This window comes from Sinocyclocheilus grahami, unplaced genomic scaffold (assembly GCF_001515645.1).
Source record: "Sinocyclocheilus grahami isolate Dianchi unplaced genomic scaffold, SAMN03320097.WGS_v1.1 scaffold215.1, whole genome shotgun sequence".
NCBI classification, from domain to species: domain Eukaryota; kingdom Metazoa; phylum Chordata; class Actinopteri; order Cypriniformes; family Cyprinidae; genus Sinocyclocheilus; species Sinocyclocheilus grahami.
This window is the reverse complement of record NW_015505394.1, coordinates 429,240-498,363: the sequence shown is the minus strand read 5'-3', so window position 1 is coordinate 498,363 and position 69,124 is coordinate 429,240. Positions and strand designations below refer to the sequence as shown.

General features: G+C 36.7%; 9 protein-coding genes and 1 long non-coding RNA gene across 14 annotated transcripts in view; 5 read left to right on the top strand and 5 right to left on the bottom strand.

The window, feature by feature from the left end:
- LOC107596121 (unconventional myosin-Ic-like) overlaps positions 1-3,273 on the top strand; it is a 23,911-nt gene extending 20,638 nt beyond the window's left edge. For both annotated transcript variants that reach the window (XM_016286753.1, XM_016286752.1), the window contains exons 26-32: positions 76-169; positions 266-324; positions 868-1,003; positions 1,242-1,312; positions 1,387-1,484; positions 2,320-2,419; positions 2,629-3,273. In XM_016286753.1, the coding sequence (XP_016142239.1) occupies positions 76-169; positions 266-324; positions 868-1,003; positions 1,242-1,312; positions 1,387-1,484; positions 2,320-2,419; positions 2,629-2,649 (579 nt within the window). In that variant the 3' untranslated portion in view covers positions 2,650-3,273. The remainder of the gene's footprint in view (positions 1-75; positions 170-265; positions 325-867; positions 1,004-1,241; positions 1,313-1,386; positions 1,485-2,319; positions 2,420-2,628) is intronic.
- Positions 3,274-4,085: 812 nt separating this feature from the next.
- Positions 4,086-5,787, bottom strand: LOC107596189 (uncharacterized). Its single transcript, XM_016286870.1, has 4 exons — positions 5,623-5,787; positions 5,396-5,497; positions 5,102-5,317; positions 4,086-4,504 (listed from the first exon to the last, which is right to left on the bottom strand). Exons 1-4 carry the CDS (start codon positions 5,785-5,787, stop codon positions 4,112-4,114), a joined length of 876 nt encoding a protein of 291 aa, XP_016142356.1. The 3' UTR covers positions 4,086-4,111.
- A 7,125-nt stretch (positions 5,788-12,912) lies between these two features.
- Positions 12,913-14,542, top strand: epd (ependymin). Its single transcript, XM_016286888.1, has 6 exons — positions 12,913-13,058; positions 13,178-13,212; positions 13,586-13,720; positions 13,836-14,022; positions 14,144-14,228; positions 14,344-14,542. Exons 1-6 carry the CDS (start codon positions 12,974-12,976, stop codon positions 14,465-14,467), a joined length of 651 nt encoding a protein of 216 aa, XP_016142374.1. The 5' UTR covers positions 12,913-12,973; the 3' UTR covers positions 14,468-14,542.
- Positions 14,543-15,797: 1,255 nt separating this feature from the next.
- panx1b (pannexin 1b) lies at positions 15,798-21,674 on the top strand. The gene is made up of 7 exons (XM_016286887.1): positions 15,798-16,021; positions 18,382-18,518; positions 18,596-18,795; positions 19,667-19,872; positions 19,999-20,309; positions 20,427-20,577; positions 20,922-21,674. The coding sequence occupies exons 1-7, from the start codon at positions 15,841-15,843 to the stop codon at positions 21,005-21,007; spliced, it is 1,272 nt and encodes a 423-aa protein (XP_016142373.1). The 5' UTR covers positions 15,798-15,840; the 3' UTR covers positions 21,008-21,674.
- Positions 21,675-22,942: 1,268 nt separating this feature from the next.
- Positions 22,943-24,431, top strand: ins (preproinsulin). Its single transcript, XM_016286886.1, has 3 exons — positions 22,943-22,992; positions 23,097-23,281; positions 24,217-24,431. Exons 2-3 carry the CDS (start codon positions 23,104-23,106, stop codon positions 24,363-24,365), a joined length of 327 nt encoding a protein of 108 aa, XP_016142372.1. The 5' UTR covers positions 22,943-22,992; positions 23,097-23,103; the 3' UTR covers positions 24,366-24,431.
- A 2,338-nt stretch (positions 24,432-26,769) lies between these two features.
- arhgap35b (Rho GTPase activating protein 35b) lies at positions 26,770-39,608 on the bottom strand. 2 transcript variants are annotated; one of them, XM_016286751.1, is made up of 7 exons: positions 38,864-39,608; positions 31,604-35,582; positions 31,304-31,445; positions 30,796-30,873; positions 29,660-29,791; positions 29,368-29,473; positions 26,770-29,275 (listed from the first exon to the last, which is right to left on the bottom strand). In XM_016286751.1, exons 2-7 carry the CDS (start codon positions 35,330-35,332, stop codon positions 28,909-28,911), a joined length of 4,554 nt encoding a protein of 1,517 aa, XP_016142237.1. In that variant the 5' UTR covers positions 35,333-35,582; positions 38,864-39,608; the 3' UTR covers positions 26,770-28,908. The 2 variants fall into 2 exon arrangements, with proteins under 2 accessions (XP_016142237.1, XP_016142236.1); XM_016286750.1 differs by having other exon boundaries at positions 38,868-39,608.
- Positions 39,609-39,889: 281 nt separating this feature from the next.
- Positions 39,890-41,617, bottom strand: fxyd2 (FXYD domain containing ion transport regulator 2). Its single transcript, XM_016286885.1, has 6 exons — positions 41,265-41,617; positions 40,861-40,896; positions 40,509-40,583; positions 40,332-40,368; positions 40,190-40,237; positions 39,890-39,907 (listed from the first exon to the last, which is right to left on the bottom strand). The coding sequence occupies exons 1-5, from the start codon at positions 41,272-41,274 to the stop codon at positions 40,213-40,215; spliced, it is 183 nt and encodes a 60-aa protein (XP_016142371.1). The 5' UTR covers positions 41,275-41,617; the 3' UTR covers positions 39,890-39,907; positions 40,190-40,212.
- Positions 41,618-42,841: 1,224 nt separating this feature from the next.
- LOC107596206 (uncharacterized) lies at positions 42,842-43,401 on the bottom strand. The gene is made up of 3 exons (XR_001610339.1): positions 43,390-43,401; positions 43,142-43,284; positions 42,842-42,988 (listed from the first exon to the last, which is right to left on the bottom strand). It is a non-coding gene; the product is annotated as an uncharacterized lncRNA (long non-coding RNA).
- A 3,772-nt stretch (positions 43,402-47,173) lies between these two features.
- On the top strand, positions 47,174-52,652 carry LOC107596117 (transmembrane protease serine 4-like). The gene is made up of 11 exons (XM_016286746.1): positions 47,174-47,543; positions 47,694-47,846; positions 48,264-48,390; positions 48,565-48,681; positions 48,776-48,819; positions 49,375-49,537; positions 49,804-49,973; positions 50,462-50,551; positions 50,714-50,856; positions 50,969-51,118; positions 51,194-52,652. The coding sequence occupies exons 1-11, from the start codon at positions 47,405-47,407 to the stop codon at positions 51,203-51,205; spliced, it is 1,308 nt and encodes a 435-aa protein (XP_016142232.1). The 5' UTR covers positions 47,174-47,404; the 3' UTR covers positions 51,206-52,652.
- A 2,676-nt stretch (positions 52,653-55,328) lies between these two features.
- On the bottom strand, positions 55,329-62,369 carry LOC107596119 (sodium channel subunit beta-4-like). Of its 3 annotated transcripts, none has more exons than XM_016286747.1 (6): positions 62,027-62,369; positions 60,315-60,720; positions 57,479-57,642; positions 56,015-56,237; positions 55,750-55,879; positions 55,329-55,515 (listed from the first exon to the last, which is right to left on the bottom strand). In XM_016286747.1, the coding sequence occupies exons 2-6, from the start codon at positions 60,394-60,396 to the stop codon at positions 55,431-55,433; spliced, it is 684 nt and encodes a 227-aa protein (XP_016142233.1). In that variant the 5' UTR covers positions 60,397-60,720; positions 62,027-62,369; the 3' UTR covers positions 55,329-55,430. The 3 variants fall into 3 exon arrangements, with proteins under 3 accessions (XP_016142233.1, XP_016142234.1, XP_016142235.1); XM_016286749.1 differs by having other exon boundaries at positions 55,458-55,515; positions 55,746-55,879; XM_016286748.1 differs by lacking the exon at positions 62,027-62,369 and having other exon boundaries at positions 60,315-61,029.
- Positions 62,370-69,124: the final 6,755 nt, after the last annotated feature.

Below are 69,124 nucleotides of genomic sequence, written 5' to 3'. Positions count from 1 at the left end.
ATTCATACATACAAACACACACACACACACACACACATACATGGATAAACATAACTCATTTCATACTGTCTGCAGTTGGAACAGAAGGTTGTAGCCAGTGCGATCTTTAGGGGCCAGAAGGACTGCTACCCTCGAAGTGTTCCCAAACTCTTTGTAGCCACCAGGCTAGGTAATATTCACACACACACATGAAAAATGTCTTTGCTGAAAAACACACATACATACACAAACAAATACAGAAACTGACACATTTTTATTACCACAGAAGCTGAAGAGATCAATCTCAAAGTGCTGCAAACTCTTGGGAATGACAACAAGGTGAAGGTAAATGTGTTTTTATACATTTGTGTGAAAATAAAGCTGAGTGTTTGTGTGTACTCCATCGAAATGTACTATGCAGTGACCATTAAAAACATAGTGAAGTCCTTAGTCACTTCTAGGGCCCACTGGGAAGTTTGTAATGCTAATTTGTTTGGTAACAAGGTTCCATTGTAGTGTTCATTAAAGTCCACAATGAATGAGGTTAAGTTGAAGTTTGTTTATTCATTTTGAATGTTACAATATTTGAAATAAACTGATGTAACCTACAATATAAACTGCAAATGAAAAAAGATCTAAAGATCACATGCTTCCAGCAGAACAAGCCATCTCAACACCTGAGGCTTCATCCTGTTGTTTCTCCTGTAGAGGGCGCACACAGACTCCAGAAAAAAAAAAACATTAGACAATATGGACAAAAAAATAAAATAAAAAGTATAAATGGCTCCTGCAGATCCACCTTGCCACAAAACAATGGCCAGTATTTATCATTTTTATGTTAATATTAGATGGGTTGCGAATATTATTGTATATTCTTTTATTTTTCAGTATGGTGTAGCGGTCACTAAGTACGATCGCCATGGTTTCCGCGCTCGTATGCGTCAGCTGCTGTTGACCACTTCATCTGCTGTGCTGGTCCAGGAAGCAAAAATCAAACAACGTATCGACTACGGCACATTGCTGGGTAATGTTACTGTAATAAAGCTCTCTCCATTGTTGCCTAACAATACTGTACTACAACCAAGCTTATTAAAGTTTCATACTCCTGTTTTTCACCGTATCTAATTCTTGGGTAATCATACTCTTCCCTAGTACTCAACCCATAAATTCTCATCAGTGACACACAACCAGTGCTCCATTAATCTCTTTCTGGGTAACACTTTACACAATACTATACAATCTTGGTTTGTTTCTTTTTGTAGGTATCTCTCTTAGTTCCCTCAGTGATGGATTCTTTGTTTTGCATATTCCCTCCACTGACAGTAAGCAGAAGGTGAGAGAAGCACTGTTATGATTTGTGATTGTATTGGTTGTGCAGTTGTTTCACTTTGACCTTCTGACCTTTAGGGTGACCTGGTGCTGCAATGCGATCATGTGATTGAGGCTGTCACCAAGCTGGCCATCATGGCAGACAAGATACACAATGTCAACATCAGCCAGGACAGGTGTGTGCGCGTGTGTGCGTGTGTGTGCAGCGCACACACAGAGGCAAATCCAGTAATAGACCTGTAATAGTGTTTGGGAGTGGTGGTGATGTTCTCTAGAAAAGCATGAGCACCGTCCCTGCATACATCTTACTTCATTTCTCTGACGATCTGAAATTTTCTTGATGTATTGAAAGTTGCATTCTTTGTGGGTTTTCAATCCAGGATCCCTTGAATAGCAAAATTCTGTCTACATCACCAAGTCTTGTGCTAATTTTTTTAATACACTACCATTCAAAAGTTTGGGGTTAGTAAGATTTTCTTTTTTAAATAAATAAATTAATACTTTATTCAGCAAGGGTACATTAAATTGATGAGAAGTGACAGTAAAGAATTTATAATGTTACAAAGGATTTTTATATAAAATAAATACTTTTTACTTTCTATTAATCATAGAATCATAAAAAATTAAATAATGGTTTCCACACAAATATTAAGTAGCACAACACACTAATGTAGCACAATAATGAATGTTTTTGGGCAATAAATCATCATATTAGAATGATTTCTGAAGGATCATATGACACTGAGACTGTAGTAGTGGCTTTTCCATCATAGGATCAAAGTTACATTACTGTGTCTTTGAACAAATAAATGCAGCCTTGGTGAGCATAAGAGGCTTCTCAAAAACACTGGAAACAATCGTACCAGCCACAAACTTTTGAACAGAAGTGTGTATATTTTTATCTTTGTGTTGTCATTGTATTTGTATTTAATTTTAGTTTAGTTTACAGCATGTATATGTACAGTATATGCATGTTTACAGTTTTCAATCTGATGATGCTTTACTCTCCAGTATCAGGTTTGCCATAGCGAGGGGAAAGGAGGGAGTGATAGATTTCACCAGTGGTTCGGACCTGCGAGTTGTCAAGACCAAGAATGGACACTTGTCTGTGGTGAGAATCACACATTTACTGATAAAGAAATACAGGGCTGAAGAATGCAGTGGTTTTGGTTAGAAGGGTAGAGAAACAAAAATGTTTATAAGAGTTTGGCAGGAAAAAAAGGATTTAAGGAGGAGAGTTCAGAGGGGTTAAAATAAAATTGATTATTTTGCAAATGTTGTTTTCAAGTAAACATGATTACCCTGGTCTCTCTTTTCCAGACCACCCCACGAATCTCATGAACAGCCAATGACAGCTCACCAGCAGCAGACAGATCATTTCATAGGAGTGGTTTAGCCAATCACTACACAGAGCCAGACTACCCTTTTATGATTCATTTCAGTCTCACTCCAAAAGCATGTTAGCAAGTGTATGTTAAAGGACATTTGCAATCTTTTTTTTCTGATTACTGAATTTAGATTATGCTTTAATGAAGATTTTTAATTAAATGAGTTCATTTTGTATTTTCTCTCATCTGACCAATTAAATTAATCTTAGTTTTTTCAGTTATGTTAATAATTCAAGCTTTACTATGCAGATATACTACAGAGTATTTTAAGAGTTCTTATTAACTAGATGATCTTTTAAAATTTAAATACAAAAGCATAGTGCTTTACAAATAACACCAGTACTTATCAACGCAATGTTTTATAACTCAATTGTTACTGAATAATTTGGAAAAAAAAAAAGATTAAATGCATTATATTTAATGTGTTATTTTTGGTTTGCTTTGTTAAATCTCTAAGACTTCAGAAAGATGCAAAAAAAATCCTGCTTTTTCAGGTGTTTTGAAACGGAGATCAGTCACATGTCTGCATCAAGTGTTCAGTATGACTTCACTTACCATCTGTTGTATGCAAAAAAAAAAACACACACAAATACACATGCACTACAAGTGATTCTTAGTCATTTTATTCAGTACATATACTGAAGTACATATGCATTTATTTATGAACAATAAATATTGTATGAAAAATATTTGGCACGTATTTCACATAAATAAAATAAATAATTTAATAAATAAGACAAGGTGGAAAGTACAGGGGAATGAAAACAAAAAGGGGATGTAAAATTAATCTCATTCTGACCTCTGATTCGCTGATTATCAGTGGAGGAGGGAAGTGGGGTGTTTGGGGAATTTCGATCTTCCAGAATGGCTGACTAACCCTTTCTTTGTTTCAGTTAAATTGTCCAATGTAAACAAAATAATTTGCTGTTTGTTACGTGCTTACCCTTCAAACAGAGCCATATACATTCAAGTAATAATTTTATTAACTAAAATTACTTTGTGGTCAAATAACACTGCTTGGCAATTTCATAACGTACAATAGCTGCCTGCTGATGTGCTCACCCCCCTGAGACTTATCCAACACGTGGAAAATGCTCCAAATACTTAAATATAAAATACAGAAATGCAGTTTAAAAAAAAAAAAGTCTTCACACATTAAGGCAAATATCTGTTCAGTTACTTGTAAACAAACAGTAAATAAAAAACTAGTAATTATTTTCATAAATAAAATAATTACTGAGCAAGGTAAACAGAAACTGTGACATGAAAATGTTTAAGGATATGAATGTTAGTGTATTCAATTATGTATTTCCTTGGTTTTGTTTTATAATTCAATCCTGTGTAATACTTGTGCAGTACTTGTTTTTTTTCTTCTTCTTTTCCCCCAGCTTTGTTGATTTGCTTATGCATGTTTGTCAGTGTTTAGCTTGGAGCACAGCATAATCTCGTGACAATCTGCTCAAGTACCGTTCCAGATCTCTCAGTATCACATACCCTCTCAGATGCTGAATCCAACGGGACGTCTCTGCTGTTGTTGTCTGCTGGGTATCCACAGATAGCTGGCTTCCCGTGAAAATAGAGGCTGCTGATGCCTGGGTGGGTTGTTGGAGGCTGACAGAGGTCTCCTCCATTGTTGAAGTAGAGGAGTGTGTGGAACTGTGAGGATTATTCATCTGAGTTGGGGTCTGGAGTACAGTGGTGCTCTCTGTGGAATGATGCATGCTGGGAATCGGATTGGAAGATGAAGTTGAGTGTAGGGTATGGAGAAGTGGGGACCTTGTGGATGCAGTGACCCTCAGACTGTTTAACTGCAGATAGACAGAGAGAAAGCATTAGTAATCTGCATGATTAAACATCATTTAATCTGTCAGCATGTTGTTTTTGTTCCAAAACGCTAGATTTTCTTGGTAACACACTTAGTGGAGTTTATATATATATATACATATATATATAATTCATATCTGACACGTGGCTGAATCCCTGGCTTTAGAACATTACATAATTATTGTAATATTCTAATAATATTAGTAATATTCTAATGTAATATTAATATTTAGAAGTATTACAAAAAATTGAATAAAGAAGTGGACTTTATATAGCCAACCAGTTAAAAAATTATCACACAGAGATCACAAGACAGACCAGACAAATATGACTAAACACTAGGCTACATTCCAAAGTCTTTAATGTTAGTATTCTTAGATTTAAATAGATCACAAATAGTTTCTATATACCCTAAAAAAATCCCCTTGGGATTTTTGTAGATATTCTGGTAAGAGCCCCCTTGTTTTGCAACTTAAAGAGGGGTCATGATGCGTTGCTCAGGGGAGTTGTGACATTGTGTCACCGAATTACCTACTGTGGGCTGGGAAGTTATTACGTATCTAACAAGTGTGCACTTGTACCTGAGAGTTGACTTGTTTCATTAAGTCCCGCAGATCTATTTGCAGACTAACAAAACTTTGGCACAAGTTGGGCTGAGGCTTTCCTCGTTTGCCTCTTCTCTGCTCTCTTCTTTCTTTCGTCGCATCCCTCTCTCTCTCCAGCTGCAGCCGTTGACCTTCCAGGTGAGTCCAGAAGGTTTGGAGGTTGTGAGAGGCCAAATGCAAACGCTCATTGTCCTGACCAATACAAATACTATTAGAAAATATTGTCATGCAGTAAAATAACTAAATACGAGCTAAAGATATGCTCCGCACCTGCATGTGTAGCCAGGTCTGATAAGTCACAGTGACCGCTGGAAGTGTGCTCAACATCAGCTCTCTGTATTCAAACAGCTCGTCACCAAACAGCTGCTGTTTCTGTGAAAACACCGCATTGTATTAACATTTAGATACAAACTGGATAATAATATAATGTTACAATACTAATAATATTGTCGTTAATATGTTACGGTTTCTATGCAAACAGTGTTTCGTTATCTTACGTAGCGAGACAGCACTTGTTGGACACGTGCGCGAATAGCGCGAGTGAGGCGCAGAGAATTGGAGAAGGACAGCGCTCCCCTGCGGCCAAGAGGGGAGGAGGAGACTGTAGACACCATACAGATGAGGATGAGGATGCAAAGAGGAGTCAGACACCACCGAGACATCTGGGAGAATGGAGAGTGAAACTGTCAGATCATTCAAAGTAGTGGTAGACCTACCTTCAATATTATGCAGTTACAACGATGTATCATAAAACACGGGCTATCACAGTTTCTTCCGCCAACCTGTTTATTAATCACATTTCACGTCAGAGATCAACCTCAGTAGAACTATTTATAATAACGCACAGGATATTATGCTTACAGTTAAGCCACTTTGAGTCTGGTACTCTTACCTCTGTTTGAAAAGCAGCACTTGATTACTCGGTCGCCAGCAGTGATTTGAGATGATGATGCACCGGGGGTAACATCTTATATTCGCTCTTATCGTTTCGGTTTCGCTCTTTTTGGGAATGCCAGTGTTAGTTCTTCTTTTTCAGTACGCCTGTAGCTAGTCAAACAATTCCAAGAAGTACAGTATAGTCTTGAAAATTGTGCTGTATTGTCATGTATTGGATATATAGGTCTATCTTTTTATTTCTTTATGTTTTTTTCCAGAGATGTCAACTTCTGCTGCCCCTCAGAGAGATGGCGCTTTCACTGATTTCACTGTAACTCGTTTCCAATTGCTTAAACTGATGGTGTTACAACGAAATGACAATTAAACGGACTAAACAAAAAATAAATAAATAAACAAATGTAGAGACACTGACAAAAACTGTTAAAAGAGACAAACGAGCTATCCTATATTAGGATGTATAGATGCTTTTGATAGAATGTGAATAAGTTAATGATATGCAAAACTCATTTCAAAGCATCAGTTAAAAGATATTCGATATTAGTTCTGTATATTTAAAACAAATGATACCCTCTCAAAATAGAGTTGTATATCTGACATCAGGGAGTGTTTTCAAATGCATTGCAGAAAAAAAATCATAAAAGTATACTAATGCATAAATTAATGTGTAGATTGTAGTTGCATTACATTTTACAACCAATGAAGACATGGAAACTCACACGACAGTCCCTATGGGGAAGACCCTCCCGAGCTTCCTTGCATGAGCTAGTCTCTGTCTCTTTCTGACGTTGTCTTACTCAACAGCTGCTTTCTACATGAAAATACAAATTCTGTTTTGCCCCATGACCAGCTGGGGCATAAATTCACAAAAAGTACCTTCTCAAATAAGGAGACCACAATATCTGTAAATTCGAAACATCTGTATTAAAAACACATTAAAATCATCGTTTCACTTGCTCTAGAACTAATGCATTGCACCCCTATATCCCCTGTACATTTATTTGCAGTAGCACATCTTTTATCCTGTTGGGACCTCCATGGATTGGATTTGTTAGTCCAGAACATCCCATAGATGCACAATCGGATTGAGATCTGGGGAATTTGGAGGCCAAGCAACACTTTGAACTCTTTGTCAAAGTTTCTGTTACCATTCCTGCACAATGTTTGCAGTGTGACAGTCTGCATTATCCTGCTGAAAGAGGCCACTGACATCAGGGAACACCATTACCATGAAGGAGTGGACATGGTCTAGGTAGGTAGGTGGTTTGTGTCAAAGTAACATCCACATGAATGCCCATGACCCTGGCACCAGTTTACTGGTTGTCCTTTTTGCACTATACTTTTGGTAGGTACTCATCACTGCATTCCAGGAACTTGCTGTTTTGTATATGCTCTGGCCCAGTCGTAAAGCCATCACTGTTTGGTCCTTGTCCGAGTCACTCAGGTCTTTTTGCATGCCCATTTTTCCTGCTTCCAACACATGAAATTCAAGAGCTGACTGTTCACTTACTGCCTAATATATCCCACCCCTTGATAGGTGCCATTGTAACAATATAATCAATGTTATTCACGTCACCTGTCTGTGGTTTTCATGTTGTGGTTGATATATTGCTGAACAAACTTGAATTTTCTTCTTTTATAATTTTCTGCATTTCCTGCTGCTTGTGGAAATCAGAAGAGGTTTAATAATCATGTAAATAAATGCTTATTTATGTATTCATTTATTTACAGTTATCCAAAACATTTCTGGCCTGCAAGTCAGAAAATGGCACGCAAACATGGTAAGTGAAATTCAGTTTTAGTACATGGCTCACAATTTGTTTTGAGCAACAACTAAAATATATTGAACAATAAAAAGATCCTCTGGATTGTTCTCGTACATTCCCAGTGTTTATTGATTTTACTTTCTTTCAGTCTGTCTAACCTGGGTTATCCGAATACTACAAAACATTTTTCCGTTGTCTCTCCTTTTGTGAGGGAATATCCATTCTAATGACACTCAGCAATTTCAGTTGCTGTGAAGAGATGAGGTCTTAGACATGTATCATTCTGTCACTGGGTGTTGAGTTAATCATATGACCATCGTTTAACAGATGATGCCACACATTCAGACTAGCTGTTGTGTAAGGTGATATATATAGTTTACAGTGAGTAGAAATGATGAGGTTTATTTGGTGATGCAAACCGCAGTTGCACCACATGAGCATCTCACTTCACGTTTTTTTCTCGCCAGAAGTTTTGGGTTGAGCAACACTTCCTTTCTCCATTGCTCTCTCTCTCTCTCTCTCTCTCTCTCTCTCTCGTCACTCTTTTCTCTCTCGTCACTCTTTTCTCTCTCGTCACTCTTTTCTCTCACGTCACTCTTTTCTCTCACTCTCTCTCAAGTGATGTTAATTGTCATAGATAAAAACATTTTATATAGGAACATACATACATATATTCACATAATTATAGAGGTAATTATAGAGAGCCAATGCAGGTTACCTATTTAATTTAAAATACAATTCAATATATTTATTTTCATTCTATAATCAGCATAAATGTTGAAAATAGATATGATTTTTAAGAATGTCTTACTATTCGGTTTGTCTTCCTTTTATTTTATTGACAGCAGCACTAGAGATGCATGTCCTTATGAAAAAGAAGTGAGCTTAATTGTATTAAATGGGCGCTTGTATTGTACTTGAAAGTATATTCACACAAAAAAAACTAGTTGCAGGTAATATAATATTAATGAAATAAAAGGCCACTTAAATGTACATTAAGAGCATCCTAAGTAAACTTGAAAAAGTGCATTTTGTAATAATGTAAAATTAAACATTTTACTTTAAAGTATTTTATCATGCTTTAAATAAATAGTTATTTTGATGTGTTGACTAACATAAAGCACAAGTACTTGATTATAGTTAGAATTATTACATTTAAAATGAATATTATGTCTACTAAATTGTTTCATCATAACAAATGTGTAATTGCATATACAGTATATTTAAATACAAGACGTACACATTTTAATGGAAATAATATGAAAGTATATTTCAAATGCTTGTCATTACTTTCAGCAGTACACTTTAACCATACAGTATTTTAAAGACAGCAGAAGTCATTATGAAATTACATATAAAATGTACTTAAGTAAAAAACACTCTTAAGTTAACTAACTGCATTTGATATAAATTGCGTAGTAGTTTACTCTCTACATATATTTTCATTTAATTGTAAATAACACGGAAGTGTTTGAAATCATTGCATTCAATTTGTACACAACTGTGAAAACCTTTGTGTAAAACCTGATGATCATTCAGCATTATTTGAGATGATTCAAAGAGCATCTTGATCATTGGAAAAGCAGTTCACATGATCAATGTTGCAAATTAGAAATAGTGCAGAATCAGAAATATTTTTTTCTCGTTTTACACCATAGTTGCTTTGTTTCAAATATTTAAAGGAAAAAAAAAATCCAGATTGACTACATTTCGAGTTCCAGATTTTTAATATGGTTTCAGACTTTTGAAACCCAGTGTATAGAAGAAGTACTCGGTGATTTTCTTAGTTTGGCCATGTGCTTCTTCTTTAAGTAAGTCTAGCAAACCCTGTCGCGATACTTCCATGATCCTCTGTGTCAACTGCATGGGGGGAAAACCACAAGAGTGGAGGCGGGGCAAAGTGGTGATGTACAATTTGTCATTTCTTGTTGTTCCGCGGTGAGCCGTGGGAGGGGGTAATTCTCAACTCACAGACACCCACACAGATTTCACTGGGGGTCACGATGTCTACGGAGATTTATGATTCAGACGATCATGTATGAATACATCTTTTAGAACATTTACAAATACATTCACACATAAACTATTACAAGTGTATTTAATGCAAGCAAAACCATGCATTTGCATAGCATGTTACGATATAAACAAAATGTGTCATAAATACACTTTTGATATCAACTTCCCTCCTGATATTGTTCCAGTAGTTCTTCCTCTTTTCTTTTTTTCCAGCAGTGTCTCTATTTCCGTTTGCTGTCATTCTCAGTCCTGACTCATCCAATACTGTATACTAGTTTTCCTTATGACATACCAATTTTTTTACATTTCTCAGCTAAAACTTATGATCTCACTTCTCTCTCTCTCTCGATTTCTTTCTCCCCTTTTTTCTTTCTCAACTTCTCTTTCCCTTATCCTCATTTCTCCGGATGTTTAAACTGCATTTTTTTTGTTGATGAGCTGGGTTATTTTCATGACATACACTCAAGGTGCTGGAACCATTCCTCAGAGATTTTGTTTGATATTCACATTAATACGCAGTTGCTGCAGATTTGTCAGCTGCACATCCATGATGTGAATCTCCCGTTGGATTGAGAACTGGTGACTGTGGAGGTTATTTGAGTATAGTGAACTCAGTATGCCATTACGTTTTATAGACAAGCAAATAACAATACTTGATCCTGGGTAATTCTTGATCCAATGCTGGAATCCTAAACGTGAGCCTAGACCACAAACTGAAGTCAGCTTAGAAAAAATTGCTGAACTATATGAGATGTTGGTGAGCACCTTCAGGCCATTAGAGCAAAGTTGCCCAATAGCCTGATGAGGCTGTAACTTCCAGTGTGGGGGGGCTGGGGGCTGTTACTTTCAAATGATCCACAAGATGGCAATGATAACCTAAAGCTATCACTGATTCTAGAATGTAAGAAGGCCTTTTCTTTTGTAAATTCTTTTGGGATGGTTCTGCATGGGCCAGCAGACCTCTTGCTAGAGCTTTTATATGAATTCAGTTTACATAAAAATATCCAGATTCATATATTCATATTAGAAATGCAAACCAGAGACATACTCATCCGTAAACATCACAATTAGAATAATAACACTCATTGAAATAGTAAACTGAAATAGGGATTGATAACCACCCCTGAAAGCGATCATTTCCAATAGTCAGGCTGAGTACTGTAAAAAAAAAGATTTTTTTGAAGTTGAAAATAAAACAAAGATTATTGGAGCACAAGAAAATGCTATTTCAGTTTCAGCCTACTTCAAAATTTCATTTTAATTCAGTGTGTTGCTTGCTGTTTCGTTTACGGTTTCTTTATTGTTTGTGAAATTTACTAGCAATTACTAAGTGAAACTTGTTTCTACACCAAATGTTTTTTTAGTGTGCCTCAAATGCTTCCAATGACAAATTGTGTGCAGTTCTTAAAAAAAAAAGATTATCATTTTAAAACATTGTCCTGTTTCTACGAATAAATTGATATTATAATAATGAAATATTGATGCATGAAAATGTTCTGAGCAAACACTATAGTAAATCTGTCTGTCTCTGTCATTTAGATTTGCACTTAAAATGTTTTTTCTTACACGTTTTCCTTCTGGTTAATGTTCCCTTTTACCCAGAAAACAAGACTGACATCAAGCAGGGAAAGCAAATAAACTAAATTTCACCAGTCACAAGCATCCCGCATTGACTCCAGCAGAAGCCCACAAAGGTGACTGCAGTTCAACATCTGGGCTCTGATAGTCACTACACACATCAGACACACATAGATGGTCACCTCCTCTCTTGGTATTCATTATACATATTATTTATTCATCTTAAATTCATAATGAAAAGCTTATTTTGCTTAGGCTTTATTTTTTAAGCAAGCCCGTTTAAAATACATGTTTGGTCTACATACTGTACAGTTAAACAATGTTTGTACCAAACACCAGCACAGGAATCGGAATTACTCTGACCCTTACATTCTGAGTAAGAAAGTGTTTGCCTAATGTATTTTTTTAAAAGATCCAGATTTCGCAACATGCATCAGCTAAACACGCAATGCTTTTCTTTCAAACTGATTTAAGAACAATTTTCGACACCCGGATCTTTACCATCTAAACGTAAATGTCAGAACCAATTCCTGACAATCCCTGGCATAAAACAGCAATAGTGAAAGTGGCCTACAAACCTTTAGGGAGATTTCTTGTGTCCTCTTTACAAGAAAACAGAATCAATGAATTATAGTCGAAATTCTTGATATGCAGTTGAGTTTCTAGATATGCAGTTGAGTTTGTGCATGTCTCAGGTGTAAAGAATCAACAATAGCTACATTTAAATTTGAAGTTGGTCTTCATCTTGTTTTATTACCAATGGTACAAAAATAAGTAAAATCACAAGGGGGACAAAACAACTGACCAGAGCATTTCCTTCACATTCACATTTATTTAGAATTTAGAATTAGAACTAGACAAGAAATATTATTATTATTTAAATAATGAGTGTCATAGCCATCAAATTTGGTGACACTACAGTATTTTCATTATATCATTTTCATTTCTTTACTTCTAGTGCTGTTTACTTTCTTTCACATTTTTTACTTACTATTTTACATACTTGCATGTTTACTTGTGTGACGTACATGAATGCTGTTCTTTTGTTCTGTGGTTTGGAAGATCATTGCGGTCAATTTTTAAAATGTAAAAATCTGATGAAAATGCTTCTAAGTATTGCAAGTGCAGACCTCTGTTAGTAGTGCGGAATGAAGAGGAAACAGAGAACGTTCCAGATGGCTTTTTGTTTTCACACCTGTATAACCGACTTGTTTTTGTTTTCTTTTCTTTTTTCCCTTGATTGAGAAGTTTAGTCAGGGCATCCTCAGTGTAATCCTCACCTTACATGAACCAAAATCGACACGACACCAACTGTCTCTGGACTGGTCACCGCTGAGTGCCGATCAGAGGCCGGATCGGGGCGGGGGGGGGGGATTGTTTGTATAAGTTCATTTTTTTGACCTTGTTTGTCTTGTGAATGTGTGCCAATTCTGTCCAGCTTTCAGAAGGTGATTTCGAAACATCTTTTGTTTATTCCATTGCTGGATGTCCAGAGATGGAAGGGAGGGGGCATTTATATGGGGTGCAGGGGTTATATATAAAAAGTGCAGTCTGAATGATTGTGGATGTGTCTGGACCTGAAAGTTAGAGAGCAATGATGCATACAGTCAAGCTGCTCTGTGTGGTTTTCTCCTGCCTCTGTGCTGTTGCCTGGGCTTCGTCTAATCGCCAGCCATGTCGTAAGAGCTCTATATTTTTCTCTAATATTACTGAGATTACAATAATATTTTTGAATCTGAACATTCTCAGAAGCTGTAGCTGATGTGAAGAAATTTTACTTTTAATATTTCTTTTTCAGATTCACCACCATTGACCAGTGGAACAATGAAAGTGGTGAGTGTACAAAATTTCGAAGAGATGTTTAATATTTTTATCAGGTTGTTAGTGTACGATTTGGCTCTGCAATGAGAGAAGCCTTTTTTCACCATTTATGAAGCAATCTAATGCACTGATTGTACAAGGCTTTTTATTTACACACACTAATTTAAAGGCATCTACAGTGAACATATTCCCCTGAAAATGCATTTTTAATTTAGTTAATTAACCTGTGTGATAAAATATTTGCTTAACATAAGGCAGACTTGAAAATGTATTTGCATTTAAAACCTTACTTTTGGTTTCATTACCTAAAACCTATTGTAAACTTCAGAACAATTAAAAGCTCAATAAAAAGTATTTTTATTGAACATGCAAAATGCATATTCAGGTTTCAACGGGGGGTCATGACCTTGCATCTGGAGAGTTCAGCTATGACTCCAAAGCGAATAAATTTCGTTTTGTGGAGGACACTGCTCACGCGAACAAAACTTCTTATATGGATGTGCTCATACATTTTGAAGAGGTAGGCCTAATCAGCATTTCTGTCTCTCTATTCCTCTTCTTCTTTCAGCTTGTGATTCACAAGTTTTTGTAGCTTTTTTCAGCAAAATATATTCAAGCACTTTATTTCCACACAGGGTGTACTTTATGAGATAGACAGTAAAAACGAAAGTTGCAAGAAAGAGACTCTGCAGTTCCGTAAGCACCTGATGGAGATTCCACCTGATGCCACTCACGAGTCTGAGATTTACATGGGCAGCCCCTCAGTCACAGAACAGGGACTCCGAGTTCGGGTTTGGAATGGAAAGTTGCCTGAACTTCATGGTCAGTACCTTTTTTTATTTGTTTGGTTATTTTATTGTTTTTCAAAATCATGCTTTTTATTGTTTTATTGTGTATCAAAATATCATATTTATTTTTTGGTGGGTTCCAATTTTCTTTTCAGCTCACTACTCTCTGTCAACCACTTCCTGTGGCTGTTTGCCGGTCTCTGGCTCCTACTACGGTGATAAGAAGGATCTTCTCTTCAGGTACAGCAGAGATTAAATTCAAGTTTCTCTAAAAATGTTTTTGAAGATGTCTACATTTTATTGTATCCTTCAGTTTTGCATATCAGTCATTAAACTGAGCTATTTTCGGCTTCAGTTTCTTTGGTGTTGAAACAGAAGTTGATGACCCGCAAGTCTTTGTGCCCCCGGCCTATTGTGAGGGGGTGACATTTGAGGAGGCTCCAGATGACCACAGCTTCTTTGACCTGTTCCACGACTGAAAAGACATAAGATGATATACAAACTGCCAAAGATGGCTACATACAAGAATAAAAAGAGCATTTAAATAAAAACTATTTCCTGTATCCATCTTTCTTTCTTCAGAAAATGTCTGCTGTTTCTTTCTTACTATCTTTTTTTGTCTTTTGTAACTTGTTTCTTCACTGAAGTCAATAAAGCTGAGCTTTCACTGAAATCCATTTTTGATATTTGTTAAAAAAACAAAATCACAAATCTGTGTGGACAACAGAGGTGCTAAGAAAATCAGCAATTCTACAGTAAAACTTAATGATCACTGAACAGAAAAAAAGGACAAAGTAACTTAAAGTTCTTGTTTCCAGGAAAAGTTAACTAAATAAATCTATCAAAAAGAGTTTTATGTGCAGTACTGGGACAATATTTTCATATATCATACACCTCCAACCATGTTATTGAATAGTTAGTTCATGCTACTGAAATTATAAACACAGGAGGACTGAATAAATGCTAAATGCACAAGGATGAACAGAAAATTAACTGCGTTTCTTTACTTACTGGTTGTTTAGTGCTACACTAGCTTTTGTTTGTTGTTTGTTTGTTTCGATAAGAAATACTCAGTTGTGCACAAGCAATTGAAATGGGATGGCAGGGTCAATGTCACAGACACAGAGAGTTGCGGGAAGCTTATGAAAGCTGCATGGAGCCTCCGTCTGACATGTTTTCACTGTTTGAGGTTTACCAACCAGCACTTCTGTCTCTCAGCAAAGTTAGGGAGATTTCCCAACTTCAGTGGTTAGAGACACGGATAATTCATTTTTTCCACTTCTTATTTTTGTGTTCTTTAGTGGAGTGTGGTGGAGAAAGAAAGAAAGAGATAAAGAAAAGAAAAGAAAAAAGAATGTCCATGTCATATGGTCACTTTAAGAGAATCCCACAGGAAGTAAGAGAGTATTGCGATGAAAAATTCCATTGTTTTCTGTCTGCTGTCTGTCCAGGAGCGCACATGAAACTATATTATTATTATTACTATTTTAGTTTACTACTAGCCTAGGGGTTAGGGTTAGGCATATGCCTCTCACTTTATTGCTGTCTTTATTTGATAACAGACTAGCTTGTCATAACTCTTTTTTCTTTGTCTCATAAAATCACACATTAGTATAGCCTATGTTTAATGGAGGGTATGAACGTCAAAGTGTGTAACGAGCTTTTTAAAACTTTTTAATACAAATATTGAATACTTTGATTTGGACGACTGTCTCGATCTGAATTCAGACTGAATAAGGTTTCTACAATTCCCTCTTCTGTTGTTATTGGTTGGTGAACCGTGCACGAAACCCTGCCCACCACCGGAAGCGGTGCACTTGGCACATAGGCTACTGTTCATGTCATCGCAACAATGGCAATAGCACGCGTTGCTACCGAATATGTGTTTTCTGATTTTTTATTGAAAGAGCAGAGTGACTCGAAGTATAAAGGCGTGCGGCTGGAACTGGCAACAGACAAACTGGTCAGTTTTATCGCGGTTGGGCTTCCTTTGTTACTCATCTCACTCGCCTTTGCACAAGAAGTCTCTGTGGGTCAGTAAAATCATTTTATCACCGCTACCGAAATTTGCGAAAAAAGAGTAAAAGTCAACAGTGTTTACTTTGAAACGTCTGATAGAGATGAGAGGCTTAAACCTGCGGGTTCGTGTTCAAACTGATCAACATGAAGCGCATCTCTCGGTTATCTTACTGATTTGAACAGAATGGCTCCCGATTGTTGAAAGACACTCGCTAAATCGACATTTACTCCATTGTTTTTGTAGAGTGTTTTGTACTATTGCGTTACAGCTGGATGGACGTGTTTTTGCACAACTTACTGTCGATCACTTGGACAAAGACCAACATCAGTGGCTAATCGGTTTAGCGTTTAAATCATGGACTGTATAAAAACAGGATTAAATCCAGAATGGGCGTGTCACTCACTGCTGACAAAATATGAGACACATGCAGCAATTTATAAGCATGCGAACTGTTATTGTGCTAGTTTGCAGGATAAATGCACTTATTTTGACGTTTTAAATAATTATTGCGGCCAGTCTTTTGCCACGCGCATTGTGACCATTATCTCTTGCTTATTTTTATTTTAGTTGAGGGCGTGTTATCGGTCTCGGTATAAAGAGTCGAAAAGCAGAAATAACACACTTCTTCAGTCACAACTGAACCAGAGTGTTATGCTTAGCAAAGTTCTGTCTTCCTGAGACAAAGGAGTGTAATTGTCTCACAAAATTAAAAACGGGGGAAAAAAGCCGTGTTCTTTTCTACTGTCTTTGATGCTATTGAATCTGTTTTATCTCTAGGTTGTTGGTTAAAAGTTGCAACACTAGCTATTAGCCATACAAGAGGGATGTCATCGTGGTAGTCTATTGTTAAACTAGTTTTTAATAAACAATATTTTAATAAATATTGACTATATTTCAGTAAATTTCAGCAAAATATTTCAGTAAACCAGCTTCACATTCTCATTACTGCTAAATATCAAATATTGTTGCAGTTTTATGGCTAAACTCCAGAATCAATATTAAAATTATTAATTTAAGATGTGCTCTTATTTGGCATGAATTGGATTAATATTATTTATATTTCAAGTGCTGCAATTACCATAATGAGAATGATTGTAACACTCTGATTTAAGTTTACTAAAAAAAAGAAGAAAAAAAAAAAGAAGTAATTTGCTCACTCTCATGTCATTCCAAAACTGACTTTAATTTATCTGCAGAATGCAAAAGAAGATACATTAAGAAATTAATGTAAATTAAGTTTTTTTTTCATACAATGGAACTCAATGAGCTCCAATATTGTCTGGTTACCAATATTCTTCAGTTAATCTTCTTTTGTGCTACTTTCGGCAATACTTCCCAAACATTAGGTAGATTAGTACTCTGTAAATTATGAAGGAAGAAATTGTCCCCGGTCTTCCCACTTGTTCCTTTAGTTTTGATGAATTTAAGATGAGTATTTGAAAGACATTTATAAATAGACACAAATTAACACAAAGTACGCCAACATAATGCACTTACCTTAAAGGGGTCCTATTATGCTTTTTCACTTTTTCTACTTTAGTTAGTCTGTAATGTTGCTGTTTGAGCATAAAAAAGATCTGCGAAATTACAAAGCTCAAAGTCCACTTCAGAAGGAGATATTTTATTTAACAGAAATCAATTTTCAAAAACTACAACAAACGACTCGTTTGGACTACAACGCATATTTTCTGGTATTTGTGATATCACAAATATCGACGAATGGGACGAGACCTGGTTGAACTCTACTAGAGAAGTCAACGAGTGTTATCACTATGTCGGAGACACGCTAGCTTTCCCAAGCCAGACAAACTTAGAGTGGTTACAATCATCCGGGTTTAAATCGCGCTCACATTGATTTGATTTTGATGCAATATTTACACTGAAGCTCGCAGGCGGCTGTGGTAAGGGGCATGACATTTCCCGACCAGGTGCCGAGTGCTGCCAATCACAACACACACTGGCCCAGCTAACCAATCACAGCACATTTGGTATTTCAGAAAGCAGGCCTTCATTTGATACAGGAACTATTCGAGCCGTTCATGCCAGACTGGGGAGAGAGGTGTTGTAATAATGTAAAATATGTGAAAAATAATGTGTTTTTCGAACAACCTAGCATGAGAGCCTGTTCTAGTACACCCCCAAAACAAAATCAAGACTTTGTAAAAGAGCATATTAGGACCCCTTTAATATCACATTTATGCAGGAATATCGATTGCACATAACAGAGATGCAAAAACACTTTGTATTTCTGTGTTAAGTAGCATAGTTGAGCATTTTTGGGATGAGTTTAATAATATGATTTCCATTACCTAGCTCTTTTTATGTTTTAATCTAAGAAAATGACAAGTTCTTGTGTAATTTCCACTCTCTTAGGTACTCAGATCACATGTTTTCCACCCACTAGTTTCACATTGAGGCAGGCTGCATATGTGGACTCCTTCTGCTGGGCTGCAGTAGAGCATCAGCCTACAGAAAATGGGGCTGATAGCGCCCCCCTTAATCTACACAAGGTAACATATAGTGAACAACAGTAAAGAGGTTCTTTGTTGCTTTGTTTTTCTCTTATTCTCTGTCTCTTTACCTGCAGTTCTTTCCTTATATCCTTCTGCTGGTTGCCATCCTCATGTATATTCCTGCTCTCTTCTGGCGTTTCACGGCTGCCCCTTCCCTGTCCTCTGACCTCAGTTTTATTATGGAGGAACTTGACCGTTGCTACAACCGTGCCATCCGCCTCGCCAAGAGCCTCACGTCCAAACAAGATAAAGACATTGCAGAAGACCCACACAGGTGTAGTGCACTGAACATTTTGAAAAATCTAGCTAGGATAGCAACCTGAAGTTTAAAATTGTGAGAAATACAATGTTTAATTCTCACAGGGTGCTTCTAAAACTGCTTCTAAAAGTCGTTATCAGCACTGTACATAAAAAAAAAATAAAAAAATCTTGAATTCATTCAGATTATTTAAATATTCCAGAAAGTCGGTTTGCTTCCAGACCAACTCTGGTCCAGACTGAGACTCAGTAAATCAGTATCAGTAAATATTTTTTAACAGAAGTCTCTTATGCTTGCCAAGGCTGCATTTATTTGATCAAAAATACAGTAAACACTGTAATATTGTGAAACAATACTACAAATGTAATGGAAATAATGTTTTTCTAATTTACTGTATTTTTAAAGTGTAATTTATTCCTGTGATGGCAAAGCTGAATTTTCAGCACCATTACTCCAGTCTTTAGTGTCACATGATCCTTCAGAAATCATCCTAATATGCTGATTTGGTGCGCAAGAAACATTTCAACATTGGTTTATTTTTTTCAAGAATCTTTGATGTGTGGAAAGTTCAAAAGAACTGCATTTATTTGAAATGTAAATCGTTTGTAAGTAACATTAAAAATGTCTTTACTGTCCCTTTTAATCAATTTAATGCATCCTTGCTGAATAAAAGTATGAATTTCAAATCAAAACATTTTCCAGTTTGAATGCTTGTGAACAACTGGCTTCTTTGCTATTTAAGCTTCCTTTCTATCTCCTTTCCATTTCCTTTCCTTCCTCACTCATAACCCAAATATTGAAATATCCTTAATATTCATGATTCTGCTGTTCTTAACCTTAATCTTAAAGCCCCTATTCTCTCTCTCTCTCTCTCTTTCTCTCTCAGTGGTCTTGAAATGACTGAAGCTTGTTTTAAGTACCCTCTTGTAGAGCAGTATTTAAAGACAAAGCGTTCATCATGGGCTTTGGCTGCAAAGTATCTGCTTTGTCGGGTTTTAACATTCCTCACTTTACTGCTGGCCTGCTTTTATCTGACCTACTACATCTTTTGGGTGTCACGTAGTGATCAGTTCTCCTGTAACCTGCGCAGAGGTGTGTGCCAGATAGTGTTTCCATGCATGTGATACACTTCAGAAATGAATATTAACATGTGATAGTGTCTCCCCAATCATTTTATGATGTTTTTTTTTTCTGAATTGTGTTTGTGTTTTTCTCCAGGTATTTTAGTAAATGAGAGTGTGGTGCCAGATGCAGTTCAGTGTAAGCTGGTGGCAGTAGGTGTTTTCCGCCTGCTAAGTTGCATGAATCTGGTGGTGTATTTACTGTTAGTACCGGCTGTGGTTTACGCTGCCTTCCAACCTGCTCGTCAGCACCAGCGCGCTCAGTTCCTCCGTCCATACCACCTGCTGCCTGCTTTCGGTCACGTGCTGGATTTGCAGCCTACCACTCGCCGTTATGATGACCTCAGCATCTACCTGCTGTTCTTGGAGGAAAACTTGAGTGAGCTTAAGAGCTACAAATGTTTGCAGGTTTGTACATGTGCATTTGAATGTTTGAATTGTATGCACTAATATCTCATTCCCAGAACTGAATGCTGGTGTCAGTGAGCGAAGACTAATACGTTTGTTTGTGATGTGTGTACGAAGGTGTTGGAGCTGCTGTCAGAGGGAGGGGAAGCAGCATTTGACACCATGTGTCTCCTCAGGACTCTAGGACAAGTGAGGACTGACATGGTGGACAGAAAACAAGCTCAAACTGTAAAGGGAAATGCAGAGAAAGAAATCTCTGAAATAAAGGGTAAGAGTAACATCAGAAAAGTGAAAATAAGACACACAATATCCTTAAGTCACAGTTACTTGCATTTCCTTCACAAGTAATTTGCCTTTTTTCTGTATAGTTTACTGCTGATATTATGTTGGCTTATTAAAAGTCAAAAATAAATCTATAATAGTCGTGAATCCAATGAAATACAGCTTTGAAAAAAATATTTTTAAGGCCAAATGTGGCTTTCATGTTTCTTATGTGAAGAGAATGAACACACTAATTCCATGTTCTTTTTATCGGGAGGACGCAGGTTAAACATCTGTCTTGTTGAACCAACTGTTGTTATATCAGCTTGTATGAATGTGTTTTATCTCTAGATACCACTTCTGTTCTGCTGGATGATGGAGTACAGACGGAAAAAAGCTGCAGCTGTGTGAAAGATGTAAGACACAGGGTGGTCTAACATATAACAAAGTCAAATCAAACTACAAACAATGACTTTACATGTATTTTGAATGTAGGATTATATAATGCTTGAATATAACACTGTTAATTTACTAATTTACTAACTGCAGAACTGAGCTGCATGAGCTTTTTATGCCTTACATTAATAGAAATGGGATTTTTTTTTTTAAATGAAACTTTAATAATGTTATTTGTGAGGTTGATGAATGTTAAGTCCCTATTGTATGCATTATGAAAACAATGTTACAACATATATTCTAGGGTGACATTTGTGGGTACAGTGATGTTGCAACAATGAATCTAAATAATAATGAATATGCTAATGTTAGAATACTAACAACTAACTTCTGCCAATGCTGCTTCTTGGTAACAAACCATTTAAGCAATTCCTCTTAACATACAAATAATTTAAATAATTTTAGAATGACTGCAAGTGTAAAATGTTCTCTTTATTATAAACCATTCAGTGCTAATCTTATATGCATCATGTACTTGCAAAATGAAGAAATTGGGGTGCAGAAAATGAGGGGTGTTTCCCCGAGGCAACATCATAGTTAAGATAGAAGGGATGTATTCATTGTAATGTTAATTACAATGAATTGTTAATTGTAATGATTGGAAATGATTTTATGCGTGCAAACCCAGGATTAATTAGGCTCCAATACACTGCCTATACAAAAGCAATAATCAAATATACAAATTATTATGTATGATATGTATAATAATATTTCACTGTTTTTGAGTAAAATATTTTGCAGTTTTGTATTTATTTGATACAGACTTACAGTATCGTGTCAGAAATGTGTTTAAATTATTTTGTAGCTCTAATTGTAATGTCTTTGTTTTATGTCTTCTAACCTTAAATCCTTCAGAGATGTTAAATTGCATGTCTTCAGAGGTGAGCTCTTCAAACATGGTGCTTGTAACCCTAAAAAATGATTTTTAATGGACTGCATTCAGGGAAGAATACAGGCTTGTAATGTAATAAAAAGCACTCTATTTCCCCATACAACTGCATTTTTCTCTGTTATCATGGATTTATATACTATATATTTATATGCCAAAAGTCATGGAGTTCAGCACTAATGTTCAGATGTATTTCAGTAAACCAGCTTCACATTCTCATTACTGATAAATATCAAATATTGTTGCAGTTTTATGGCTAAACTCCAGAAAATCAGTAATAAGGTGCTTTGACAGTTACAGACTTGAAAAACAAAGAGGCAGGATTAAAGAACCCTAAACTCTAAAACAAAGAATAATTTAGGCAAAAAGGGTTCTTCCGGCTGATAAGGTTCTAAATAAAACTGTTGCTACATGTAAAGAACCATTAAATAACCTTTTTTTTTTAGATTGGAGAATAGAGGGTAGAACATTATGAAAAGTATGTGATAATTTGCCATAAAATCTTTCCATTACATACATTATGAATAACCACACACAAATCTTCATTGCTAGAAAATGTCACAGAGAGAACGTCACAAACATTACTAATGACTAATGAGACATCTAATCCCATTTTCTCGAGAGGGAGATACCCGGAGACACTGCTGTTTCACTCACAAGCTTTACAAAGAAAAGCCACCAGCTGTCACCTTCTAGCAGATCCATGATCAGGCCATTCTGTGTAAACTTCTGTCCTCAACAGTTATTAACAATTAACCAAAACCCACTTGAGATTGTCAGCACAGGCTACTAGACCTGCGTGAGCACCAGAATGTGTTTGTCTTTCATGAGCATAGTAGCACTCAGGAGTTAATGTCAATTGGTTGGGCAAACACAGCTAATGTGGCATGTGTAATGGGACAGTCACTTAAAAGTGTCAAAGTGTGTTTGCGCACAAGATCTGTTTTCCGCTGATTCAGGCAAAGACTGCACAACCCACCAAAACACATGTATAAAAATGAGAAGCAAATGCTGTTCGTCCCAAACCTTCTCTCGTCTACCTTCTCTACCATTCCTCGTCCTCTGCTTCAAGAACAGGTAAGTGAACAGCAGGATGGTAAATCAACAGATAATGCTATTGCAACTGGTGTTACATGTAGATGTTTTATCAGTAAAAGTGCATATATCTGTCTTTCTGTCAGCGTGACCATGACAGTGTGGCTCCAGGCTGGTGCTCTGTTGTTCCTGTTGGCCGTCTCCAGTGTGAACGCTAACGCAGGGGCCCCGCAGCACCTGTGTGGATCTCATCTGGTTGATGCTCTCTACCTGGTCTGTGGTCCAACAGGCTTCTTCTATAACCCCAAGAGAGATGTTGAACCTCTTCTGGGTAAGGAAGACTATGTTTCTATTAGATGAGCTTTGTAGAATAGTGCGTTAATATGGGAAGAGATGCTAGGATACTAATAATACTATAGAGACTGCAAAGATATTCAACCTATCCTGTAATTAATTCATTGAATATTTTGTAGTGTACACAGTCTGTTTTATTCACCTTTTAAATGCATAATGACGATAATATTGAAGTAATAATATTTCTATAGCGAGAAATGTTGATTAAAGCTGATCTGCATAATATTAAGCTATTTAATTAAATGACCTGCAGAAAGGTGAGAGAGAACATGAAAATTAATTGTCCAGAGTGTTGTCTAAAGTAATGGTAATGGTTAAAGTAACAGTTTTCTCTTTTAATATATTTAAAAATGTGATTTTTTTTTTCCTGTGATGACAAAGCTGAATCTAATATGCTGATTTGGTGCTCAAGTAACATTTCTTATTATTATCAATGTTGGACTGAGTTGTGCTGCTTGATATTTGTGTGGTAACTGTAATACATTTTTCAGGATTCTCTGATGAATAGAAAGTAAAAAAAAAAACAGCAAATGCCTTTACTGTCACTTTTGATCACTTTAATGCATAGGCTACTTGCTGAATAAAAGTATTAATTTCTAAAAAAAAAAAAAAAAAACTTTCACTCAAAACTTTTGAATGGTAGTGTATATGTAAACATTACTGTATGTATAATGTGTAAAACAACTTTAAAAGTGCATGTATAGTGTCTCATCAAGGCTAGACATTACATTTTGGGGGGAATTCAAAAAGATTTTATCCCCTGTGGCAATGAATATGATCTGATTGTCTGCATTTCTTCTTTATCCAACTGAATGGGGAACTTCAAAGAAGAGAAACTATTCAATTTGGCCCTGTTGTACACTATAAAACTAGACTAATGTCAGGATTTTCTCTATTGTTGTATTATTCCAGGTTTCCTTCCTCCAAAATCTGCCCAGGAAACTGAGGTGGCTGACTTTGCGTTTAAAGATCATGCCGAGCTGATAAGGAAGAGAGGCATTGTGGAGCAGTGTTGCCACAAACCCTGCAGTATCTTTGAGCTGCAGAATTACTGTAACTAAAGAACCTGCACATGTCCTGTGACAACCGCCAATGACTTCACCACCTGTTTGCACACAGGTATCAGCCTTAATGCTCTTGATTTGTTTTTCATAGAAAATTAAATTTTATCAAATTAATGCTGTTGTTTTTGTATCACTACATTGCAGCTTAAATAAGGTATTTAGAAATTCCAGTCATTTAAATGAGAAAACAATTCCGTTTTATTTGACAAGTTAAGAACGTTAAGATAAACAGGAATAAATTACATTAGTTCAGCCCCATCTGAGTTCTCCGGATTGAAATTCAGCCTGTGCTCAGATTCTGAGACTTTTGGTTCCATGACTAAATCTGGAAACCTCAAACCTCCAGAGTGGAGTCTAAGTCTAGTCTAACAACCTAGGTTAGCCCATCATAACAGACATCATTTACTAACATTTAATTCTGACTATATACTGTATAGCTTTGTATGTGATGATTATAAATCTTAAAGATAGGTATTACTGTAGATAATCAGAGAAATGTGTTTTCATGGCCTCTTTTTTTAATACTACAGTAGGTTTAAAAATACAATGACATCCATTTAGATAAATATAATATCATTCAAAAGTTTAGGGTCAGTAAGATTTTTTTTCCAAAGAATATATAAAATATATTTAAATATATCTTTAAATAGGAAAAAGTAATTATAAATTGTGATATTCCGCAATATTAGTTTTTACTGTATTTTTTTAATCAAATAAATCTAGCCTTGGTGAGCAAAAGAGAATGTCTTATCTACCCCAAACATTTGAAGAGCACTATATAACCAGTATTATTGACATAACGTTCAATCTACTGATATAGCATGTTGCTCACTATCTAAAGGAAACTCAATGAGAAACACAAAACAACTGAGAACATCATACATGTAACAAATTTGATTTATTGTTCATTCTCACTCATTTAAAGCCCTCCTGACCCTCCTTCATCACAGGATCATTTAGCTGTTTTCTCCATCATAATTAAATACATATTTTAAATCAGACTCATATTCTGAAATACTGAAACAGCAAAAAACCTCCCTGTATAGATCTTCGGTCACGCACATTACTATACTAGCCTAACACCATTAAAAAAAAGGCTTAAATAAGAAGCAAGAGATTAAGCACCAAGACTTTTTTTTTGTTCATATATGAAAGAAACAAGTTTAATTACGGTCAACTAAAAGGCAGTGTGTTTTGCAGGACCAGGCCACCACTACAGTAATTCTGAAAAGTCCATCATTTGAGTGGTACAAACGATACCATGTGAGCCACATGAAAAGGCCACAATCTTTTTTCCTCTCCAACTTTTTTAAAAGCATAACATAAAGGTTGTTTCTTTCCAACATGAAAGGAAATAAACCAACTACTCACGGCAGAAAGAGCTGCGCTGCTAATTAATAGAAACTAAAGGCACCAGGAAGAGGATGAAACAAAGTGGTAGGTGTGTGTGCGTTAAAGTGGTCAAGAGTCTAGACGCTTCTCCCACAAACTAGCCCACATCCAAAAATCAGATCGCTATGAACAGGTTTTCTCTTTAATTTACATTTGCAGTCATGTAACTGGGCTGAAAAAAACTTTTTTTTCATGCGCTCATATATTTATTAAACATACCTGCTGATCAACTTATGGCCACAAGAGGGTAGCAGAACATTCATTTACAAAGAGCAAGAGTTGTTGAATCATTATGGATTGACCCTTGGTTTAACTTGCATTCAGACAACACAACTGATTTTGATCAGATTCTTTCTGATTACAGTAACAGGCCTATTATAATTTTTTTTTAAACTTAAAATTATATAAAAGATTCTGTAAAGGATTTTTTTTTGTCTCAATCACTGATAAATTCGATAAAATTACAAAATTTTGAGTGAGAGAAATTTCACGCGAATTTATATTGAAAATTATCATGAAATACATAGTTTCAAAGTGTCACATGCCACCCAGAATTTTGACTAATGCTCTCTTAGCAGTTTATAAGGTCAGTTTATTAGTAAATTCAGCAGTTCATGTGTTGTGAGGTACATTTTCACACATTTTGATTGTTTAAATGACTCCTAATGTTGCACCATCATAACTAATCAGGGCTTCTCCTTCTTCCTTTTTTTTTTTTTTGCTGCCAGTATTTACTCTGGCTTTAACACAATGCAACAACAGACAGAGAATAAACAAGTTCTCATACTCAAGACTTTTAGGAGGAAAAAAAAAACAAAAGTAAAATCCAAAGAAGTTCTACTTCTACATCACTTCTACTTAACAGAACCTTTTGTGGCACTCTTAAAGGGCCTCAGATCTTTAACCATTATGATAACCATCACAGTTACCCATCATTTTCTAAACTAACCACATTAGCATGAAGAGAAATTGCATTCTTACAAGTATAACACCGAGATGGCTGTATCAACATCTGGACTAGATGCTAATTGTAGTGTTCAAGCAGTTTGCTGGAAATCTCGACACAAACTGAAAATATTACACTTCAATTAGAGTTGGGATTCTTTCAGTTTTGTTCAGCCTGGTAGAAAAGCAGCAGATACACAGAATGAAGAGGATCATGAACGAAAGCGTCGTCTAATCATTAAAGATTTGCCATATTTGTCAAGTATTTGAGTTGAATCTGACACACTCACCCCCAACCCGTCATCAAAATATGTACAACTGGTGTTGAACCCTCATCAGCCACATTGCACTACTTTGGTACTTCAGCTTTTCTACCTTGACTGGATAGAAATAGGAAGTGGCATTTCAAGCAAAATACCTTTAGGAATAATTTCCTTCTCATCAGAAGCTTTGTGGTTTAAGAGAAAAAATAAGGTAATATACATAAATCTACACATTCAATGAATCTTTGTCTCTTTATATATCATGGATTTGTCCAGAAGAGTTTAGACAGAACATGGAGATGGCAGAAGCAGAAGAGGTCAATCACGTCATTCCAATCCAGTTACAGGGAGAGAACAATGAAAAAAACAAACAAAAAAAAACCTTGGTGAATTAAGGTCCATGTTAGTCAAAATTCAGGCTGTACAAGAGGTCCAAAAACACACTAATAGGAGGACAAAAGACATACTAATGAATGTAGAATCATCAAGAGTGAATTTGAGTCCAGGATTAGGCTTAATCTGTGGGACCTCTCTACATTCACCTTGAAAAGGTCCATTGATCTTTTAAACCCGATGGCAAAAATGTGAACCAATCATTATTGTGTCGCAGTTCACAATACAGGTCTATATAAAAAGACAAAAAAGTGCTTTAGATTATCAAGTAAAAACAATGGGAGTTTGTAAAACAGTCAAACTGGGCATCAGTAAAAGGTCTTCAACATGTATTATTTAAAACTTGAGTCCAAAATTAAACTGTGAGGGTTTTGAGTTGCTGATTCAAAGTCTAATGTTTGAGGGTCAGAGTAAATCTGCAGTCTCAGTGATCTTGAGCCCCACACAAGCGCTAACTGGAAGTGCATTCCCTAAAACCACGTGATATCGCTGCCATTTAAATCCCAGCCTTCAAAGAAAGGGCACGTATGCTCCCATTAGGTGAATTTATGAGCAAAGATCCACAGGAGACACTCAGCAAGGCAAATCCTCATCAACATCACCTTCTAGCCTTTCAGGTGTCAGAACTTCAAGTCTTTAAAGCAAAGAATAAAAACATCCTCCGAAATCCATGGTATATTTAAAGTTCATATAACAAAATAGGCATAGGGTAGAAACCAATAATGGTAGAGTGGAACACAACAGCCAGGCAAAGTGGTGAATATGGTTGCAGCTAAAGTGATTTCATTCATTTTGAAATAAAGATAAAAGAGAGCGAGAAAGAGAAAAGTGAAGTCAATTCTATTATTCTCCCAAAATGTTTTTAGGATGAAAGGCTGAACGACGAGTAAGTGCTTCATGGTTTTCATGACTATAGTGTCCTCTATACCACAGATCCATAAAGAGACGTAAAGAGAGAGCAGGAGAGAAAGAAAGCAGGTTCTGTTGTAAAATGAAAAAACATTTGTATCCTTCTTGATTAGAACATCTATATTCACTCTCTAGAAAATAACTCCACCCCCTTCTGTAATAAACTACATGAAGGGCAGCGCTGACATGGTGATTGGAGTCTTTGTTGGCTACACACTTTAAAAAGAATTTTCAAGAGTTCATAAGCGCACAGACCTTCATTTTTTTGTGTGATATGTGTTAATAACTGTAGATTAGGGTGCGTAGTCCTACAAAGAGTTTAGATACAACCCTGAACCAGATAGTCACGGTTTTGTGGTACATTAAAAATCATAGACGTGTGTTAGAACAGGTTGGAACTAAATTCTGCAGGATGGTGGATTTCCAGGAGCAGGACCGAGCATCCCAGATATGAGTACTGAGAGCTCAGAACTATTTTTACATACAACACTGACCTAAACAAGCTACATGTTTTAGACGCATTTAGATGTGTGTGCAGAGCTTGTATGTAGATGTGTAAGCATGCATTGCAAGTGTGTGTGTGCAAGCGTTTGTGTGTGTATAGTTCACTAAATAACGGCCACGTGATTTTCCCCATCTCACAGTGTTTGTGATTCTGCAGGGGCCGTGTGTGGGCTCTGGGGGGGAGAATGTGGTGGGGACTGCAGAAGGGAGGTGAAATGTGGGGTCGGAGGGCAATAAGAAGGGGCGGCTGTGGGGGATGGGGGCAATCCGGAGGGCACCAATGGTCCAGGGAGTCCAAAGGGGCCAGTGGGTGACTCAGCAGGAGGCTGGTTGTAAAAGAAGAAAGCACACTGATGGATGAATGTCTCGATGATTGTCTGGTAGGTGCGCGTGGCTGTCAGGGCATCCATTGAGGTGAAGTCTGGCCGCATCAGTGTTGGCCAGAAACAGATGGAGAGATTCTCGCTGGTCATTAAGTTGACTCTGTTCCACTGACTAACCCTGAAAGAGAGAAATAGAGAGATATGATTTACGGTCTCTTCCCTTTAACTGATCTGAAATAGTTAGCAACTGCAGGTGGTCTTCAAACTTACTTGTTTAGATGGCTCATTATATATTTGAAGACATCAAAATTTTCCCTGGGAAATCGTCTTAACACATCCTTCATTGTGTGAAGCCTCTGTTCTCGATCATTAATTTCTGTGCACACAAAATTAAAAACTTGATTATTCCACAGGCTTAGACAGGCACAGTGTTATGGATGAAATAACACCCAATTTTCCGTCTTCTGCATGCAAAACTTTATTATTTTAGAATTCAAGAGGATGCATTTACATTATTAAATTCTTCACAAATGTATTTAAAGAATGTTAAGGGAAATCTTACTGAAAGCTTCCACCAGCTCCTCCTGTGAGCTGTAAGGAATCAGAGGCTCAGGCAGCTCAGAGAAGAAACTTTTCATTGCTCCGGCAACTGTGTTCACAGTGAAGTCCTTCTCCACAAGGTCCAGATTGTGGTCTAAAACGAATGAAAAATTAATGTAATTAAACAAAGTGAGTCAAGGAAGAACAAGAGCAATACAGTTTATCCATCAATATGTTTTTGTGTGTAAATAACAAAACACATTTTACATTAAAAGCTTGTACATCCTGTCAACTAGGGGTGGGTGATATGACCAAAATCTTATATCACGACATGAGTAATTTTATTTCACGGTAACAATATATATCACGATATAGTTATATTTTGCTTAACTCACTGAAGACAAGTAAACAGTCGGCGAATAAATAATAAGAAACTAATTACAAGCAATAGGACAAAAAAAAAAAAACTTACAGTAGAACAAATAAATAAGAAATACTACATACATTGCATAAAGTAATCAAATGTATAAAAACACTGCATATTCTTCACGGTGTAAATTAAATATATATTTATAGGCCTATATTTAGATATATATATAAATCTAATATAGTCTACTGTTATACATGCATTTTCTTTTTCAGCTGCTTGCGAAGATTCTTGCAAAGACGGGCATTTTGACACATACAAGTGTGTGTATTTAACTGTTCAAGGCCTATAAAGCTGCAAAAATAACGCCACTCAATACTCCCGCGCTCTATGAGCACCGTCTTCATGTGCACGCGCCTCTCTGACAGCACTCAGAAACAGTCTCACAGACAGCACGCACATATTACAACATTATTTCTTTTTCGCTGCTGATTGCGTTTCAATGGCTTAAATCACTTGTTTCTAAACCGCAATGCTAAAAAACGCCTGCAAACGATAAGTTTTCGTGTGCACGTTGCATGTGCGTGTAACCGCGAGAGAGACAACAGACCAAAATCTCTACCGGTTGACAAATTTCTACCGGTTAATCGTGTCTACCGGTACATCACCCACCCCTAACTGTTGATATGCACTTATACATATTATATGTAACAATACATGCCATAACACCATAAGGCAACCACCATCATACTGTACCCACAACAATTTTATTGCATTCCTTCTGAACTTACCCTGTTCAAACTGCCTCTGCATGCTCTCTATCTCCGCTTTATTCCCACTTACCCTGTAGATACCCTCTGTTGTCAAACCTAAGAGAGAGGTTTTTTTAACAAGATTATTTTGAGGTACATCTTTCTATGACTCATTTTAAGCATTTTAAGACTAAGTACTAATCACTGCCAGAGTACTTGTTAAAGTGTCGAAGATAATTCTACAAACTGTTACTACATTCAGGCCTAATATACTGTGTTTGCGGCTATTAAAAATGCTAAAAGTAAAAAGTTCTTAAATTCATATTAATATGGTTCTACAATCTTCATTGTCAGACCATAACTGAAACCCAATCAGAGAAAAAAGTTAACTATGTGCAAAACTATGCTGTGGTGTGATTTATGACAGCTACAGGCCATTAAGCATCTAATTTGAACTGGAAACTGCTATAATGATAAGCTTATATGGTTCCCTAAGCACAACTCTTATGGGGTGAGTGTGATGGTGAAACAGCAGCAGCAAATTTACCTGTGGCTTCAATGTAACGAATACACTTGTCAATGAAAACTGGAATAGGTCGTTCAAGGGAAACCACATTCACCAGAGGCACCCCAAAGTAGTTACTCTCCAAAGGCTTAGAGATAGAATGACGAGGCTTTGGTCTTGTTTTCTGCCAGCAAGACAAATACAGATTATTTGACAATTATACAAGACAATAAGCATTGTTTTGACTCCAATAACAGCAATTAAATGAAATATCACAATGTTAAAAACAGATGAGCATACTTTTTTTTTACCATGTAAAATAAGTAAACAAATAAATCTTACTTTGCCTGGTCGGCGAAGACTTTTCAGTATGTTCCTCTTTTTGGGATCTTCTCCTTCTTCATTGAGTATGTCTGCCTTCAGCCCTGAAACATCATCATCTTTTGACCTTGAGAGTGTGCCAATCTCATCATCGCTGCCAATGGAAAAACTAGTGCGGAAACTGCTGAACTTCCCCAGACGTTTGGAACGATCACGGTACAGCCGTGGCTTCACCCTTGCTGCAGAGAACTTGCGACGTCTCTCCAATGAGCTGCCATCCCCTTCACTGTCTGAACCATTGCCTCCTCCATTAGAGTGGATCCGATTGGAATTGCGGATGGTAATAATTTTGCCCTGTGTGCTGTCATGTGGCACAGAATATATGCTATCCTCATAGCTGGGGCGTGGTTTAGAGACAGCATCCATTGGCTCAGCATAGTCCGAAGGATCATAATCTCCTCCTAGAGGCCACGTCACATTGGATGTAAGGGAACGCCGATGGCTGACTGCATCCACGTACGGATTAAAATTTGATTTTCTAAGGTCAAATGTGACACTTGGTTTGGGTCTTACTTGAGGAGGAACTTTATTATTTAGCTTGTTCTCAAAGGTGCTAAGGTCAGAGATCACAGAGAATGTGTCACCTGAGTCCAGGTCAGGCAGTTTGAATCCACCATGTGAGGTGAGTGTTCCATCATGGTAAGGCGGGGAAGCTTCCATGTCTTCCTCAGAATCTAACAGCATTGTGACAGGGCTTGGTGAGCCACAGTGTGGTGAATACACATTCTCATTTGTGCTACTGGCTTCTGCAGCGTTTTCATACATATGGCTGGCCTCAACAATAGTTCTCTTTTCTAATACCTCTGTGAAGAATTGTTCCAACAGGTCTAGTTTTTGTAGTCCTCCAACAACTCCTCCAGGGCCACAGACAATACTGCAAAACCGTCCCTCAAGTTCACGGGCCAGTTCTTCACCTTGGACTAACAACCCATGAGCAGTCTCAGAGTCCAGAAGCTCAGTCCGGGTTTCCCCCACTGCAAGCAGCTGAACTGGGACAATGTCCTGCACCTCACACAAAAAGGCACACAGGGTTTCAAAAGAAGCCTTGCGGCTAGCAGAGTATACAGCGATGTAGCCATGCACCAGCCGACTCTTACGAGTGGCAAAAGAAGCATGGTATGACATTAGAGACAGTTCAATTGTACGCTTATGACCACTAATTGTTTGTTCTAGCAGCACTGAAGTGCCACTTGTCTGAGGAGAGGTCGGCTTGCAATGCTGTGGAAGCAGGAATGGTGCAAGAATTTGATCAGTGTCATAGGAGTCTCCACACATTAGGCACATGACAATACGCAATTCAGCCTCTGGACTCTGATCCTGCTGTAACTCTCGAATACATGGAGGCAGCGGAGGTGCAGGTGGAGAACAGCTACGAAATGTAGAAGTCCTCCTTGTTTCAAGTAGAACCTTCAAGACCTGATTGATCTGCTTTTCATTCACATTTCGCCCATAGCCAGTGCCAGGGGAGGAAGGTTCCAGGTAGTTACACTGTAGTTTTATGGCTACCTGCTGACCTTGTGAGATTAATGCTTGAGCAGTCTCACCACCAATGTCACCCAGTCCTCCAACACCTCTTTTGGTTACTAATAAGAGTGATAGGGGAAGCTGAGCCATATGGTTGTCCCTTCTGCCAAGCGTGGACTCTCGCAACTTCTCAATACTTTCTACAACATATGACAAGGACTCTTTTGAATTGTACAAACACAGGCATCCGTGGGGAGTAAATGTGGATGTATTAAATGAATTAACAGGAAGTCTAACATTACCCTCAATGGGCCGAAGGACAAGCTCATACATTCTACCTTCAAGCATATAATGATCATCATTGGTACACAATGCCCGAATCTCATTGGCTAATTCTCTAGCAAGACCATCTTTGCCCAGTATAACAAGATTGATCCGATCTACCTTTCCATCAAAAATATTGGACTTTCCAAAAGAAGGGTATTGTGCAGGAAAGCACGAAGCTAGTATCTGCTCAATTTTGTTGTCAACACAGTGTGGGCAGTTCGGACATGTTTCCTTCGTAGGGTGATACACAAAATGGATGTGTTTCAGCACTAAAGCATCCCTTTCAGCTTGTAATTTCTGAAGGGCCTTGAAGCGTTGTTCTTCACCTAACACTTCTTGAATTGCTCCCATCTTTTCTTTACTAGGTTTGGCATCTACCTCAAGTTCATAGAAGAGCTCAGAGTACTCCAGCAGAAGCTCCTGAAAATCCTCTTTTGCCCTGTCTATGATTGCTTTCTGATGCCGGTTATAAATGTCCAAATATTCTGGTTCCTCAAGCCATTGGTAGAAGTCTTCATTCATGATGAAGCTTCGGGCCTCTTCCCAAGGTTTGCCAGGGGTAATGAAAGGTGAAGATGCTAATTTTGCTTTGAACTCATGACGCATCTGGGCACGCTTGCATTCATTGCGCAAGTGTTCAAGGTGTGCATCAAAGATTATTTCAGCAGCCGTGGTGTCTAGAACATCAAAGGGGATACGCTCATCCTCCATATTGTCAAGATGCGGCGTGTCCTCCCATGGTGCATCGTCCAGTACCACAAACCAATGATCAAAGTCTTTTTTAGATTCAAGGACCTTCTGGACCCCAGACCAGCTCAAATGCTCAATTTCTTTCAACTCAGAAGCTAAGCTACTCAAGGCGAGTGGAAGAGCACTCAAGTATGCTTTACGACGCCTTTCAATGTGTTCCTGTTTTAGCCGGTGAATATGCTGTTGAAATAGCTTCTTAGCCTTACCCGTACCTTCTAAAAATACATACTCCTTGTATTCAGGTGAAGTCTGCATTCGTCGGCTAATGTTGGCCCATGTTTCATTGTGATTCTTCACAATGTGGTTTACTAACCACTCATAGCGGTCTTTTGCAGAAGCAATTAGTTGACTCTGGTGTTTCAATGCCTCAAAGTAAGGTATGATCTTGGGCTTACCTCTTCCCTTATCAATGAGCTGTATCAAGGTAAGGAAAGCCAAGTCAACATTGACATTGGACCGTGCCGACGTCTCAACAACCTGCAGGTTCTTTTTTGTAATGGCAAAAGTATGAGAGTCCTTGATGTATCGCTCCACACCCTCATCACACTTAGTGAGAACTAGCACAATAGGCTTTTTTGTCTTGCTTAAGTGATTGTACAAGTTGGTGACAAATTTCATTTGATCATCAAAGTTGCGGTTCATACCACGACTGACATCAACACAAAGGAGAAAGCCATCCACCTGCAATTTTCCTTCGGGCATTTGCTTCTGTTCGAAGTCTTGCTCGAGTCCCAACTGATCAGTGCAGAAGTACATGAGTTTTTCAGCAGAAGCCAGTTTGGTGGAGGCAGCTCTTTTGATGTAGGGTTGTAAGGCTGTGCTGCGATGGGGCTGGAACGTCTGGTCATCAATGAATTCGGTCTGCTCAACCACATGCATCCTGCAGTCTGCACCATCTTCCAAAACTCTCCCCACCTCTCCCCAGAACAGGAAATGGTCATTGTTGACAACCCGGCCACCAAAGTCACTGGTACTTAGCACAGAAGTGTGATCAAGATGGAAGTCGTCCGCACTAGGACGGACAAAGCGGTTACAAAGGCATGATTTACCAACGCCACATTGCCCTTTCTCCTTCTCAGTCCCCGACAGGCCAACAACAACGAGGTTGTAGATAGGCATTCGGGATTCTTGCTTTTTAGCCATCATCATCGCACACAGGCATTCATCTTGCCATGCCCCAAAGGCTGACAGAGGCAGACTCTTTAAAACGTGTCCATAAAATATTGATGTCAGGGGCCTGTATTTGATTTACAATTGAGATTTTAGTTCTGATGTTTCAATCATCCTTTCAGGTCAAGAAAACTGCTTGTATGTTTTGCCCATATTAGAGGGTACTAATAAGAGTTAATAGAGGAGACATGAAGATGTGAAGAAAGCAGAAGCAGGAATTGGGGCTAGCCTAAATGAGAAAGAAAGGGAGAAAGAACAAACCAATTGTCAACAAAATGATGTGCTTTGTTTGCCCAAAAGGCAAATTTCAAAGATTTTTAAGAAAACTACTTTATGAATTCCCACAGATATTAAGATGTTACTCGATTCACACAGTATAACCCTACATTAAACACTAAACCCCTTAATGTACCTAACATTATACATTAATACATTTCAATATGTTTCTTCAATAATGCTTAAATATTGTTCTACACAAACATTTCTAAAAAAAAATTCTAATCAAAATAGAAAGCAAATTTTCATGAAGTTCTTATTATGGATTTCTAGCATTATCAGATTAATATGGATCAATTCATATGCTAGCAAACCTACACAACTATGTAAATACTAAGAAACTAGTTAGAATAGTTAACTTCACAATCATAATTTACAATCTATTTACACTTGGTTTCACTATGTACTTTGAATTTAAACATATACTGCTCGATAGTTTGTGGTTATTTGTGTTAAGCTTTTGAGAGTTGCCCGATTTCCAAAACACCACTCAAAAGTTTTTTGAATACAGTATGTGGGTTGGCTAATGGTGCTTTCTCACACAGCAGACATAAGCAATAATTCCAGCATGTAATTAATCCACTATTATCCTTAGTGCTACATTTTAAAGACTTAGGAAATTCCTGATTAGTTCATTTGCCGGAATGAAGTCTTCTGTTGTCTGAATTAGTCACTTCACATCACAAAGTTCAAGTAAATGTTAACATATACTATAAAAAAAATAAAAATACCAAGGCTCCCAAATACTTACAGCAAACCCCATATTAATGACAACTTTTACAAAATTTCATTATCTGAATAAAATGTCACTGGTGCTTGCCAGTTCAACTCTCAATTCCTAATCGTTGTCAGGGTGTTACTAGGTGATTTCTAGTCATTCTGTGTGGTTCGTAACTATGTGGTTGTTCATTCATTCATTCAGGTTTCCATGATATTGTGGTTGTAGATATGGATCAGGTTGTATGTGTGATTACACAATATTACATACAAAATATTAAGGCACAATATAAAAAATACAGAAAATCTGAAATAACAGTAAAGGTAATTACTTCCTCTCCACTGAACTGTAGAACTTAGCAGTTAGGTTCAAATAAGCACTGGTGAATAGAATATTACCAGCATTTAATGATTTATTTCTTTAACCATCTCTGTATTATTTCCAATACAACAGCACACCCACAACTCCATCACTTATCTTTTATCCATGAAATGCAAAGGGGGAATTTTTAAATAATGTAGTTGATTGCCGTTTCCGTGCAATTACAATGAATGTGGACCGGAGCTTTCAAGCTTCAGAAATTACAAAAAAACACCATAAAAGCATCATAAGTGGCCAATGTGATGGGCAATATTCCATGTCTTCTAAAGCCAAATGATACATTTGAAAAACAGACTGAAATTTAAGATGTTGGGCTACTTTCATGATGATTTTTTTGCCATTCTGTATCTTGATGGCCCTAGTCCTCATTCACTTTCATTATTCTGAAAAGAGTGGGCAGAATACTCTTAAATTCACAAGATTGAATTTAAATTCACAAGAAAGATCTTCCACAAAACCAAAAGTTCTCACAGAATTTTCATTTTTTGGTGAACTGTTATCTAAGGGCATTGTCACATACTGTATGCAGTTGTTAGAAACCTGTATTAATATGTATATTAGACAATATTATACATTAGACAACTACATGGGTGGCATTTTAACATTTTCAAAGAATGTATTCGGTGATCATTTATTGAACTTGCTAAAAAAAACTGAAAATAATATGAAACAAGATTACTTTGACAACAGTTCTTGTTCCCACTTTGCATGACTGTTATCTAAGGGCATTGTCACATACTGTATGCAGTTGTTAGAAACCTGTATTAATATGTATATTAGACAATATTATACATTAGACAACTACATGGGTGGCATTTTAACATTTTCAAAGAATGTATTCGGTGATCATTTATTGAACTTGCTAAAAAAAAAACTGAAAATAATATGAAACAAGATTACTTTGACAACAGTTCTTGTTCCCACTTTGCATCAAAACACAAATGCACATATTTAGGTTAGTGCATTGTTAAAAATAAAAGAATGCAGAATACAGTACAAAAAAAATCTTTATTCATAATTTATCTTAATTAGTGCTGTAACAAATACAATAAAAAATATATATGTATTATTAGTGGCTATTCAAAATGGTGTTTTTCTAGAGCTATTCCTGGACAATGCACTCAACAGCATGCATATTACTCCTAACTTGAAAAATGTTTTAGTGGTACAGTACCACACACAGGAAATGTTTTGTTGGTGAATCCTGATGCTATATCTGGTGTTGTAGACTTAAAAACTCAAATAGAGACCCTGCGTGACTACAGACCTCAAACTATGTGATCCCCAGGCAGGTCAGGTGCAGTGCAAGTGGGTGCTAGTGACAATGCAGTTTGATTGGTACTACATAATATCAGAGTCTACCAGCTGTTTAGACCTTTTTATACAGTCTATGGTTTAGACTCACCTTCAACTGACACACCAAGACACAACCTGATGATCTGACTTGCTGTAGTAGCCCACTGTGTTGTTAAACACTGAGAAATATATGGCTTGAACATACATCAAATACTGTGGTTGTATGTGTATGGCAAAATGAAGACATCCCACTGCACACTCCTCAAGCAAAATACACATCTGAAGTTCTGAACCCTAAAGAAAGCAACTGCTAAAAGATTTCACTCCAAAAGCCTAGGCCCAGCATAGCTAAGAAAGCTACGTAACGCGGATGGTTCAGAACTGCCTTCATATGAGCGTCTCAGCTGTCTGTGTAGTGCTGCAACAGAGATTACACACTCAACTGTCCGTGATATTTCCTCACGTATTTAAATCAGAGTACGTAGTTATAATAAATTAGCGCGACTCATCTACGTTACATTTCGTTGGTGTATTCTACTGCGTTACATAGCAACTAACAAGGTGCACATCACGTGTGAAAATAGTCTGCCAATTTATAACATTCTGAGATTATAAAAGAGCAAGATAAATCCGTTTTCAATGCAACCAAGGCGCTGCCTGCACAATAGACAGCACTCACTTGTATTTGTACACAATTTCCCTTCTGTACTCCACTTCGTATTTAAAGATATTTTATTTATAGGATTCTTAAACGCCTGAAAACTGTCACGTAGGTGACACGGTCTACTTTGCTCGCTAATACTTGTTTTAATGAAACACCGTTGATAATACACACATACCTACCAGTGCCTTTCTCCGTCCTCCCTTCCAGAGGGCTTACAACCGGCTTGGTCAGTGTTGTTGGAGACCAGAAAGAAAGGAAAACAAAAGACTACGTAAACAGCCGAGGACATTAAATTCCGTGAGGACTGTTTGATTGTGGCTTGACAGACTTGCGGTTTCCAAGGGATAATTTTGTCAGGCGCAACTTAGGCTACTGATCTCGCGTTCGCATAGAAACGGCTGGGAAAATCCACCGACGGCTAAACATATCCAAACAAAGAAATGTCCTTTCTCGGAGGCCAGTCGTTTCCGTGCAGAAAAGGGCTTGTTTTGATTTCTTCCTGCGGCCTAAGCACGTTGGTTTTGATCAATTATAATGCCCTTTGTTGTGGCCATAAAATGCTGATTTCACCGTGTGCAGACGGCATGCAGCGATGCCTTTACCGTGAGACACAACATCCAGTTTTTCTTAGCCAAATCACGAGCAATCTGGGCAACGCATGTCTTTAAATGTTAAGATATATACATTGTGCGTGAGGGTGAATGTGGTTGTCCAAGCCTCCCAATAATGGCGGTCCCTCCGCCCGAACCCAACTCTGAGTCTGCCCTCTTTCGCTCTCCTTTTTTGAGGATAAAAGAGGGTTACTGAGACAGCCGAGACTCGCCCAGTGGCGCATGGACAACAGCACAGCGCTGAGCCAATTACAAGAGCCGAGCTCGAGCGCACGCACGCGGACGCAGGCCCGAGCTAAAGGCGAAGCAGCATCCTTTCAAAGACAGTGATTGATGTTGTTGCAGATGATTGTGATCATATATACAGATCTAAAAATAACTATGTGTAGCAGTATCTTAAAATATATTGCGTCTGGGTTTATTATATTTTCATATAGGCTAATGTTCTTTTCACGTGTAAAATTATAACGCGATTTCACATAAAAGACCATTTTGATTTTATTTCATTGTGAGAGTATACATAGATATTTTGAATGAAAATTAACAATATTTATCTGGAAAACAAAAAAAAAACTTCTCTGTGTGAACTTCACAAGTGACCATGAAACCTGCAGAAAACGGAGCAAGAGAATTGGAATTTGGTTATTGAATAAATGGGAATCTTGTGCATCAACATTTTTTAAATAGCCTATACTTTTATGTGTTGTGAATCTGTAATTCATTCAGAGTTTCTGAGATAAGAAAGTAAGAAAGATGACAACCTTTTAAAAGTCATTTAAAAATGCTTTCTTGACAGAAAGTTATGATATTTGTTTTATAAAACATGATGCTTACTAGAAATATGCTTGCTAAAATTGTAACACTGTATGTAAATGCATGTGCATGCTCACAGTGAAGGTTAATGAAGGAGAGGTCAAAGATAACCATTGTCTTCAGGCCTACAGAGAAGACACACCAAGAGGTAAGAGAGGGAGAATGTATGTGTGTATGTGTGTGTTATCTTTTATTGTATGAATATTGTATGTGCCTTACTTAGCAGACACCTTGTTTCCACAGTTGAGCTTTTTGCCTGCCAGAAAAGAAGATAACATTTGATTATGCAAGGAAATAAATGGTGTGTGTGTGTGCATTTCTGTGTTTACTGGTATTTTTATTGTAATCTATGCAGAGAGGACATGCTGTAAATTGCATGAATCTAGACATACTCACTGAATATGATAGCCATGCCCAAGCAGAACAAAACAGCTGCAAAGATCAGCCCACCTCTTCTGATTAACTCATAATCTGGTATAAGCGCACACACAGATAGTTACAAGCAAGATATCCACAAAAGTTTTTTTTTTTTTAAACTTTGCATTAATAGTTGTAAAGCACAATTTTAGCTTTTGTTTACTGGCTGTTAAGAGCAGGACTGTTACTTAGTTTGAGATATATAAAATAAGATGCAAACAAATGTACAACATTCACACTCACATTATCCACTTTAAAATGTGTTAATGATCATTTCACAGTCCCATCACTTCAATTTGAAGGAGTATAAGTAACCATCAGACGTTCTTACCATAGGTGAAATCAGCATCTGAATACTCAGGTTTTTCTTAAAAGAGAACACACAAAGGGTATAATGGTAACTTTAAACCTAGTGTAAATATTATTCTTGCTTTCTCTAATACCTGTCTCAATTTGTTAAATAGATAGTTCAACCAAAAATCAACCAAAACTGTTTGTTTCCAACATTCTTTAAAATATCTTTTATGTTCTGCAGAGAAAAAAAATTGTCAGTCATACAGGTTTGTAACAACATGAGGGTGAGTGTATGATGACAGATTTACAAATTTTTTGGGGTGAACTCTCTATTTAAGTTGTGTGATATATAATCCATTTTTTTAAAGTCCATTTTAATGCCTACACAGTCAGTTGTTTTAGTTTTCATATATACTGATTATCAAGTTGAATCAAACTTACCCACTCCCATTGTTAGCAGTGGTGTAGGATCTCAAAGCTCCTTTCAAGAGTTGAAAAGTCCACTACTGTGATATATGTGTGTAAGCGTGTAAGTCAGAGAGGAGTTTGAGTGTTTGCAGGGAACACCTTAAACTCTCTGATGGTGGAATTGTAAATGACAAATCAGTGAGACCTATGGGGAAGGAAAAAAGAGTGTGTGCTTTGCAAATAACGACCTTCAAACCCTTCGCTCTGACATGTCTTATCCCATAAACCTCAAAACTTGTGCATAAACACAAGCCTTTGGGCCATTTTTTAAATATAACCATTGAGCAGTGGTGAATGTACCCTTGCAATAAGCTGACAAGGTCAGTATAGCTACCTGAGAAACAAGCAGACCACGAGAGACAAATGTAATCTTTGAAGGCCCGATATAAGATAGATAAATAGCTCATGATATAAAATACAAAAATTATATACACACATTTTGTGATGTAAACTTTTCATGTTAATACATTTTAAGTTATGTGAATAAATTACATTGAGATTTCAGAAGAATTCAGAACTGTTAGTTTATCTGTTAGTTCTATTTCAGTGGGTGGTTAAAAATTAATCTGTCATTTTTTAAAGAACACATAAAGAAGTGTAGGACAAATACATAACTAATCACTTTAGTTTCATGTGGGAGTATTCATAAATCTAACAGATTGCTTGAGTTGTTTACTCTTGTTTTCAAATAAGTGTCCACATACAGATCAGGTGTGAGTTTTCTCTCTCTCTCATTTTAATAAGTTGGAAAATAAATCTATCAGCATGTAAAAATAGACCAAGTGGGGTATTCTTTCTAAAGTTAATGATTATGACTAAGTTGAAAGATCCTGCCAACTTTCACCTTTTAGAAGGAAAATAAATTGTCTTCAAGAACAGTGTTACAGTTTTATTTTTCAGTAAAAATCTAAAATAAAACCATCCCAGCCTGCTGCTTTACTCTCAGAGTGAAAGAGACTTCAGTTCAATAAACTGTTCCACTGTATTCAATTTAAAATATTATTGAAAATCTTTACATGTAGCATGTATTGCTAGGAAACAATAGTTCCTCCTCAATAGTAGACCTGCTCAGTACATATAATACACAATATACAGTGCTTTCAGAGAGAATTGTTCAGCTTAAATGTTGTGGTATTTTGTCCCAGATAGATACAGTAATGTAATAATCCATGTCCTTTTTGGATCTTCATGATTTAAATAATTAATTACAAAAATTTACAGAAATATATATTTACTGCAAAAGTGCATGTTACTGTGTACTGTCACTTTAAAATATGAGAAAATATATCTTGATACATAAAAATGTTTGCACAGCAGAGTAGAACATGAGGATTTGTTCTTCATTGTTGTAGAAGGTCACGGTCGCTGTTGCTGTAATTAAGGAAACAGAGAGAGAAAAGAGACAAAGAGAATGGTAAGAGACTGCTTGTTAAGGAAATATAAATACAAATGTAAACAATATAAATAATGTATGTTAACTCATGATGAACTCACAATGCTTATTTTATGTGTGTTTGCATGTAAAAATGCAAAAGTGTGTTTACCTGCATCTTGCCATATATCCACATTAAAAGTTGCCCTACGTTACTGTAGACCCCTGGACGGTTCTGTTTTCCACAGCCATCTCCCCAACTTGTTACGCCTGTGAGATACCATTTGTCATCAGCTTTACACACCAGTGGACCCCCACTGTCGCCCTAGAGAGAGAGAGTGAGATTGAAAAAGAAGAAATAATGCTGAATGACCTTAGAAAAGCATATTAAAGAGTACAAAGTTCAAACTGCAATATATAATGTTGTACCGAAAGGTGGCAGCATTTGTACGCTTTTGAACATGCGAGTGTGTCCAACCTGGCAGGAGTCTCTCCCTCTCTTAAGATCTCCTGCACACAGCATATGCTCAGTGATACGTCCGCCGTAAACAGTAGGTGAGTTACACACAGCTGAGTCTATCAGGTCTACTGCGACCTCCATCAAATAAGTGGAACTACTATCTGTGCACACACACACACACACACACACGTGGAGAAAGGTTAGTATTATTAATACATAAATCAAAACATTCAAACTCAAAAAACAAAATACATACACATACATACCTGCCCCTTCCCTGGTAACTCCAAAACCTGTGGTCCAGCACTGTTTGACAGCAGGAAACATCTGGCCAAACACAGGCAGGCAGACAGGCTGTATAATACCTTTAACAATATGTACAAAACATGTCAGTGGTCAGAAGTACCTCTTTGATTTTTATATTTATGGTAATTTAGACAGTGCTGTGTATGGTAGCTATACTTATGTCAGTTAAACTATGATTTGCATAAAGGTTATGTATTATATGTTGTATGTACTTGAGTAGTTATGTATTCATAATTCTGTGTAAGTGTACAAACTTACTGGCAGGTTTACTGAGTTTTAGCAAGGCAATATCTCTGTTTTTTGTCGCTGAGACATAATTTTCATGTCAAATGATTTGCTTGACATAATATGGGCTGGGAGGCCGGAGCTGGGACACCAAACCAATTTACCCTTTCCAGTTACTAGGCAACTGAGGGATGTTCCTCTAAGAAGGGGGGGGGGGGGAGCAAATTCATTCATCTGTTCATCCATCCATGCTTTTTGGATATTGTTTGCTAATGTACTCATTAATCTTAATTAGAATTACAGGCCAAAATATTGTTTCCAACATGTCGACTAGTCATCAAATCTTCTGTCAGTCTGTCTAATGTAATGTATACTGACTTGGGGAAGCAGTGAGCTTGAAGTCTGGAGCCACCAGAGTTCCTCCACATGTGTGATAGCCTTGGAAATGCAGACTGGCCTGCCACGGCCACTGACCGTCAGCAGCCACACTCCCTCCTATGATCCTCGATCCTGGTGGCTTTCCACACTCTAAACAGAGAAAGAATAGGAGAGAGTGTGGAAGTAAGAGAGTGTTTAGACTTAGCATTATCATGCAGCAATAACATGTATAGCAATAGTGTAGGGTACTCACTGCTGCAATGCAGGGACACAGTCTTCTGACCAGGACAGGACACACTACAGTTAAATCAACATTGTTACACACATGATAGAGACCAAGAGCATTTTCAGTTTTGGTGTTTCTTCACACCTTTCTGCGTCTAAATATACTGAATCATTATACGTTTTCATAATTTTATTATCCATTGCCATGCTACAGTAATTTTAATTAATTAATTTATGTTTTTAAACATTTAAATGATTTTAAAACGCATTGTTTGATTGCACTTTTAAATTAAATGTAATAGTTTACTGTTTACACTGACAAGATGTGTTCTACTGTAGGTATATTCCAGCGCAATTGGGTGGCAATTCGTAACAATTTTATGTTTTGCTGATTTGCTGGCTGATTCCGATGAATTTGTACAATCTCGAATGTTTTACTTTTTTTGTACATCCTGTTTATGCCCCACTGAAGATTAGGTTTAGGGATGGACCTTCATGCTTAAGACCTAAGCAAATTAGCGTTTTGCAAGGCATAGACTTTAGCATTAACATATAATTAGCTACACATCCACTGATTGCTATAGCTTCATGTGCTTTTGTTGGAGTGTTTTTGTCTTCTGTAGGTTAAATTAGTGTTTTTCAGCAGCAAATTATACACATTTCTGGTTTTTACCTCATATTAACGCTCTCCTGGATGGTATTTGTAAACTGACTGTTCAAACTTTGAAAGGCGGATGGGCTGCTTTGCTCCAGCAAAGCCAACAGTATCGTGAAGGACCCCACCCATCCCTCCCACAGTCTCTTCCAGCTCCTACCATCAGGAAGACGGTACCGGAGCATCAGAGCCAGCACTATACAACAAAATAAAGTGATTTCTGGTATACTACTCTGAGTCATTTTTTAACATTACCTAGTATTCACAAACTGGTTTTCAAATATAGGTACACACGAAAGCAGCATAGGCCTATATTTATTTGAGTTTCCATATTAACAGGTTACAATATTCACTCCTGCATAAGCAGTACAGTATTACAAGAGGGTAACAGAAACACAGACATAAGTGCTTTTTTAAAAAAAATTCCATGTTGTACTGAACCCAACAGAAAATACTTTTGTAAACCAGGTCTTTTGTGATACAGACTTTTATGAAACAACAGAACATACTAAAGTGAAAAAGATCAGTCAGTCAGGTCGGCTGTAAGTTACAGTGACGGGCATTTATAGTCACATTTATCTGTTCTCCATATTTAGATTTCACAAAATTGTTTATAATTTTGTAATAATTCTCAATGACCAACTTCTAATAAATGATGCTGTAAATTTTGATTTTAAACAGTTTTTCTCTATTTTTCACCAGGCTTGATCTGTGAGGTTTAGAACCTGCCCTTCCTTCTTATGGTATGTTACAGATCTTATTCTCTCTTTAACAGCATCCAGTTGGCACACGTTTTACATATTACACACTGAATCATTCACTTAGTCGCATGTAATCTGCCTAATTTTTTATAATTCTGTTCCTTTTTATAACCAAATAAGGTTACTAATTCTATTAATACATTCTAAGTTAGAATGTATATGTGTTAATAATTATTACAGGTAACTATTAGGACACAATACCAAGACAACTGTAATATTACACACAAGCTGATCACTAAGAGAAAAAGAATTACAGGAATCATAAAGTGATACTTAATACATTCACAATAATATATTAACAAAATCACAAAACAACTGTTGTTTTAAAACCACCCACAAAAAGTGACATACTTGAAATACAATAAATAAATATGTATATGTTTGTTATATACCAATATATCCATGTTTGAGAACATTTTGTTCGGTAAAGTATTCATACCTGTCTGTGCTCCATAGGCGAGTATCCGTATAAGGAGATCAGAAAAACTCTACTTGTACTTTAGCTATGTATTTATTTTCTGTCATGCACCTGCTAGTGACGTAGAACAAATATTATATCATCAGAGCAGGACAGACTCACACTGTAGTAACTCATTTCTTTTTCTCACTCTCTCTCTCTCTCTCTCTCTAACACCTGTTTAACTGGTTTTACAAGGTTTTTACTGGTTTTTAAACAGAGTTTCTTAACAACATGTCCATAAAAACACTGTAATGCAGATAATTAAATAGAGAACAGAACTGTCCATGAACTGCTTTCATCATAAATGAAGGCACAGTAGAAATTGGTGTTTAATTGATGCCATCAGTCTGTTATTCTCCATCACACAAGTATGTTTACACATAGATCATATTTCACCCAATAAACCACAACATTTAAGAATAAAGGCAAGATAATCTGAGTGTTGAATATATTAAGACACATATATTTATATAAGACACATATTTAATATATTAAAAATCACATTAACAGACATAGTCACAGACAAAACACAATCCCATTTATAAATTTCTAATACAAAACTGGCAAATGTGCATCAATTATAGTTGTGTGTCTGATGTATAAAAACCTTGGTATTTTGTGTCATCACTTTTATTCTGCAAGGTGTGTATTTTAGATGATTTTTAGACAAATGTGGACTAAAAACCAACACTTGTCATTCAAAAAAATAATTAAAAAATATAATACTCTACTGCTGTACTTATTTAAGGTATTTAAATCATGCAGACAAATTAACCATGTTAATTACGCTATCTGAACTTAATATTATAAAAAGTATTTTAGAAATTTCAGAATTACATTTAAACCTAATTTGAAATAAAAGGCTGAATTGAGAATGCCATTAGCATGCTACTCCTATTTCTGCTGTAAATGATAGTATGCATACTAGCATAGTGCCCACATGTGGCAGAACTAGTAGGCCTATGCTGTTCTGAATTCAGCCAAAGTTTCATCAAAATCTACCTCCAACTGATTAGTTAATGCAGATCAGCTGAAGTAAGGTGATAACTAAGGAGTCCCTAAACACTGCTAGTGTCTAGTGAGCTGCTAGTCATGATTCACTAATTAGAACTGTAGGAAACTGATACCATATAAATCTATTCGTAATATACTTAGCCATAGAAAATTGTTAGTATTAGTGAAGTCTCACACAGTTAAAGAACGGGCAACGTGTCTATATTGAATTACAGGACCAGCAAAATCCACTGATTTGGCTAGATTTCTAGTTTCTCATGGCCCTAAAGCTGAAACGAAGGCGAGAATTAAGCACACTGAGGACTGAGGAGAGCAGAGCACGCTGGAGATTGGCCGTTATCACTGTGTGCTGTGTGCTAGTCATACTAGCAACCTTAATAGTGGGGTTGTACTTTAGTAAGAATCTTTTGCCATATTATTCTCCTTTTCTGCCATCATTCATTTTCTTCATTGTAATGCTTATCACTTTGACAATTGTTTTATCACTTTGACCACTAAATATAAAACATTCTTCATGAAAATTCTCTCTGTTTGTTTACTTTCCAGCCATTAAGATGGTGAATACCAAGTTTTTCTTCTGCTCTGGCTCACTGAAGTTCATTTCAATAGAAAAGGTATGTGATAGAAAGGCTGACTGTGCAGGCCGTGAGGACGAAATCTCATGTGTATCCAAACTGCAGACCAATGACACACATCCAGGTGATTATGCACACTTAAAATAACTCTTAAAATAAAGTTTTTTGTTTTTCTTTTTTTTTTTCCATTGCAATGCCATAGAACATAATTTTGGGTTCCCAAAATAACCTTTTAGTTAGTAGTTCTTAACAGAACTATTTTTATTTTCTTATAAATATCTTGTGATAAACATGTTTTAAAAAATTCATAAGAATCTTTATGCAAGTACGTATTTAACCTTTCTCCACTGTAAAGAACCTTTTGTAAAATGGAAAAGTGTCACTGATGTTCAAAGTTCTTTGTGGAACCAGAGATGCCAATAAATAACCTTTATTTTTACACCACTTTTGAGAGATTTTTACTGTTCCCTGGCCTTGGTTAAAGTATACTAAAGATGAATTTGTAGGTGAACATGTGATTCATCTATATTTCCTTATGAAGTGAGGCTGATGGGGGAGAGACTGGTCCTGCAGGTGTTTGTTAATAAGGATGGATGGAGAACAGTGTGTGCTGATAACTGGAGGACGAAGCACACGAGGTTAACCTGTGAACAACTGGGCTATACAGCGTAAGCAGAGCACACACAGTACAATGGTTCATAACCAATGACCATTAGTAAACTAAGCTGGAAAACCACATATAAGTGCTGTTATATTGCAATATTTATGTAACTAAGAAATCTGAGCACCTTCCCATTGATTGCAGCAGTCTTTATAGTGTTTGAGAAAATATTCCACTACAGGAGTCCACGAAGTACACGAGTCCCGGTGAAGAGTCTACTTTTCAACTCTCACAATGCATTTGCTACAGTCAGCAATGACTCCACACACTCTGACATCCAGAGTTTACTCTCAGTTGGGTAAGATACACTTGCTATGAGGTCATTTGTGATATTCTCCACATCAAATTATCATATCATTTACATATAGAAACAATGATGTGCTCTCTCACAGTGACAAATGTCTCTCTGGCTCAGTGGTGTCTGTGTCCTGCTCCGGTAAGACCATTGAGATGTGTATGTTCAATTCATGAGCTGGAATCTGAATTTAATTGGCCACAGTGCACAGAGTTAAACAGGAATAACAGGAAGTGAAATTTAATGAGTTGCAATTGAAAGACATTAAACTTTCTAGCAAATTATGCATGTTCTACCATGGTCCATAAATCTATCTGTATATAAAGCTTATAGAAAATGAATGGGCTTTTTTTTTGAGGAAAAAAAATTAACTTAAATGATTTTAGCAAATGGCTGCAATATAACAAAGAGTGAAAAATTTAAGGGGGTCTGAATACTTTCCGTACCCACTGTATAAAGCTTATAGAAAATGAATGGGCTTTTTTTAACTTTGAAACAAGACATACATCGTTCAAAGTTGATGACAGACTTTCCTATTTGTTAAAAAAAAAAAAAATTTCAATACATTTTTAATTCTACTTATTTAAATTTGAATGTAAATTCTAGTTTTTTTTTTTCAGGAATAAGGAATTTGGAAGCATACTAATATCTTTGTTCATGTGTCTGATTCTAAACGTCTCCCCTGTGTTAATACAGACTGTGGAGAGGTGGTGGGAGAGGACCGTATTGTTGGTGGGGTGGACACAGAAATCGAACACTGGCCGTGGCAGGTTAGTCTTCAGTGGAACCACCAGCATGTTTGTGGAGGAGCATTACTGTCCAGGCGCTGGATCATATCAGCTGCTCACTGTTTTACAGGGTAAGTCATTCAGAAATGTAAGATGTGTTCTAGAACAGAATTTTTGTCTTTTAGTCTAATTCAGTCTTTCCCCTTAAATAATTCAGTTGACTAATGAAATGTCTCAAATGGGTAAACCTAAACCAGTTGCTTTTGAATAAAATTCCTCTCTTTACAATAAGAAACATTTTTACTTGTTTAAATGAATGACTATGGTTCAGTTGGTTCACTTGGATGTTGTTTTGTGACTTGCTGCATCTTTCTCACACACACAAACAAACTCTTAGCCAGACACGGGAGCTGAGACGATGGACCGTGGTGTTGGGTCAGACCCAAGTGGCTGCATCCAGGGGTGTTGGCAGCATAGAGATGATTGTTGTCCACAGTTACTACAGCCGCTTGAGTAATGACTATGATATCGCCATGCTAAAACTCACCTGGCCTGTCACTGTTGGGGGTACAGTATTTCATTTATCCATTCTGATGAGCTACTCTCTTACATCAGAGTTTTACGATGATTGTATGATTATATAAATTGCTTGATTATGTAAGAGGGACCTTTCAAGTTGATAGTCCCACTTCAGCATCTACAGCTATTTTTCCTAGTTTTCCCTCCTTTGCTGCTAGATTGACATTTTAATGTCAATCCCCCAATCAAAGGCGGTACATGGTTCATAGTGCTCCAAAAAGACGAAGAAAATAAAGGTGGCCCATAACGTATGGCATATTCTAAAACATAAACCATGATCACTTACAGTATGCTTTGGTTATTTTTAACTTGGTTCTTTTGAGAAGTCTCAATGTGTCATTACTCTAGCATCCTAGTACTCTAAAGCAGTAGTGTCAGTAGTTGTAGTGAGGTCAGTGGTTTGTAAGGTTTATCATAGAACAAAAGGCACAAATAAATATCATTGGCTATAGGTCTTATTTTCTGTCTATCCTTAGAATCGATCTTGCCAGTTTGTTTACCCCCACACCAGCTGTCTGTGAAGGAGATGCTTGTGGTGACTGGATGGGGATTGTTAAAGGAGAAAGGTAAGAGGAAGGGGCTTTGTCACTTAATAGATAATTGGTAACTCAAATAAGGCAGGATTGTGAACCTCTATCTTTAAATCTGCAATCCTCCTTTTGTTCAGTTTCTCCCACAACCTTTATATTGTTTTGTCTCTGGCATTTCCTCATTCTCATTTTACGCAGGTGAGCTGCCCTCTGTGCTGCAGAAAGCTTCAGTGCCACTGATTGACAGGTCAGAGTGTTCCAAGCCCTCTGTTTATGGTTCTGCCATAACTCCCAGAATGCTTTGTGCTGGATTCTTCGACGGAAACATAGATGCGTGTCAGGTAACATCAAATGCAGGCTCCCCTTCAGAAGAGAGAGATATAATTGTCTTTGTATCCAGAAAAAAAGCAATTTCCAAATCGCATCATCACTTTAAAGTATTCTCTTTTTCAGGGGGACAGTGGGGGTCCACTGGTGTACCTGTCATCTCGTTGGCAGTTAATGGGTATAGTGAGTTGGGGAGTGGGCTGTGCACGGGATGGAAAACCTGGCGTTTACACGGATGTTAGTCAACTTCTCAACTGGATCTACACTGTAATGAAGGTATGTTTTACTTGATTGTGCACATTAATATATAAGAAAGGAAAATATATTTCCAGACTGAATGTCATGTTTCAGAGACGTCCATGAGAAGGTGAACCATGGACACATCACTTCATGCTTTTGTGACACAAGAGGAAAGACAACAAATCACCTCAGTGTTACTACAGAAATCTACGTTCTTGAATCTGGATATTGATACATTTTATAATTAATTTGATTAATTTAACACGAATATTATATCAAAACATCATGCTTTTTTTAGTCTCACTAGTCGCATTATGGCAGTTTTCCAGTCAATACTGTATGCTCATTGTAAAGCTAAAGTACTCCAAGTGTTTTAATTTTTTTTCTAACCAAATGCATTTAGAAAGCTAAATAAATAAATTAAAACAAAGCTCTTACTTGATTCATTTACCAGTCCAGCACACATCACAACCTTTATTTTATCCAAAACATTTTATTTTAGTTGCTGCTTATAATAAAGAAATCTAATATGCATGACTGTGCAATCCAATGGGGAATAACAGGCCTGCACACTGGCTTAAGGAAACAATGGAATTCTGGATTGTGGGCTGAGTGGACCATCTATGATACAGCATGTTTTACAGGGACTGATGTCAAACAATGTCTACTGTCTGTAGATCTGGATTGAAGTAAATTCCAAGTTAGTCATTTTCCAAACCATAACTCCTCCAAGGCATTGTTCCTTCTGACTCTGTGGGCTTGAGTCCTTGAGGCCTCTATTCTCCTTGGTTTTACATTTGTCTCAACAGTCTGGTGTAGCTCAGTGTTCGTAAAGCATCTGAACGTATCTGATCCAGCTTCTTTTTTTATTTTATTTTTTTAAACATAGCTGCAGTGGTACTCTGATGCTTTAACACTGTACAATTTGCATGCAAATTACTGTAAAAACAACATTTATAGAAGTTGTACATTTTACAGAAGTTGCACATCGAATTTTATTCAAAAGCAACAAGTTTGGGTGTATCAATTTAAGATACGTTACCATCCGTCTGAGTGATTTAAAGGATAAACAGAGTAACTGAATGAATTCAAACCAGCAATCCACATTTTAATTGGTTTCTCCCACATTCTCTATTACTGCTTTTGTATCTGGCATTTCCTCCATTCTAGTTTTCCACAGGTGAGCTGCCCTCAACACTGCAGAAAGCTTCACATAAGTGTGAACAGACACACACCACCATCAAGATAATTGTTTTTGGCCATAGGTGTTTGTGAGGTGTCAGACAGAAATTTACTTCAAATTCCAATACCACAACATGAGATATATTTACAGAGAAATACAGCTTTTTAGGAAAAACTTTCAATTCAAATAATGGTGAAAACTTCCCCTTTGAACTGTCATATTAGTCTGTGGTTTGGTTGAAAAATTAGGCCATGGCTACCGCCAAGCCTGACAAATAATAATCCAACCAAAACTGGTGCGGTATGTTGTTAATAGTGCATTAATAAAACGAAGACAGCAAAGATAATATTAATTAGAAGACCAAAGATCCTGAAGCCAAATTACAAGGAAAAATATCAAAATCTTTTTGAACAACCTGAAAAATCCTTGACTCTTCCAAAATCTTAATGTTAAATGCAGAAATATTAAGTGTAAGTTTAGCACAACAGTATGATGAAAATGTCTGAATAAGAGGTAGTATAAGTGCTTTGAAAATGTATGAATGTACCGTTCCAATATTTCTCTTATTAAAAGAAGCTAGAGTCCTCTGAATGTGTATTGCTTTACTGATCTGTGTGCACTCACAAGATGATAAAAAAAAAAACCTGAGCATCAATGACATCATCAAACTGAATTGCAATCATTTCAACTACACCCTTGCAATGTTAAAGAAAATATACTGTTTCCAAATGAAAAAAAAATAATAGTATAAACATAAATGCTGTTACAATAGACACTTAGTGATGTTACACATGGGTATGAAAGGAGAGCTACTGGCTATACTGTATAGTATACACTGCTTATAGATTTTTCAGGTCCAAATACTATATTAATTTACCAGATTTCTCCTAGACTGTTTTTGTGCTCTATAGTTCTAATGAACAAATCCACAATCTGAGTTTACAAATCTAGACTAGACTGTTTATCTGGAGTTAACTCCTTTTGGCACTGAAAACAAGCAGCTTTTTTCAAGGAAGATTTACGTGTATTTCGTGACCAACATCAAGCAAGATATCTCACTAAATAATATTTTACTAAAAGAGGTAACATATCTTTTTAAATGACAGGATAATCTGCCATCGGTCATTTAGAGTTGATGTTTTGTACAGCACCTCTGTAGTTTTAATAACAGATTATTGGGACATTATCTATTTATTAATGTTATTTCATTTCTAATTGAATGAGCAGACTTGCTTGACGTCAGCCCCTTCTCTGATATCCTCTGAATTCCCTGAATCCCTCACGTGAAAGTTTGAAATGCTTATTAGCTAAACTTCTGAAAATCTGTGAGACCTATATCCAGTCATGTCTTGATTATTAAATCTATATTTAGATGATATATATACCGTTATCATTTAGTTAGTTGTTTTGCATGACTGTATGATTGAGTTTATTGCCTTTAAATATTGCATTTTCATTATGTCATAGGGTGAGTTGCATGGTTTTCAGGTCAAAGTATGTTTGCATCGAAAGGTTATATATATATATATAATTTTTTTTTTCCTTTTTGGTATTCATATTTTGAATAGCATGGAAATTCACCAAGCTATTTTTAGTTTCAAAGCTGATGCTATTTATGTTCAGTATGTGACAATTTTCTTTCAGTATATAAAAAAGCATTACATACAATGTTTCTACTGTTATAGTCAGCCATGTACCCCTAAAACTTCTGGCATTTAACACATGCTATAATGCATTGGAAATTATTTGAAGCAGCATTTTCGGTTTCATTCAGGGTTTTCTCTAAGAGGATGCGGATTTCTACAGATTGTCAAGTATCATTCATTAGCTTGTATTTACTTACTGTTTGGTGGCTTTTGCGATTTTGCGGCATTTTCTTTTTTTTTTGCATTATAATGTTCTGCATTGATTCAGTCATCCTCGCCAAAAGGTGGCGACAGAAGCATTAACAGGCACCTGTGTTTTATTTTCAAGCAAAAACGGTAATGAGGTTTATTTTGAACTGGACTCAAGACTGTTAAAATAAGGCCTAATTCTCCCTTCATGCTTATTACAATCAGAGTTCTGCTGATTTTTATTTTTTTTTGGCTCTATTCAGAGGTACTGCATTAAAACATGCAGTTTGATTAACCAGCTATGAGAGTCTGTCTCTGTGAGTGAAACAATACAAATCACTAGTGTCCCTCTAAACAAATTTCTCTGTTGCATAACTGACCTTTCTACAACATATATTTTTCAAAGTCAATGGCCATTTGACAAAAAGGACTGCATTTTTTTAACACAAGAAACCTGTACTCCTTTCACAATTATTTTAGTCAGGCACCTACTGTAGATGTGAGGGCATGGGCTCTTCACAGTTTTACAGTCCAGTTCAATGAACTAAATAAATAGCATAGCTACATTTATCCCTGTCTCAAGCATTATTGAAGAAAATATTTCATTTTTCTATCATAAGAATAAGTACAGCCCACAGATTCGGTGTGGGCCAAGAAACTAAAGTGCATGAGGCTGCATGTGTGGTGCATATTTAAACGCATATATAAATTTATTATATGCAGAAATACCTTATGCCCCTCGTTTTATTCATATCCGTGTTTATGCATCAACTAAAAATAAGTCATATGAACATCATCCTTGGAAAGGTTATGAATGAAAATTTCACATTTGTTTAATACTATCATTGCTCTATATATATATATATATTGAACTAAATAAATAGCATAGCTACATTTATCCCTGTCTCAAGCATTATTGAAGAAAATATTTCATTTTTCTATCATAAGAATAAGTACAGCCCACAGATTCGGTGTGGGCCAAGAAACTAAAGTGCATGAGGCTGCATGTGTGGTGCATATTTAAACGCATATATAAATTTATTATATGCAGAAATACCTTATGCCCCTCGTTTTATTCATATCCGTGTTTATGCATCAACTAAAAATAAGTCATATGAACATCATCCTTTATGAATGTATGAATGAAAATTTCACATTTGTTTAATACTATCATTGCTATATATATATATATATATATATATATATATATATACATAAAAAACAAAAGTATAGCATTTGTAAACACGGATGTAAATTAACAGAGAGGGCATAGCTTGATGGCTGATCCATGTTTTCACGTGCATGTGTGACTCTGTTTGGTTGCACGCTGTCATGCTTTCTTTGGTGTAGATTTGGAGCCCGACAGACCGTTCTCTGTGTTATCAATCCCTGAGGAGGTGACAAGGCACTCCTTACTGAAAAAAACATAGAAAGAAATGGGCAGAACGAGAGGGAGATTATATATATAAACCATACATATTATACATACTACTACAACTACTTGCATATTAATTCATCAATTATTTTATCATTTATATTTATTGTCAAGCAATGACATGGTCCAAATCTGGAAAAGGGTACAGGAAATCTGAATCGTTCTAGTCTAATATATGCTCATGTGTACATCCTACAATTTGCCATGAACTCACTTTTTTTCCTCAATCTTTGCGAGAACGAACAGAGTGAGGTTCTTTAGCAGCATGAAGGCCATTAACAAAGCGATGAATCCACCAACACAGGAAGCAATGATGATGGTGAGTGTGTTATCAACCTTCCTTACTGAGAATGGGATAGCCAGAGAATACAACAAAAAGGGAATGAGAGAGGAGAAAAAGGCATATAGTTATTTGAATAATGACCTTGAAATGTGATGTTCATGTATCATTCTCTCTCTTCCCACCCTGCAACACTTACGTTCATCTACTACATATAGAGTGAAAATGGCGCTGTGATTCTTGCCCTTCTCTTTGGGGTTTTTGCCAAAGCAGGTGTAGACGCCTGCATCCTCAAATGTTATATTCCAAAGCAGGATGGAGATGTTATTTCCTTTACTGGAGCCAACATACTCCACCCTCTCACGGCAAATGTTTACTTTATTTGGCTCCACATTATCCGTTGGAATTACAGAATCAGCCATCTGATTGGGAAAGAGAACTGTCAGTTATTAATGTTAAACTGAGCATATGTAAAGTACAACTAACACTGGCTCTAGATATGTGTTTTTGCCTTTGAGACTATCAATACTGCAGTGCAAATGCCTATATCTTAAATTGTCACTCCATTTTACAATATCCTTAACTCAGACTGTTCTCTTTGACTTTGAAGTCTGTAGTGATGTTACTATCTTTGTTACTTGAAAGAATACACAGAATATGACACTGAGAAACAATATCAAGTCGATGGAATGATTTGTAAGAACTGCTGCCCTTCCACTTCAAGTGCCCTTGAAGGCATACAAAACCAGCTCAAGATAAAGTAAGGGTTTCTATTTATATTTCTATCCAATCAATGTTAGACTTAGCAACAGTAACTCATTTTATTGTTAAATTATGTTTTGGATGTTGTCTTAAGTAAATAAAAGCTGAATACAGTGTGAAAAGTGTCCTGCTAGGTCTACATGGTGTTCATGTATAACTGAACACGTTAGATAGGTAAAGGATAATCCACATTGAGCAGTTAATTATAGAAAAAATAAACGTGGAGGACGCCTGAAGGGGTTTAGCCTATTGTGTATTATCGAGATTATTACACGGCCACTTACCAAATATATTGACATGAAATACTGAATGAACATTTTGTATATTATCCAAAAGCTCCTGCTAAGAAAAAAAGTCTACCACAACATATAAAACAATCGGTAGTGACAAGGCGAACATTGCAGCAAAACAGTAAATACACTGAACTCCTCTGAAGTCATTGTAACTACAATAGATAACTGAGAGACGCAGGATGGCGCCAGCTGCATTTGTATAACAGCGAGTGCGAGGCCGCGGTGTGAATACGAGATTTCAAAATGTCTGACCGCTGGATGGCGCGAACATTCGACCGTCAGTGTAAAGCAGTTCATGTGATCAGTGCCGCAGAGATACTTATTTGATTAGTAACCAAAAATAGCAGAGATGCATATTTAACAGAAAAATACAAGAACAGAGAAACTCCGAAAACTTTATTTCCAGGTTTAAATTAGATTTTAAATCCCAAATTTTCAATGTGGTCTCAGACTTTTGAACCCCCCAACAAGACTGTTTGTTGTTTAGTAGGCCTAAGATGAAATGTTTTGGTTGTTGTTGTGTGGTAACATCTATTCTATTCTAGTGTATTCTACATTAGTGGAATAAATTTGAGTATCCCATAATTATTAAACTGAATATCTGTTACCTTACGCATGGTGCCATTATCATTGAACTCCCATTTGAAGTAGAGGTTAGTGATCCCAATACAGCTGGCATAGGTGCAGGGCAGAAGGACTGTGCTGCCGTTCACTGCTTCCAGAAATGGAATCTTACCAGTAGACATCTCCAGAGCATGAACGCAACACATGCCTGAAATAGGAAGAAAAAAAGCAGATGAAGATGGAAAACATGAAATGAAATGTTCCTATGTAGTCAGTGACACTATCGAAACCTGAAGAGAGAGACGCAAATCTATCAAAAGTCCATTAAGATTAATGGCAAACTGACATATGCACAAACACATATACAATGCACCCGTTCCCATTTATTCTCTCTTGCTTTCTCACATAAAGGTAATGTTGCAGTTCTCTCATGAATCAAAGGGCTTTTACCTCACAACCTTCTAGTTATTAGCCCAGAGTTTTATCTACTATGCCACACCGCATTATTTTAATTACTACCAAATTTTGCTATAAGTTTGATTGCATCGTATAATAATTGCTGTTAATAGTGTTCATCGTCTGTTTGATTATGTCTTTAATTGATTTTCCGTACATTTCTGCCATATGTACATTAACTGACAGTCACCACTCATAAGATGCTACTAAATATTGTAGAAACGTAATTTTCTGTAAAGTTGCTTTGCAACGATTTGTATCGTGAAAAGCGCTATACAAATAAACTTGAACTGTGAACATATGTTAACTTTTAGTGGTTGACACAGTGATCATTTCAGCACCCAGACATGTTAAGAAAAATAAATCATGCATAAAACTTTCTGAGACTTTGTAGTGCCAATAAATATAACTGGTCAAGTATGAAACCTCTCAACAACCCAAACAACTCATTCATTTTCAATCGAGGTTTAGAAAGTGTCTACCAAATGCATTAATATATTGAACAATGAAATAACTTTTAATAAAATAATAATAGTAAAAATGCAACTAAATGAATACATAATATAAATTATGCAAATAATACATATAAGACACAATAATATTTGAATATGTCAGCATGTAGTTTAGCAAGGTTCATATAACAGCTTTCACATTTCATATGTGGTTCTACAGAGATACTGTTTCATGTGCACAGCATTTTTAGCCATCTATATTTAACTTTTTCTGTTCTAGGCGTTTACTATAACTTTTATCGTCTTCTATTACTGTGAAACACATAAGAGGCATAATTTAATGAGTGAATTAATTATATACATGTTTTCTTGTTTCATTGTGAGGTACAATTTGTTGATATTCATGGTACATGCACTGTATCAGTTTGAATGCAATTCTGCAAGCTAACAGGGAAACTGTGTGTCTGGATATTGAAAGTTCCTATATACAGAATATGCAACACCTATAAATGTATATATTGTACACATTTACATACTGTATGTAGGCCTACCATTGTAGATGAGAAATAAGCAGGATATAGGGCGAGCTTCCATACACACCTGGGCTCTCTGACGTCAAGTGTCCAGAAGTTTGCTTGGCATGCAATGTGACAGAATAAACATGTGCTGGTGTGAGAGTGCTGAGTTTACACTGCTGTGTTACTCGAGACGTTGCATAAGCAGTGAAGAGGTCCTACCAATCAACTGTACCCTTTCATGAGAGGTATTTTAAACAAGGAAACGAGTGATTGTGAAAACACTGTATTCAATGGTGATTTAATCAACATGCTTGTCATCATGTTCTCTAAGAGACTTTGTACTTCCGTTACAGAAACGTAGCCTGCTGCTGCACCCCAGACTAAGCATTTAATTGAATAAATATTGATGAGGAATCAGTCTCATGAGACTTAATGATTCTCGGTAACAAATCTCCCAAAATACGTTAGGAGAAACAAAACTATTTTTTATTTACTATAGAATACAGAGCTGCTGTGTTAAATGAATGAAGATAAAACAGCCCAGATACTTTGAAACTGATATATGATGAAAAACATTTGAAAGAGTCTTAAGCAAAGTTTGACTCAAACAGTCAGACATACTTGATTCGAGAGCCTATTTAATGGGATCTTCAGTCCCTTGTTTTCTGTGATTAACTCAGCACCAATAACAATCTGTGATACTCCCCTTTACCAGCCATGAAACAAAACTCCTTACATTACTGCAAGTCTCATCTTCCATTAGTCTGTGGTGGTCCAAAGTATGTTCTCTAGAGCAGCACGGGATGCCCGTTCACAGCTCTCGCACACATAAATCTCTGTCATTATTCACAACCAAAATATGCTACCATAACTGACAAACTAAATTTGAACTTGCAAACTAAAAGCAAGCTCCTCAGAACCATGTCATCCCATATTCAAGTACAAATGCAGTGTGATATGCAAGGCCCAACTTAAATGATAAAACACTTGTGAACATTTTAACAATCAGAAAGAAAGTCTTGAGTCAGACTTGATATGACATGAAGGAGAGCAAATTATAAGTCTGAACACAGTTTCCGGAGCGTAGTTTCGTTGTCAGAGGCAAATATGTCTCAGAAATTTGAGCCACTAAACTAATGCTGACTTAAACACTTTATGCTACAGCAGCTCTGCAATGCAACATTAGGAGCTGCGTGTGTGTCTGTTTTTAGGACATCAGAGAACTGCATAGACTCACTGATTCAATATGAATTTTCAGTATGAAATATTAGTACAGTATAGACTTGGTACTTGCCGTAAACAACTCTCTGACAAGAATAGGAATTCATCTGGTCTGTTGTATTTAAAAACAGTTTTTAAAGTTTATTTTTATTTTTTTACATTAAAAATCATAACTAAACACAATAGTTGACAACAGTATGTTTTCATTGTGAGGAGGTAGAGGCAAGTCTTACCAATGATGAGTGTGAGCAGAAGAGAGAACACAGTTCTTTCTGAGGGCACTCCTCTCAGACGACCTCTGCTCTGTGTCTCCATCCTGCACTTCACTTTCTTCTCCCTTCTTTTTGTCACGTGCACCTGCCTTCCTCAGCAGTTCACGTCCACTTTTGTCAGTTTCCCAGAATTCTTTGTTCCTCAAGATGCTGCCTGGGTGGCAAAGGCTCCTTTACACTTCTCAGCAATTGCGCACTAGATCAATTGGAGCTTGCCGTTCCTAACATCAAATATAAGATTCCTCCTGTTAAAGGCCTGTCCAGTTCTCAGGAGACCTGGAAGCACAAAGATCTGCCCAGCTGGGAAAATGAAGTTGCTAGAATTCCATCTGGCTTTGTTTTTTTGGTTGTTCGGTTACCCTCTAACCTGTGAAAAAGGGAAGTTTTGAACAGGAGGTGTGGAATATACTCATTGACCTTGATTCAATATAATGCATAGAATTATGCCCAATCATAAGAGAAAATTATTCTACCATTATCTATTATCTATCTGTGTGCTGTTTACACGACTGTGTGCTAAGGACTGCGGTGTACTTAGAACAGTGAACTATTTAAAACTTGAAAAACACTCATATATGGCAAAGGACTTGACACTGAAAATAGGAGCTAGAAATACCTGATGTTATTGATCACCCTTCAGAAGTTCATATATGGTAAAAGATACCTTGTCTAAAAATACAAATCTTTTGAACAGCTTCAGTTAATATATGTGAATAACGAGATTCTGGAGTTATCGTTTGCAAACCATAACTTGGCCTTATCTTGTTAATAAAGTCTATCTGGCTTCAAAACCTCTTCAGAGCAATTTATTTTGATCAGAAAAATTCTCCAACAGAGGGCAGCAAGACTTACAAAGTACATAGAGACATAAAACACTCCACAATTTCTCTTATAAAAAAGTGATCCCACATTAACTATAACCCTATCTGCTGTAATATCAACAAGAGAGATCAGCTGACAGAATATACTTAAGTCAGCAAGTTTCAAAGCAATTTACTGTAAGCTGGTTTGGATGTAAGTCTCTACAGCATGCATGCAAACTAGTAAATATACAAACCATGTATTTATAAACAATATTAATAAAAAAAATGTATATGAATATTTCTTAATCTCTCAACAAAGCTAATTATACATTGATATATAATAAAAAATTATATATATGCATATATAATAAAATATACTAATAAAATATATTTATGTATACTATATAATAATATTAATAACTACTAGTAACTAGTTTTATTAAAAAACATTTTTTATGTATATTTATTAACTTGGTCCAATTTGATCTAAACTGACACTACTACTACTACTAATAAACATTATTATTATTACATTTGTTAAAATATATTAATAAAATATCTTTAAATATAATGTAATAATATTACATTATAATTGTATTAATTATATTAATAAAATATAAATATACACATATATAACATATTACAAGTACAAAGAAGCACAAAAGATCTCACATATCTTGGTTCTGAATGCGGTTACTGTAAAGATGAACACACTGAACTTTTGTATTTGTGCATGAAGTCCATTCTTCAGCATTATAATATATACATACATTTCTGACTATGAAAAACCAACCAAAATGTTTACAAATGACTCAATTTGCATGTTTTTGTGTCTGGTTGAGTCAGTGTGTGTGTGTGTCTGTGCCGTACCTTTGTTAAGCAGGTAAATCAGTGTGTCCTGTTTGGAGAAGCAGAGGGCATCGGTCCACAGAATATGCTGCACACAAATCCGCAGTGCTTTGGTCCCAATTCTGCTCAGACACGCACACGAACACCCTCTGACACACACACACACATACACACACTCTCACCGACACACCTTTTAAGGGACACGCGCAATCCAGCCGGTAAAACAGAAGTGAAGAGCATTGAAGCACTAGAGGTCTGAGGACAACTGCAGCTAGTCTGTTCAACAGCAGCCCCCCCTCCTCTCTCTCTTTGAAAAATCTGCTCAAATCTGGCTCATGCTCAACTTTTCCCCTCCTTGGCTGACTGCCTGTCCCTCCCTTCCTTCCTCTCGCCCCTTCTATCTCTGCTCCTTTCCTCCCTCCTCCTCCCTCTCTCTGAGCTGTAAATGTGGGTTCAGGTTGTTAGGCTGTGTTATTTGGGGTCCGGAGTCTCTTCTGCATTGCAGTTTTTAGAGAGACAACAGGAAGGACAGCTCCAGAAAGAAACACGAGGGGTCTGCCAGCTCCACAACTGCTGGGATACACATCAATTAACAGTGACAGGGTGATGAGAGTGACAAGAGTGACATGCATCACTGTCCCACATTGAGAAAGATACATAAATGAGAGTAGACTGTACATGTGTGTTCGCCTGCAACGTGACTGTGACTTTGAATATGTGTCTATGTCCACCTCTCACACATCTATGATAGATTGGCAAAATTGAGTTTCCTATGACTCTGCATTTCTCAACCCCACCCCCTCTCGTATTGTTAATAGGCTGCACCAGCCGTGTCAGGTTTTCCTGGATCAGGGCAATTGTCATCTGAAACCCAGAGACTTTCTGTATTCTGCATTTATATTTACTGGTGAATCATTGGAAACCATGATGAATATAAATTGTTCTTTCTTTTTTATTTCCTTAAATCCTTTACTTAATTTAAGGAATTACTGTAGCTGGTATGATGCAGTAGACACTGCTTGGAAATTTTGGGCTTGTGTCTCCTGCTTTTCTTATTGCCCTATCATATCTAGCTCTAGATACTGCTCTGCTTAAACCACATCCTCTTTTCTCAAAACAGGCCCTTGTTTAAGCCCCTCCATTAAGGACTGCAACCCACACATGGATTCTTACTGCAATATCCTCATATGGACATGAGTAGTACGATGTTGCAGCATTACACTGTGAACTCCATCCTCAAGTTCTGCAATAATGTTTCTGTCGTTCCAACAAAAATCAGGCACTGGCTGACACAAGTGCTGTAAAACATTTAGATGTCATCAACAGTGTTGGGGAAAGTTACTTTTAAAAGTAATACATTACAATATTGCGTTACTCCATAAAAAAGTAACTAATTACGTTACTTAGTTACTTTTTATGGAAAGTAATGCATTACGTTACTTCTGCGTTACTTTTTAAAATCTGGACAGGGCTTGCTTGTTTGTTTTTAAAAATAAAAAAAGTTATATTTTTGGCAAATATAAAAGCCTCAGGCTGAAGGGAAAGTAAATTTACGTCCGTACAGTAGAATGCAGAAGAAGAAATTTCAACACACTTTAGCACAGTGACAGGAGAGGTGTCAATCAATAAATTTAAAAAAAAAAGTAACTTGCGTAACTTATTTGAAAAAGTAACTCAGATATTGTCTTGAAAATTAAAAAGTAATGCATTACTTTACTAGTTACTTGAAAAAAAGTAATCTGATTACGTAACTCACGTTACAACACTGGTCATCACTCAATCTTTCTTAAAGGGATGGTTCACAAAAAATCTGTCATAATTTACTCACTTTCATGTCGTTCAAGTCTTTGAAATACTTGCTAATGTTGCTATGTTTTTGGTGGCCTATCCTGTTAGGGTTAGCAGTGTCTTTTGGGGGGGGGGGGAAGCATAATGTATCCATGTACTGTTTTTAGTTGTCCTTGTTACAATGTTATTTCAGTGTAATAATTACAATTATACAAGTACTGAATAATATTAACAAACAGCATGTACTTACTCCAGGGTTAGAGTTTATTTGGGGGGGAGGGGGGAATAGTTGCATGTAATTATCCATAATTTACTGTTATTACTATATTAAGTACATGTAACGTGTAATGGACAAAGTGTTACCACTTTTTTTTAATGAAATTATTTTGGGTCACACTTTAGTTTGAGGACCAATTTCTTATTGATAGTGAGGTAGTTGTTAAGTAGGCATGGGGTAGGATTAAGGGATCTAAAATATGGTCCTGCAGAATAAGACATTAAGATGTGCTTTATAATTACTAACAAATAACCAATATGCAAGCTAATAAACAACTAGTTAAAAGTGAGAATTGGCACCTAAACTAAAGTGTTTCACATTTTTTCAATGTTTTGTGGAAGCTTGAAAACAGAAATGCAAAATTAAGAGTTGAAGTTAAAGACACTCTCTTGCACTTCAATATGAAGATTTGAAGTTTAAATTTATAATATTGTTATGGAAGGTTATATACATACATATATATATATATATATATATATACAAAGAGTGGGTACAGAATGTATACAGACCCCCTTAAATTTTTCACTCTTTGTTATATTGCAGCCATTTGCTAAAATCATTTAAGTTAATGTTTTTTCCTCATTAATGTACACACAGCACCCCATATTGACAGAAAAACACAGAATTGTTGACATTTTTGCTGTTGACGTTTTTGCAGATTTATTAAAAAAGAAAAATTGAAATATCACATGGTCCTAAGTATTCAGACCCTTTGCTGTGACACTCATATATTTAACTCAGGTGCTGTCCATTTCTTCTGATCATCCTTGAGATGGTTCTACACCTTCATTTGAGTTCAGCTGTGTTTGATTATACTGATTGGACTTGATTAGGAAAGCCACACACCTGTCTATATAAGACCTTACAGCTCACAGTGCATGTCAGAGCAAATGAGAATCATGAGGTCAAAGGAACTGCCTGAAGAGCTCAGAGACAGAATTGTGGCAAGGCACAGATCTGGCCAAGGTTACAAAAAATTTCTGCTGCACTTAAGGTTCCCAAGAGCACAGTGGCCTCCATTCCTTAAATGGAAGACGTTTGGGATGACCAGAACCCTTCCTAGAGCTGGCCGTCCGGCCAAACTGAGCTATCGGGGGGGAAGAGCCTTGGTGAGAGAGGTAAAGAAGAACCCAAAGATCACTGTGGCTGAGCTCCAGAGATGCAGTCGGGAGATGGGAGAAAGTTGTAGAAAGTCAACCATCACTGCAGCCCTCCACCAGTCGGGGCTTTATGGCAGAGTGGCCTGACGGAAGCCTCTCCTCAGTGCAAGACACATGAAAGCCTGCATGGAGTTTGCTAAAAAACACCTGAATAAGATTCTCTGGTCTGATGAGACCAAGATAGAACTTTTTGGCCTTAATTCTAAGCGGTATGTGTGGAGAAAACCAGGCATTGCTCATCACCTGTCCAATACAGTCCCAACAGTGAAGCATGGTGGTGGCAGCATCATGCTGTGGGGGTGTTTTTCAGCTGCAGGGACAGGACGACTGGTTGCAATCGAGGGAAAGATGAATGCGGCCAAGTACAGGGATATCCTGGACGAAAACCTTCTCCAGAGTGCTCAGGACCTCAGACTGGGCTGAAGGTTTACCTTCCAACAAGACAATGGCCCTACGCACACAGCTAAAATAACGAAGGAGTGGCTTCAGAACAACTCTGTGACTGTTCTTGAATGGCCCAGCCAGAGCCCTGACTTAAACCCAATTGTGCATCTCTGGAGAGACCTAAAAATGGGTGTCCACCAACGTTTACCATCTAACCTGACAGAACTGGAGAGGATCTGCAAGGAGGAATGGCAGAGGATCCCCAAATCCAGGTGTGAAAAACTTGTTGCATCTTTCCCAAAAAGACTCATGGCTGTATTAGATCAAAAGGGTGCTTCTACTAAATACTGAGCAAAGGGTCTGAATACTTAGGACCATGTGATATTTCAGTTTTTCTTTTTTAATAAATCTGCAAAAATGTCAACAATTCTGTGTTTTTCTGTCAATATGGAGTGCTGTGTGTACATTGATGAGGAAAAAAAATTAACTTAAATGATTTTAGCAAATGGCTGCAATATAACAAAGAGTGAAAAATTTAAGGGGGTCTGAATACTTTCCGTACCCACTGTATATATATATATATATATATAGTTTTAACCAATTTTCAACACCGCTTTTGCATTCATTTCAAATATGCATGCTGCAAATGTGCAAGTCATTTCAAACTATGACAAATAAATTCCAAAATATTTCATATATTCTCAAATAAAATGAGCTCATAAAACAACAATTATTTAAAAAAAAAAAATATCAAAATGCTGATTAAGTTTTTGACAAAGTATTGTGTGTCACGCCATATGCCACATTAAGTATCCATATACAGTATCAACAAATGTGGCATCAAAAATATCCATACTGATATCATCAGAGTTTAAGACACTGGGACAGTGCAGGAGTGTGTGTGTTTGTGGGATGAGGGCTGCAGTTTGGAGTTCTAAATTCCGTTTTGAGGCTGCTCTGCAGCACTGTGCTGCACTTAATGTGGCAAGGTTTTTTACTGCTTTCTGGACCAGTTCCCACCAATGCTGCATTTCTTTCTCATCACACACACACACACACTCACAGAGAGAGGTGTCCTCTGCTGGTGCAGCAAAGAGTCTGGTAGGGGACGAGCCTCTTTCAGCACTCTCTGGTATACCGCAGTAAGTGAGCAAACACACACACACACACACACACACTCACGTACAGGAAGTCAGGTTCTCTATTTGGTTGAAGCAATTGAAAATCTATAAATTCAATTACTCCTTTTAAGTCTAGAACTCAGAAGTCCCTCATCCATCTTAGTACCACACACACACACACACACAGAGAGAGAGAAAAGAACAGAGCATGTTCTTATAATAAACAGTCTAAAGACTAACCTCAGATCAATGTAATGTAACACAAGCAGTGATATCCTGTGTCTTGTCTCTCAAACACATGCTTTTAATCTATATCCTCTCAGTGTGCTAAGTGTTACTATAATAAACACACATGCATGTTCCGTTTACAGCCACATTTAAAAAAGGAGCCTGTGCAATGTTTGTCCATTTGAGGGGGGAGGATCTTTGTCTGTTCACTGTACTGAATGTAAGTCTTAACTCATGTTATCACTAATTTATGAGACTTATACAGCCACCAGAGGGTGCTTTTTCAACCACCAACAAATGTATTAATGCATACAGTATACACACACACACACACACACACACACCTATCTAGTTGGAATCAGCTTCCAGAAGAGATAAGATGTGCTAAAACATTAGCCACATTTAAATCCAGACTCAAAACTCATTTAGCTGTGCATTTAGTGAATGAGCACTGTGCTACATCCGAACTGATTGCACTGTATTTTATGCATAATCTTTTTCTATTCTTAACCATTTTAATTCAAGTTTTAATTATTATTTTTATGATTATTTTAATTCCTTTTATGTAAAGCACCTTAAATTACCATTGTGTATGAAATGTGCTATATAAATAAACTTGCCATGCCTATCTATCTATCTATCTATCACCAGATAAAATGTTTAATCCTTGTTTATAAACAGTATACTAGTCATAAAATCTGGCAATTTAATGAAAGCACAACCAAAATTAGGATAGCTAAATTTAAGTTAGAATTTAATCCTTGCAAAAGAAGTCCAACATAAACTGGCATACAATCAGACTCAGTGGGGGTAGGTGTTAGAAAAAAAAAATCTAAAACAGTTGTTTTAGTTTTGATGACTTTTGAAACTAGCTTTACCATGTCAAAATTTCAAAAGAGAACAGAACATCCACAAAAAAAACAAACACATTTTTTTTTACTTTTAAAATGTGTCAATTAAAAAAAAAAAAAACAGCATAAACATTTATAAAATGTAATAACTTGCAAGAATATAAAAACTCATTTGAGATGAAGAGAGACATTTACAGTATTTCATTTCAAAGTAGGATTAAAGGATGAATTTACTCACTTGAAAGATATTTTCTAAATCGCAAAATCCTGATCGGCAGCATTGATGAACAAACAATCCCAGAACACTGAAGATTTGAGGTTGATGCAATGAGATGGGCAGTACAAATAACAATAAAGGTCAAAGTACTACATTTGTTTTATTTATTTTTTTCATGCAGTTTATCTTTGATCCATCCATATTATATATATATACACATTTACAAAAGTTGTTACTGGTTTTAGAAATTATATTGCTCTTTTAAAAAGGATAGTTTTTTTTTTTGCTGCACAGGTTTGTGAACCACATTTAATGAACGTACAGAAACACACCCAAACACAGATGCAGACATACACGTGCACAACAGCACATATGCATATATGCAGATCATATACACATGTGACTGTACAAACTGCCATAGAGCAGTACAACAGACAAACACAGAATGGAAAATGACAAAAATTCTCAATCATACTTATTGGCAACAACAGTCGATGAAGTCAGAGTTTAGATACACATAAAAACTTGGTATCTCATATCTTTTTAAAGGGGTCATATGATGCGATTTCAATTTTTCCTTTCTCTTTGAAGTGTTAAAAGCTCTTGGTACATAAAGAAGATCTGTAAAGTTGCAAAGACTAAAGTCTCAAATCCAAAGAGATATTCTTTATAAAATTTAAGAGTCAACCACACCTACCTAAAACGGCTCGTTCTAACACGCCCCCACATGTCTACGTCACGATGTGGGAAGAGTTGCATAACACCGCCCAAATGTTCACGGAAAGAAAAAAGGCGTAACTTTAATTCTCGCTGTAGTTTTGTTGCTGCCGTCATGCCTGGAGCTGATCCGTGCTGGTCGCTGAGGGAATACATCAACTTCACGCTGTGGATCACCGGATTGGCTTTCCCCGTGGACGAAGCGGAGTCAAGGCGTTCTCAAGCCCGCCGCCTCTGCTCACTCTAGCCCGCCATTTGTTTTGTTGTGAAAGCGAAACTACTTGGTCTTCCAAAAGAGGACACGACTAGAAATCAGAGGTTAAGTTGTATTTACAACACTGTTCCAGAACACTTCAACCTAAATATTCAGATGTGT

Coding starts and splice junctions, on each gene's coding strand:
- panx1b (XM_016286887.1), top strand. CDS start 15,841: ATGGCAATAGCACGCGTTGCTACCGAATATGTGTTTTCTGATTTTTTA. Junction 18,796..19,666: donor ATTGCAGAAGACCCACACAG/GTGTAGTGCACT, acceptor TTTCTCTCTCAG/TGGTCTTGAAATGACTGAAG. Junction 20,578..20,921: donor AGAAATCTCTGAAATAAAGG/GTAAGAGTAACA, acceptor TTTTATCTCTAG/ATACCACTTCTGTTCTGCTG.
- ins (XM_016286886.1), top strand. CDS start 23,104: ATGACAGTGTGGCTCCAGGCTGGTGCTCTGTTGTTCCTGTTGGCCGTC. Junction 23,282..24,216: donor AGATGTTGAACCTCTTCTGG/GTAAGGAAGACT, acceptor GTATTATTCCAG/GTTTCCTTCCTCCAAAATCT.
- epd (XM_016286888.1), top strand. CDS start 12,974: ATGATGCATACAGTCAAGCTGCTCTGTGTGGTTTTCTCCTGCCTCTGT. Junction 13,213..13,585: donor CCAGTGGAACAATGAAAGTG/GTGAGTGTACAA, acceptor ATGCATATTCAG/GTTTCAACGGGGGGTCATGA. Junction 14,229..14,343: donor AAGAAGGATCTTCTCTTCAG/GTACAGCAGAGA, acceptor TTTCGGCTTCAG/TTTCTTTGGTGTTGAAACAG.
- LOC107596189 (XM_016286870.1), bottom strand. CDS start 5,787: ATGTCTCGGTGGTGTCTGACTCCTCTTTGCATCCTCATCCTCATCTGT. Junction 5,498..5,622: donor AACAAGTGCTGTCTCGCTAC/GTAAGATAACGA, acceptor GTGTTTTCACAG/AAACAGCAGCTGTTTGGTGA. Junction 5,318..5,395: donor AGACCTGGCTACACATGCAG/GTGCGGAGCATA, acceptor TGTATTGGTCAG/GACAATGAGCGTTTGCATTT.
- fxyd2 (XM_016286885.1), bottom strand. Junction 40,584..40,860: donor AGATGCTGATTTCACCTATG/GTAAGAACGTCT, acceptor CGCTTATACCAG/ATTATGAGTTAATCAGAAGA. Junction 40,238..40,331: donor GGAAACAAGGTGTCTGCTAA/GTAAGGCACATA, acceptor TCTTCTCTGTAG/GCCTGAAGACAATGGTTATC.
- arhgap35b (XM_016286751.1), bottom strand. CDS start 35,332: ATGATGATGGCTAAAAAGCAAGAATCCCGAATGCCTATCTACAACCTC. Junction 31,446..31,603: donor GTCTTCGCCGACCAGGCAAA/GTAAGATTTATT, acceptor TCTTGCTGGCAG/AAAACAAGACCAAAGCCTCG. Junction 29,276..29,367: donor ATAATGAGCCATCTAAACAA/GTAAGTTTGAAG, acceptor TCTCTCTTTCAG/GGTTAGTCAGTGGAACAGAG.
- LOC107596117 (XM_016286746.1), top strand. CDS start 47,405: ATGGCCCTAAAGCTGAAACGAAGGCGAGAATTAAGCACACTGAGGACT. Junction 48,682..48,775: donor CAGAGTTTACTCTCAGTTGG/GTAAGATACACT, acceptor GCTCTCTCACAG/TGACAAATGTCTCTCTGGCT. Junction 50,857..50,968: donor GAAACATAGATGCGTGTCAG/GTAACATCAAAT, acceptor TCTCTTTTTCAG/GGGGACAGTGGGGGTCCACT.
- LOC107596119 (XM_016286747.1), bottom strand. CDS start 60,396: ATGGAGACACAGAGCAGAGGTCGTCTGAGAGGAGTGCCCTCAGAAAGA. Junction 56,238..57,478: donor ATAATGGCACCATGCGTAAG/GTAACAGATATT, acceptor TTTCCCAATCAG/ATGGCTGATTCTGTAATTCC. Junction 55,880..56,014: donor TCTATATGTAGTAGATGAAC/GTAAGTGTTGCA, acceptor TCCCATTCTCAG/TAAGGAAGGTTGATAACACA.